Genomic DNA, 72089 nt, shown 5'->3' on the forward strand with positions numbered 1-72089 from the left:
GCTGGGGGGGACGTTCGTTCTAAGGGTCCCACCTCGGCTTAGAACGTCTTCGGAATGGATTGCAATGGTTCTTGTATTGCAGACGTCCATAGACTACAGTATCTTCTCATCATCAAGCGGATCTCACGCCTTGCTACCTTTATTTACTAGCTGCCCCGGCGTACCTCGTACCGCCATAAATTACACACAGTATGTCAATTTTTTAAAATTTATTTTCTTATATGCCTTACCTTACTTATTACTTAATAGGGTCCTAAGAAAGCGCAGACGGCACGGCCTTTACTTTCAAACGCTCTAACACGTCTCCAAAAACATGGGTGTAACTTCTAAAGTGATCACCGAATCGACTTGAAATTTTCTGTGTGAATAGATTTTTGAAAAAAATTGTAACTGTATGTAATGCCTTATGACACTGACATGATTTATGGCCTTATTATGACAATAACGAGCACCCCAAAAAAAATATCAAATTTACTTCAATAGTTTCGAAGTTATTTAAGTTTCAGACATTAATTTTAGGGAAAAAAATGACATATAACCTTCCTCGGTAAACGGGCTAAACAACCCAAAAAAGGATTCCTCAATTAGCACCAGTTTCCTGAGATCATCATTACAGCCTATACAGTCCACTGCTGGACATAGGCCTCCACAAGTTTACGCCAAAAATAACGTGAACTCATGTGTTTTGCCCATAGTCACCATGTGGGCAGGCGGGTTGGTGACCGCAGTACTGGCTTTGTCGCACCGAAGACGCTGCTGCCCGTCTTCGGCCTGTGTATTTCAAAGCCAGCAGTTGGATGGTTATCCCGCCATCGGTCGGCTTCTTAAGTTCCAAGGTGGTCGTGGAACCTTGTTATCCCTTAGTCGCCTCTTACGACACCCACGGGAAGAGAGGGGGTGGCTAAATTCTTTAGTGCCGTAGCCACACAGCACAGTTTTCTGAGATAAGCGAGTTCAAACAAACAAACACAAACTTTTCAGCTTTATAATATTATTATAGACTAGCTGTGCCTGCGACTTCGCCCGCGTGGAATTAAACAAAAAAGTTATTTTTCAGTTTGCAGAGTTATAAAATAAATAACCTTCTAAAATAAAGTAGCCCAAGTTACTCATTACATCAGCCATCTGCCAGCAAAAGTCCCGTGAAAATCGGGCCGACGTTTCAGAGATTAGTCGGCACAAACAGACAGACAGACAAAAATTATAAAAGAAATGTTATTTTGGTATATTTACCGTGTATACATTCATATGCATTTAGTTAGCAAACAGACGCTCCAATTTTATTTATCTGTATAGATATACAGATTAGTATAAAGCACGTATTGCTGACGGTAAAACGAAAACTTTTAACAGGAAATTTTATCTAATCCAATCATCGTGTTTATCTGTAATTAACATGAATTATTGTTGTATAAGATAACATCTCGGTATGTTTGTATAAGATTAACAATGTCTGTATTTACGTTTCTAAAACCTCAATTTAATTGCTCTGTGTTATCTGCGTTATATGAATTATTTATATACGTTAAATAGGACAGATGTTATTCTTTGTTTGAAGTACATACAGGTAATCCAAGCTTATTAAGATAGTGCACAGCGGGCTGCTCAAAATCGAGACCAGCCCGTCTAGGGAAGTACTCCATTCTTACAAAATATTACAGTTAAACAAACAAATAAATAAATATCTTATTAAATACACACACGATCGTCTGTTCCTACAGTAAGCAACTTAATGCTTGTGTTATAGGTAACAGCCGGCTGATATAGCTAAATACTTTCTTTTTCGATAAATATACATAGAAATAATACATATATAAATACTCGCTGACCCCACAAACTTTGTTTTGCCATATATCTTATTAATCCCCCCCCCCCCTATTACTTAGGGGTATGAAAAATAGATGTTGGTCGATTCTCAGACCTACCCGATATGCACACAAAATTTCCTAAAAATTGGTCCAGTCATTTCTGAAGAGTATGGTAACTAACATTGTGACACGAGAATTTTATATATAAGATATAAATACAAATAATAAACAGAGGCTCAGATGGGAATCGAATCCACAACTCGCGGATCAGAAAACATGGCCACTACAAACAGTGCAAACGAGCTAATAATTTTATCTATTTAAATGAAATCTCCTGTAACACAAATCACGTCCATCCAGTCTGTGTCAAAATTACTGATCCGATATATAATGAATATGAATTCATTATAATATATGATATAATAAAATTAATGAAATATAATGAATTCATTTCATATCTCAAGTTATTTGGCAAACTTTTCAACGGTTATATTTCTGTTTTAAATTATAAAATTAAGAACCAATGTTTAATAAAATAATTCCATTCTAGCCGAAAAAAAAATATTTAATTTGATAACATATTAGTGAATAACAACTTAGTACACTTTGAGTTTCATCGCTTCTCAAGGGACTAAATTTTGGTGTAAAAAATACCCAACTAAAGTTGGGTGGTAGAAAATGCATTAGCGTTAAGCCCGCCTTTTGTACACACTTGTATTAAAAATAATGTACAATAAAGAATTTAAATAAGTATGTTAAATCATAGTAGAGAGTAGTAGTGAATAATGCGCAATTAAGTTACAGACAGACGTGCAAAAATGGAAAAACAAGGTTGCCTATCATCATTACAGCCTATACAGTCCACTGCTGGATATAGGCCTCCACAAGTTAACGCCAAAAATAACGTGAACTCATGTGTTTTGCCCATAGTCACCACGCTGGCCAGGCGGGTTGGTGACCGCAGTACTGGCTTTGTCGCACCGAAGACGCTGTTGCCCGTCTTTGGCCTGTGTATTTCAAAGCCAGCAGTTGGATGGTTATCCCGCCATCGGTCGGCTTCTTAAGTTCCAAGATGGTAGTGGAACCTTGTTATCCCTTAGTCGCCTCTTACGACACCCACGGGAAGAGAGGGGGTGGCTAAATTCTTTAGTGCCGTAGCCACACAGCACCCTATAATATGTAGCTAATAGAGAGGCCTCTAAAACTTTTCGAACTGTCTCTAATTGTAAAAACTGACTAATACGACGCATGTCTAGCGAATTATTTATAACTTAATTTTTCTGCACTATTCTTAATTTTTCTTTTCATAATAATCTATAAAGTAGAATATTAGAAAACTTTCTGATTAACCTAGTTGTTCTGGAGTTTGGCACTATGGTGTTACTTTCAACGTTTGATATGACTTTTTTTATAAGTACCGTGTGTAAGCTACCCTGATCGTAATCGATTACCGCTTATAGACGCCTGCAACACCAGAGCATTGCAAGCGCATTGCTGACCCTATCCCCAATTCCCCGCAGGAGCTCTGGTCACCCCACTCACCAACAGGAACACAACACTCCTTGAAAACAGTATTATTTAGCTATGATCTTCTGTAAGGTCGAGGGACTACCCCAGTCGGGCTGCCTCACCTCAGGTAAACTACGTCTGACTAGTATATTCATGTGAGATATTTGCTTAGTAGAAAGCCAAAATCGTAATAAATAACAAAACAAACTCCAAAGTTAACATAGAACAATTGAACAACAAACAAAACAACACAAAACTCGTACATGTTCACCATAGATCGACCGCAACAGATAGATCTTGACAAGGAATGAGGACGTCAAACAACGCGCGCTATTTGTAACCTAAGTTGTTAAGTTCGTTCAATATAAGCTTTGTTCGTGATCTATAGAAGTTGAATACGTTGTATTTGGTATCAAAGTTTCCAAATAGTATTGAATTTCTCATATAACTAGATCTTCAATCGTGAGAGCTATTATTAATACAATCGCATAGTTATTTTGTTACAATCTTGGTGTTGTTATAAATGCGAAAAAAATCGTAAATGCAAATCGTTCGCGTGAACTCTGCACGCAATACGTGTAAATAATGCATTCTAGTATAAAGTTGGTTATTCAAAAATACACAAGAAACTAGCATATTATTCCAGATCCTATAGAGGCCTATACAAAAGTTTGTCATGAGTGGGTATGGAAACAGAAAACCTCATGGAAAAATATCGTAAAACATGTACAAATTCAGACTTAATTCTCATATCGAGTTGTGATAGGCTATAAGATATAATATCTTATAAAATTCTCGTGTCGCGGTGTTTGTAGTTAAACTCCTCCGAAACGGCTTGACCGATTCTCGTGAAATTTTGTGTGCATATCGGGTAGGTCTGAGAATCGAACATCTATTTTTCATACCCCTAAGTTATAAGGGAGGGGGGGTTAAGAGGTTTAATAAAATATTATGAAATTTTGTGTGCATATCGGGTAGGTCTGAGAATCGAACAACATCTATTTTTCATACCCCTAAGTTATAAGGGGAGAGGGGGATTGAGGAGGTTAATAAAATATATGGAAAAACAACGTTTGCGGGGTCAGCTAGTAATAATATAATACATGTAGATCTTATAGTCTCTCAAACGTGGGAACTTGGTCTCCATTTGTCTATTTTTTTATGAGTTTTATGAATTTTTTTTCATAATGTGTCACAAAAAATAAGCTTATTATTTAATCTCACCCTAAATCTAGTCGCTTAACAGTTTTTAATAACTAAGTGCCAACAAAAGTCGTGATAATGACGGTGCTTTATTTCAAAGCTTGAAAATTACCGTATTATACTTCAAGCGGTGGAAATGGCGCAATTGGCTCCCTAGTTATGGAAATGACACGAAACATAATTTATGCGGTCACGACTTATAATTCAACCTTATACAAACTTATCTTTTAACGTCATAATAGAATTTAATAACGTACGATATGAACTGAACAATATTGATCTGATAAAACTCTCACTACTAGGCAAAATTCTTTCTTCTGCATGTACGAGAAAATTTGAACCTTAATTATAAATAATAATAAATAAATATCTAATAACGTCCACACACACGGTTGTCTGTTCCTATGGTAACCAACTTAATGCTTGTGTTACAGGTAACAGCCGACTGTTAAAACCTTTTTTAACCGACTTCCAAAAAAGGAGGAGGTACTCAATTCGACTGTATTTTTTTTATGTATGTTACATCAGAACTTTTGACCGTGTGGACTGATTTCGACAATTTTTTTTAATTGAAAGGTGGTGTGTGTCAATTGGTCCCATTTAAATTTATTTGAGATCTAACAACTACTTTTCGAGTTATATCTAATAATGCGTTTTTACTTGACGCTTTTTTCGTCGACCTACGTTGTATTATACCGCATAACTTTCTACTGGATATACCGATTTTGATAATTCTTTTTTTGTTGGAATGGAGATATCCTTAGTTTAGTATCATGATAAGGAAACTAGGATCTGATGATGGGATCATACAGAAATCGAGGGAAACTCTTGAAAATCCGCAATAACTTTTTACTGGGTGTACCGATTTTGATAATTCTTTTTTTGTTGGAATGAAGATATCCCTAGTTTAGTACCATGATAAGGAAACCAGGATCTGATGATGGGATCCCAGAGAAATCGAGGGAAACTCTAGAAAATCCGCAATAACTTTTTCTGGATGTACCGATATTAATAATTTTTAATTTAATCGAAAGCTGATGTTTGTCATGTGGTCACATATAAATTTTATTGAGATCTAATAACTTCTTTCTGAGTAATCTTTGATAACGCGCAGTTACTTGACTATTTTTTCGTCGATCTACGTTGTATTACTCGTCGATGTAATTGAAGTCGGTTTTTTTTCGTTTGCGAGCAAACACAATTATTTATGATTAATATACATAGAAATAAGACATATATAAATATGTATAAATAAATACAAATACTGCCTCGCTGCTCCACTGCGGGTTGACTGATAATTTTACTTACATTAATAAGCTGATAATAAACACAACAGCTGTTTACGCAATTAAAAATGGTTTCAACCTAATATCTAATCCATTTTATTAAAATGTTTCACTAAGTTACTATAAGGAACCTATAGTGCATTCAAAACTACATATGTATAAAATTTATGTAATTTTTTATACACACACACACACACGTCATCTGTCCCTAAGGTAAGCAAAATGCTTGTATTATAGATTACAGCCGACGAGCTACATATGTATACATGTGTAAGTATATAGAAAATTTAAATTGGGCCACCAAAAACGAATTCAATATTAAATATTAAAAACTGACGAAAAAATGGACAGCAGAGAAAAACGGAAAAAAAGATTGAATAAAAAAAAAACTACAAATTTAATTAAAAAATAAATAAAACTTTAATTTGTAAACGAATTCTATAAAGGATATTAATATGGTTAATGATAAAAAGTACTAAAAATCAAGTCACATTTTCAGCTCCATATATCTCGCGACGTATTTTTTGTTGAAATAAAGTTTATGTAAATATTTATATTGTCTTATTTTTTATCTTCGTAATCATTATCTTCAACATCTCAAGTAAAGTTTCGTCGTTTCTTTACAATATTCCAATTTCATATTACGTTCAATATTTATATTTTCAAGCACGATTGGTATATTGTAAGGATTCCTTTTAAAAAGATGTCCTTTGTTATACCTATCGGAATATGTACACGTGCCTACGCTGGTACATTATTGATTAAATATTATATTGTATACGTCTTTCAATGAGCAGGCGAATGATGAAAATTTTAGCGCCGTATTACTTTGGATGTTCACGAGATTGGATTTTTTCTTCATATCAAAGTAGATATTTTATGTGTGTCTCTGTGTGTGTGTGTGTGTGTACGTGTGTGTGCACGACGTACGTGTGTGTGTACGTGTGTGTGCACGACGTACGTGTGTGTGTACGTGTGTGTTTTGGTCTGTGTTAACCCTACGAACTTTTCAGCTCAATTGTTAGATAGTCAAAGTTATGACTTGTATTGATAATTAAAAAAAAGTTAAGGATTTCTTAAAATTAAAATAATATTTTTCAATGAGCTAAAACTGCAAATGAAATGTTATTTACAATTTAAGCCATAGTGTATCATTAGTAGTTAGTCAGTTAGTAGTATTTTTTCTACCAATTATTGTTAATGTTGCTTGTTTATTTTATTTTTTGTTTGGTGTGCAATAAAGCCGTGTGGTGTTGGTCAAGTAGAATAACACCACCCCATTTTTTCCCGTGGAGGTCGTAAAAGGCGATCGATGGATAAACCTGGCTCAAAATCATCAGAGTTCTGGAGAAGGAAAACTTTATTACAACCCGGAATGGGGTCTCCGTGAAGCATTCGTGGCATAGCTCTAAAATGCGAAAGACTCCTGCAGCCGAACTGGCTCAACACGTATCGACTCGTCATTCCTGTGGGCCTAGCCAGTAAGGTCGAGAGGGTGGCGCAGAGTTTAGGCAACTCTGCGTTTTCCTGAAGAGCGACAAAGTCTGCAATAGACGGACTAAGGCTGATGATGATGATAAATGATGGCACAGTAAAGTGTAATTAAATAAATAAATAAATAGTCATACATCAGTTAAAATAAGTAAGAACTTCCTACTGTACCCTACCTCAGTTGAAATAAATAAGTTGTTTTTATAGCGTGCAACATATTATATTTATTATGATAAACCGTATCAAACTTAAAATAATCATAGCACAGTTGAACGACCTACCCTACCTCCCTTTCTGAATATATTATACAGTAAATGTATGGTAATCGTCTACGGATGAAACGGATCATTAGATACCTAAATTTAATGACTCGAAAAGAAACGACATATCGGTTTTCTATTACGATTATAAATGTTTTCGTATTCAACACCTTCGATTATTTAATTATTACATATCTTGTGATTTTGCTTGCATTTAAATTTTGATTATTTAATACATAACTTGTATGTACACCCTTCTTTTTTGTTTCATCGTGTCTTTGTATTGGTTAAATCAATTTTCGAATAGTTAAATATTTAACAAATTCTTTCACCAGTACTTCACCATCACCTTAGTAAAATAATGTAACGTGTCGTTCATATCTCAGAAAGATACTTTGTAACTTGACATTTCGAAATATACCCAAAGAATTGTATCGAGATTTTAATTTCGTTGAGTAAGATTTGTTTCAAAGGCAAAAGTAATGTCGATAAAAGGGTATATGCGAGCGTAAAGAAATGATGGTAATACACTAGGTATCTTTTTTTACATAAAAACTGTGTCAAGGGCTTGTATGTACACAAACATATTACTGCCCTATTGTTATTATATTCTACAGTTTTATCTTGCAGATACGTCTTCAGATAGCAGATAGTTCGTATGTGTGTGTATTTGTCTTACAAATACAAAATTTTTTGCTTGCTGATCTGCTTCAAGCGTAGACCTACCTAAATTTGATAATCCATCCAGCGTTTCCAAACATAGTTATAGCAATTAAGCATAATTAATTCCAAAAATCATTATATTTATAATTACTTAATCGGCCAAATCAAACATAATGTCTCAATTACGAGGAAAATGGCGGTAAATACGATTTTTAATAAGAACAAAGCTATTATCCACGTTAAATGAACTGAATCCAAACACATAGAGACAAACACAATGGACTAATGAAATCAACAATTACGGTCCCTTATCGAGTCTACACATTATTCTGAGTCAATTACCTACAATCGGCCGTTCCGAGGTAAAAATACCCCTTCTAACGGGGCTACGGCACAGTGCGGCACGCTGAGGTCTGGAGTACCGTTGGAAGAAATGTATTACCGTTGACAATATATTTTTTAATTATATTTAATTGATTAAATTAAAGGAAAATAAGTATAGGAAAAGCAGTGTTATAAATAGTTCTACCATAAACAATTTTCAATTCGAGTCGCCATTTTGTAGTTATTCCGTTTTTTGCTTCGAGTTTATCAACTCGACTTCCGGTACGAGTCAAGGATAAAATATATTTTTATTAATACGTGTGTTTTTATTTATAAATTTATTTAAATCCTATATTCAATGGTCGATTTTGTGTCTCAGTCATCGAACACATATGACACATAATCACTAACGCCTAGATCACGACAGCTAAAAATCAACCAGTAAGCGAATACTCCAGTAACTTCTCTATAAAAAAGAAACGGTAATATTATAAAAAATTCAATCCTTAAAAAATTATGAATTTTGAAAACTATTAAAAAACAAATCATGTAAAAAACCCGTTAAAATTTATTATGCTGACGGTACAATGTGGTTAAACTTCCCGATCTGCTTGCTTAAGCCATTGTTAATTTCTTGATTCAATTGCAGGAAGACAATGTTTAAAGAGCGTTTCATTTCATTTAATATTAATGGAATTCCCAAAGAGTATTGTTATATTTAAACCCATGGAGATAGTTCTTTTTATAACCCCATAAAAACCCTTTTACTTTACCATAAAATGTAATTTATAAGGTGTAAATCATTTTGTGAGGGTAGATAATCTTAGATGAGGGTAGTACATAAATTATTTAGATTTGCGTAAACTTTAATCAAATGTAAAAAGATTTTTTTTGTTATATACAATGGAATAGAAAAATGATATACTGAGATAAGTGTTCTATATATACTAATAAATGCAAAACCGGTTTTTTTATTCGGTTATACTGCGAAAACTACTGAACCGATCGGAATAATACTTATACCATATGATGCATGGTGTTTCGGGGAAGGTTTTAGTATAGGACATGTTGGTGATTACTCGTCGTGTAGAAAAATAGGTACAGATGTTGCTAGTATATATATATATATATATATATATATATATATATATATATATATATATATATATTGTTCGAGCGACATCTAGTGGGTAGTGGCGTTTCTAATGCTATGAAGTAGCCGTTCATCGGCGAATGAGAGGGCGACGGGCGGGGGACCTCACCTAACTTCATACGATTCGTTTTTCTTTGTTTAAAAATTTAAATTGTAACGTTCATCTTTTACCGCTCATTATTCATTATTATTTGGTCAGACAATACACGAAATCCTTATCATACGAGAATTAACTATGCCCCGCGATTTCACTCTTGTTAATGCAAGGAAAAATGGACTAAAATATTATTACAGCCTTCCCCGATTAATGGGCTATTCATAACAAAACTAATTTTTAAATTAGAATCAGTACCTCCTGATTTAAGCGCGCCCATAACATACTCTTCAGCTTTATAATATTGGTACAATACAAAAGCACAAACGCCCAGACCACGACAAACAGCTATATGACCAATGCAAATGTTTGTAGTGAGCGGGGATCGAAGCCGCTACTGGCAGCGCAACAGCCAGTGCTGTGACTGCTGCGCCAACGTATCGTAGATATAAAGACACGAAGGAAACATAAAAATACAGTCGAATTGTGGATCTCCTCCTTTTTGTATGTATGTAACATACATATGTTCATTTGTTTCCGTATATCTCCCAAAATAATTGTCATATTTAGACAAATGATGTGTCATTAGAAGAGTCTTAATTGTCATCTGGTTATAGGCTATTTGGTGTTACATTATATTGAATGTGGCGACCTCTATATGACATAAAATGACTTACAATTTTTTTTTGGCAGTAGTAATTGGATTTTAGTTTTTAACTTTTGTTCTTGTTTTGAAGTGTTTTAAATAGTCGAGCAATTCAATTATATTAGTATTTTAGTTTAGTAAAAGCAATTATAGATTAATTTGTTTTGATTTCATTTTAAAAATAAAATGTACGATGGAGTTTATTTAGAAGATACGTGATACGTTAATGATTACGTGATGATTTACGTGTTTATGCCAAAAAAATATTAAGGGTTCAAGCGACATCATTTAGTTACGGGTTTTTTAAAAATTAATTAGTTTTTGGAAAATTACTATAATATATATTTATATTTAAAAAAAATTAAAAATTAATTTGAACGAATTATTTTATGGACGTTGGAATCAAGATTTTTTTTGTGTATAGTGTTAAAAAAAAGGGTAAAATATTATCTAATTACATTTATTAGTAAATAAGCATAACAACCAGTACTGATAATTTTTATTTTTTTTATCTTTTCATACAACTAGGTCGGCAAACAAGAGTACGGATGACCTAATGGTAACCGATTGCTTTAGCCTAAAGACGCCTGCAATATCGGAAGCATCAAAAGCTGGGATTACTCCAGAGTTTCCCAGCTAAGATGCTCCAGATTTTGAGCAGGATTTTTCCTGTTATACTCTACGCCAGTTTGTTGGTGCCCTACCACATTGATTTTATTTTTAAATGACTAAATGAAAACATTCCAAAGAGCTTCAGAAGACAACTCTTCAAAAGTTATTGATTTTCAAAAAAAGTGTATGCCGTGCAAATTAAGATGTCTACCAAACCAAACACTTGGGAATCAACGGTACACTTTCATCAACTATTTGTAATAGTTTTATTTATGTATAGCATCCATTCATAATTCTACTTCTATATTGAGAAAGAAGCCTAAGCCCAGTAGTGGGAAGTTAAAGAATGAATCAGTGGCAATAAAAAATTCTTATGGGATGTATTTAGTGTGTTTGTCTTAGCGCAATCAAGATCGGTGTCCTAATCATCGCGTGCTTCATCATTCAAAGTGAGTTTTTTAGGACTCTGTAACAAAGTAAATATGTTAATAAAGTTCCACTCTTTTAATCCGCTGGGATCCAATTCCGCCCTGTCACAAGACTAATACCCATTCGATTGGCGCAAGTTAATGGCTTTAGCGTGAAATCAATTGTTTTGGAGTACTAAATAGTATTTTTATATTCTTTTTGAATAAGGATGGGGTTTTGGTGTGTCAAATATATGTATTATGTGTATATAATAAATATTTATAGGGTATAATAATCGCTCTGGTGTAGTGTGCGCACCTTAAAAAACGAAGGTTTTGCGGTTTCGATTCCTGCTCTTGATGGATATTTGTATTTGTTAAAATATTTCTTTCCTATCTTGTACTCTGTCCTTATGGGTTTCCCCATAATGTCTCGGTGCTACCGCTTCGGATATCAATATTTACCAACCCGCAGTGGAGCAGCGTGGTAGATTAAGCTCTGACCCTTCTCCCCGGAGAAGAGGTCTATGCTTAGCATTGAGATGTTACAGGCCGAAAAAATATTTGATCACTTAAGCCTAATACACTAACTATCTATAAAATTATACCTAATACAGTCTACTGCTGAACATGAGCCTCCACAAGTTCGCGCCAAAAATGTCGTAAACTCATGTGTGTTGCCCATAGTCACCACGCTGGGCAGGCGGGTTGATGACCACAAGGCTGGCATTGTCGCACCGAAGATACTGCCCATCTTCGATCTGTGCTTCAACTATATCAAGCGCAAGTTCGGTCTTGTATGGAGTATTGCTGCCATCTTAACTAACGCATTGGGTTACTGTAATGTAAGTTTTAAGTTTTTGTTAATGCATAAATAAATAAATAAATAAATAAATATATTTGGGATGGATCCACCAAATACCAACTGGCAGCTTTGGACTCGGTGGAAAAACGAGCTAAGAGACTCATAGGTGACCCTACTCTGACAGACACCAAGTTGCAGAGTCTCGATCATCGGCGTAGGGTAGCTCGTCTGTCGGTGTTCTACAAAATATATTTCGGTGAGTGTGCGAAGGAATTGCACGATCTAATTCCTCCAACAACCTTCCACCATCGGGACACTAGGCGCGGTCGACCGTTCCATCCTTATGTCATTGATATGCCACCTACGCGCACAAAACGCTTTGGCACTACTTTCCTGATGCGCACAGCTAAGGAATGGAACTCGTTGCCCGCATCTGTGTTTCCTGAACGATACAATCTGGGTACCTTCAAGGCCAGAGTGAATAGGTTGTTATTAGGCAGGCATGCTCCACCTTCGACCGCATCGTCACTTAACATCAGATGAGATTGTGGTCAAATGCCTACCTATTTGACATAAAAAAAGTGTATTTAAAAGTCAGCAGTTGGATGGTTATCCCGCCATCGGTCGGCTTTTTAAGTTCCAAGATGATAGTGGAACTGTGTTATCCTTTAGTCGCGTCTTACGACACCCACGGGAAGAGAGAGGGTGGCTTATATTCTTAATGCCGTAACCACACAGCAAAAAAAAAATTGCCGCTTAAATATTTAATATTAAAAGATAATTTTAATTAGGTAACTTTTAATTGACTATTTGTTGCGTGCAGTATTATTCCAAATTACGGAACAAAATAGATCTAATGAAGATGAGATCTAAAACTAAAATCAAAACAAATCAAAAATTACTTCATTCAAATAGGCTTCAAAGGCATTTTTTAAAACGTAATTTTACAAATTAAAATTTAATTCGTTTTAATCACTTCATTATAGTTAAAAGTTAAAAATGTAGCTCCTGCCGCTTTGGAATGTAAATTTTGCAAAGAACGATCAAAATTAACTCAGTTACTCTTTAAAAAAATTGTGTTTTATTATAAAATTAGTAAAGCCCTGAATGAAATACAGAGCTGCTAAATCTACATATATCACTGATAAATAATACTCCGTAGATTTGAGTTGCTGTAGTGATTCAAAAAGCTAGGGGAAGGCGTTGTGTTGACACCTGGTTTACGGTCAGAAAAGCGCTTGACATGCCCCTAATATTACAAGCAAGCTATGGTAACAGCATGCCATCGAAGATCCGAATTCTCACTGGCTACCTACGACCTGATATGTATAAGAATTATAATAAACTATCTTGTGCCCGCGACTTCGTCCACTTAGACTCCACTCCTGTTGCTCTTAGCGTGATGATATAGAGCCTATAGCCTTCCTCTATAAATGGGCTATCTAAAACTGAAAAAAAATATATTTAAAACCGACCAGTAGTTCTTGAGATTAGATAAGATTTATTAGAGATTAGATTTATTATAATATAATGTTAGTATAGTTACATACTTACATCTATAATAAATAAAACCGAAATGTTATTGTTGTTTTATACCGATAAAGATTTTCTAAAATCTTTTAATATTTTAACTAACCAAATTAAGGTAAATTTTAAATAAATAATAACATACTTTTGAATAAGAATAAATGTACGATTTGGTACAAACAATCCGGACACTACACGTACACATATTTATATTTTTTTACTTACGTTTGGGTGTCAGAGCCTACGTGCTCAACGACTAGGTTTCCTTCTTTCATCCCTTTGAAGCCTTTAAAGGTTATAACGCAACTTGCACTTAATACGGCATGCCTGCTCCTAAGAACTTACAAATATTATGGAAAGGACTAAAGCGTGTCAATTACATATTATCACACAGTTATTTTTGACAACCCATATATAGCTTTTTATAATTTTTTAAATTATACGTATAAGTATATTTATTGGGTTTTTAATATAACAGATATGACGCTGCGCCTTTTAATACTAGCAACACTCGCTACCTTACTGCGAGTTGACTGATAAATATATATATTACAGTTTTTTGCATTGAGATATACATTAATTAAAATATAACTTAGTTTTAAGCACAATTAGCTTACTAAGTAATCAATCTTTTAAAAATTATACTATTATAATAAGACATGATGAAATCTACACCAACAGGAAAATATTCTGACCAATATAGTCTGTTATCACAGTGAGTACCGAAGCGGATCAAACTCCAAAGCCTCTCTCTAACAGATAAATAGCCCTTTTCGTATCAATAAAATTCTCCTAAAACGTACAAGATATTTTCTTTCCTTACTGTCACTTTTATTTTACATATTTATTTATTTATTAACTTTATTGCATACAAAAAATTGGTTTTCCGTGAAGTTGGTTTATGGGCGATTGTTTAACGTGACAACGTCATAACAAAACATCTCCACGGACGCATAGACACCAATTCGTCACATTTTGACCAAATATCGTCTATATTAACCAAATTATTCAAGAACATTATGAGCTTAAAATGTACAAGTAATTTTTATTACATCGAAATATACGTTTGTGAATTTATAATACACTAGCTATGCCCCGCAATTTCACCCGCGTTAATTCGAAGGAAAAACCTATAGCCTTCCTCGATAAATGGGCTATCTAACATAAAAAGAATTTTTCAATTCGAACCAGTATTTCCAGAGATTGACGCGTTGAAACAAACAAACTTTTCAGCTTATAATTTTAGTATAGATAAACCATTTCTACAAGAAATACTGTTCTGCGGTTCATCAGGCTACTGAACTGTGGTTGCGAATATGCCTTATTATAGTTTCATATATATGCATGCGTGTTATGTGTTAGCATGTCATTAAAACGTGTAGAGAAAAGTGTCTTAAGCACGTCTGTGACTGTTTGTTTACCGGTTACATCTGACGTGGTTTGCAATGACCCAGCTTACTGCTCCAAGAGTCCAACCAACTCTTGATTACCGACCTAGCGGTTTTTTTTCTTAGTATTATATAATGGGAAACTCTTGACCCCAGTCTAGCTTTAGAGCAGAGACGAGGTCGAAGATGGAGCGAGGTCGCCCAGAAGAAGCCTGTTCACTCGCGCTTTAAACATGTTCGGGTTGTATGAACTCGGAAATACAGACGCCGGCAGGGAATTCCACTCTTTGGCTGTGCGCATTAAAAAAGATGATTCGAAGCGCTTATATAAAAAAACGATATTACATTATTATCCACATTACTCTATATCGAGAAAAAAATCACTATTGCTATAAACGTTAACTGTCCACTAAGTCGTTTAAAGCTTTTATAACTTAAACCGTGTGAGCTTTAAGCATCGACAAAGTGGCTATTAACTTCATTAAAGCTTTCCTTCACATGAACTCTTTATTTATTTTCTAACGGTCCGATAATTGAAGCAGGCGATTAACTGAGATCCTTAATATAAAATTTTGTTTAAAATGTTACGCAGGTTGTGTATTTATTGAAAAAATTGACAATAAAATACAGTAGAGAATCAGAGAAGAAATGTTTTAATAGTATTTTAAGAGAGAATTTTAAGAAGAATTATTCATTACATTAAATTACTTTTTAGCTGACTTCAAAAGGAGAAAAGAGGAAGGTTTTCGAAAGTTTGTGAAAGGAGAATTTTTTTTTGTACTTACGGTACACCCCGTGTCATCTGGTCCATTTTTTATTTAATTGAGATTTGACAATTACTTTTTGAGTTATCGTTAAGGATGCGTATTTACTTGACTATTTTTTCGTCAATCTACATTGAATTACTAATGTGTGTAATTGAAGTAGATTATTTAGTTTGCGAGCGTGTACAATTATTGTTAATTATTTTTAAACTTTACGCCTTTAGTATTGAATGCTGCGGTTCAAATATTTAAAAGCTTTAAATAGTTTGAAATATCAAGAGAAAAAATAAGATAAATTGTTAAGATAATTCGTTTTTTTTTTTGATAATGTATTTAAGGACCTTTTAATTGAATTAAAAAAAGAGATTATTTATCGATTACGTAACAGGCTATTAAACATCACACATAGCACTGATGAAAAACAAGAAAAGAAAAATTAAGAAGCTATTTTGCGTTCAAAAACCTACTTATCGATTAAGATCTCTGCAGAATCTACATTCCGAATCGGTGGTAGCTTTATTTTTACAAAGTGATCTTGGGGTCTATTTGAATGAAGCTGGTTTTGATTTTGATTTTTGATTTTGAGATGGCTATGAAATATCACGCCATAACTCCTATAAGGCAGACATTGTAACAAAAACTAAATATTGAAATTAGGAAATCACATATTTAGCTATAACAAACTAAATAAGTTTACCAAGTACCAACTATCCAGTTCGTTCAGGGCTAGAGTGCACTCCAGAGGCGGAACGTGATTATATTTTGAGTTAATTCACGCAGGCCTTGATAAATTGCGCCCCTGGTAATAAGATATGGAAGTCATTGTTTCGTATTAATTGGATTCTGAATGAATTTCAGAGAGTGTAGTTTCATTTATTTTGTTAATATGAAGTTTGACGTTGCTATAGGGTTTTTGAAATTTTAATGATGTGGTTGTGATTGTGGCACTAAGTTCAATAACACTGAGATTGAACCAGATATTTTTTTATGAGATCTCAATCTTATGTTTATCAAATTAATATTTAGTATAATGTTGAATCATACTTATTCTGATGAAATACGTGTTTTTATGAAAATCGTTATTGTCATCATAACAAAGAAATTTCATGGAATATTTTTAAAAATAATATCTAGTAAAAACTATGTTAAAATATGAAATCCTAATAACAGCTTAGACTATACGCAAAAAAAAAGGTGTACGTGTCAGCTCCGACGCACGATTGGAGTTTACTTACTACTTAAACTTGTCTAAAAAAAATATTAATACCATATCAAATGGTAAATAAACGAATGATATAACGCCATCTAACTATATTATCGCCATGTATATAGATGACGTTATTAGAAAACGTCGTCAGGTTCCGATAGATGGCGTTACGAGAAACGTAACGAGGTCATTCGTTCAGTATATTTTACATTTTAAAAATGTACAGTAGAAAACAAATAAGATACTGTAACAGAAAAATTCCGTCAGCGTCGGACCATGTCCTAGTATTACTAGGCAGTCTGAGGACTGTCAATCTGTAGTAAATTGCCTGTAGGACTAGTCTAATAATAATGAATGATGTTTAATAAATGATATGGGCATTTTAGAGCATATGGATGTTAATTTTAAATTAAAAAAAAACCTAATAACAATAATAAATTAGTGTTTTTTAAAAATTAAGTTATACTTTAACTACGTTTTTTGTATAAATATGTAATTTGTTATAAGTTTTTTATATTTTAGATTAAATAATTAAAAAAAAATATACTACAAGTTCTAAACATTCTGGCGAATGTTACTACCAGAAAACAAATAACTGCAAGTATAGCGTACGTTTGTTTTAAAATTATATTAATATAGCCTATCATATAGGACTAGAGCAAAGCTTATCAATCATTACAAAAAGAATACCACACACAAAATCCACTTCCATCAAATGCACAAACCGGTACTGTTTTAAAATAGCCCGAAACGTGAAAAAAATACGTCAAAAAAATATTACGTTCATTTTCATTCGGGCATCGTTGTGTTGTTCACGTCCATTGTACTGACTGAGCTGTGGCGACGGACACGTAGGTACCAACAAAAAAATAACATGAAAATTGTATCCATTATTGCCTCTTTTAAAATAGCAAGCACGTGGTGATATTTATGGAAAATATGGTTAAGAATTCATCTGTATTATTTATCGTTGTATTGTAATTGAGTTGTGATATGTAGATTTTTCTATTAATGATGCTTACTGTAGTAGGGTTACAGCTGTATATATCCTGCTCGAATTTTTAGCAGTCCGACTGGGGAAGCACTTCGACCTTACAGAAGATAACAGCTAAATAATATTGCTTTCAAGCATTGTTGTGTTATTATGGTGATTAAGGTGACCAGAGCTTCTGGGGTTAGAGGGAAGGTCAGAAACACGCTTGCGATGCTTCTGGTTTTGCAAGCTACGGTAAGTAGTCTATAAGCTACGGTAATTGCTTACCATCAGGTGAGCCGTACAATTGTTTGCCGATCTAGTTATATATTGAAAAAAAAAAAAAAAACAAGGAGAGAGATGCCTGTGCCCAGCAGTGGGGTATTACAGGATCAATTGTGATTATTTAAAGTTTCTTAATGACCAGAATAAAAGTTCTTTTACGTGGTATCATATGATCTATCATATAACGTATCAATTGGGCTGTTCCATATTTTGAGCAGGAAAGTTCCTGCTGCGCCCTACCTCGGTTAAAGATTCAACATGTAGGAGAAGAATTTGAGCTTAATCCGACACGCTGCTCCTCTGGGGGTTGGCGGATATGTTACCTATAGTAGGCTATCAGGTATTTTTGGTAATGAGCGGGACCGACGGCTGGACAGACATCCATATCGAAAAGAAATATTTGTATAAATACAAATATCCATGGGGAATTGTATCCGCAAAACATCAGTGTTTTAGATGACCACTAGACCAGACGGCTGTTCTTAAACAATGAAATTATGATTTAAAAGTAACCTATTATTCGCTTAGAATGTAACCACTTTGTTTTTGATAAAGCGCTTAATATAATTAGTGCAAATGGATGCACACAAGATGAGACAATGAAAATGTCTGCAATAGTACGGACATTAACACAAGTCCTATTTGACAGCGTTATACCTACAATAGAACACAACACGGAATTCAGTGCAGTTTTATGAACGGGTATATGTCGCCAGTGTGCTTTGACGTCTGTTAAGTAAGCTACCTGTTTGACTAAAGCAACTAATTACATGAGTTTTGTTCTGCAATATTTAAGCTAATTAAGAACGAGCTGTGTCCACGAATTCGTCCGCGAGACAAAGTTACTTTGGACATCATTTTTTGGATATCTTTTGGTTTATTTTGGATTGTAAACACCATCGTTTGGTTATTTACATGTTCAAGGTGATTCTTTAAATTGACATAACTTTTTCATATTTATGAACCGACTGACATGAAACAAACACTAAATGTTCAGTAAAGCTTAGCACAATATTTTGTGACAACCACACCTAAATCGGATAAGCTGTTTCTGAGATTAGCGTGCACAAACGCATAGACAAACAGACAAACAGATGAAAATTCGGACAATCATTGTTTTGGATGCTATTTGCGTTGATAATGGTCCCAATTTTTCTCATGTATCTTCATGTACAGACAGCGACCCGTTACATTTTTTATTATATGTATTGATTTAGCAAATAATACTTAACGCAATTAATTTGTAATTCAAACAGCATAAAAAATCTCATATTGCGGTGTGCTCTCCTCCGAGGCTCCGCCAATTTTTATAATTTTTTGTGTAAATTGGGTGATAAGGTTGTTACTAGAATTTTTTAGTAAATAATTAATTAAATTAAAATAAAACAAATATCCCATACAACAGACATGATTTTATTGACGTTTTTATAGATAATAATGGTACGAACCCTTCGTGCACGACTCCGGCTAGCACTTGGCCGGTTTTTTTTATAGCACTATTTGAGCACAAAAATAATATTTGACTTAAATTTAAACAGTCTGATAACATGCTGACCAAAACCTGTTCCTAATAGAGAAAAAGGATTGGAGCTCCGTGTGTTCGTTTTGCCAATACAAGTTGGTGGTAGAGTAAGATGGTGATTTGAAAGATGGGTACTTAGCGGACTATTTACGGCTTGCCTTAGTTCATTTATTTTTTATGATATAAGCCTCTAACTGTACCGAAGTCGTGCTTGAATAACTAGTTTCACAATAATATTACATGACATACCTTTTCATTTATATAAAAGGTTACTTAAATAACGTCCTCCGTCACCATGGTTACTGAAAAGTGTAAATTATTCGAAACATCCCGCATCTAAGAAACCTAATAAGCCGCGATAAAATCCAACAAAGTCGTTTCATTATTAGGTTACTTAAATTCGACCGCAAAATATTTTAACGTAACACGAGTAAAACTGCGTTAAATATTTAGTATAATAAACAAAAAATCAAGTTCGTTAAATGGAGTAGTCGACGTAATAGAAAATCTTGAATAAACTCAAGCCGAGCGACAAATATTTGCTCCTAAAATAAGTCTGCAAATTCTCAAATCTCATTTTACATGTTTTTTTGCACGGGTAATTTTAAGCACGACAATGTCGGGGGTCTCGGGAAGTGGATTGCCCTTATCACTATGAGAGTTCAATGGCCTGTGAATGGGATTACACGTTCGTGAAAATTGCTGGCGTGTTTGTTATGTTATTATGTTATCATTTTAACGTTATTACGTTACATATTTCGTGGTTTTAGCTTCGTCTATTCTCGGTTCCAGTGGACCTTTGACATTAATAATAATTGAGTGCTGGGTGTTCTTCAGGTAACGAATTTCATAATGCTAACATTTTATTTCAGTGTAACAAACATTAATATTAACGATTTTGGGTCTAAAGCAAGTCAATGATAAATACAATTTTTGAAATCAAGTTATTTGGACTGTCTTATGTAGAGAGTTTATGAAATATTATTTCAAATTAAATCGAACGCTTAAGATTTTTTCGAAATATTGACTAGTGACTAATGTGATATTTATTGATTTATTTATTTTATTTATTTTATTTTTAATGGAGACAAACAGTATATAATATTTTTTATAAAAAAGCACACATTTGGAAAATCATCACCAGAACAGTTTCCAATGACTAATAACACATAATAAGTACGTGGCGTAGATGCGCCTTAAAACTCAACAAACTTACATGAGACAATGAGATTAGAGTGTGAAACTATTTAATTTACAGATTACATTAAAAATATAATAAACGAAACAATTGTATCGATCAATAAGAATGTTAACTAAAATTTAAAATTTAAATTAAAAATGTTAAAATATTTAAACTTTCCCTAATCAAACGGAGTTCAAGTGGTTATCTACACTACAAAATTATGACTACTTCATTGCTTAATCTATACCTACTAACACTTTTTTGACTAGCCCCTTGACGCAGTTTGTAGTGGCCCTGCTTTCTGTGCCGCGGGTTGCGGGTTCGATTCTCGCCTGAGTCTGGGTGTAATATGTGTATTTATATACTTATCTATGTATTATCTCTATGTATATTTATCAAAAAAAAAATAGTTATAACAGTCGGCTGTTACCTGTAATGTATGTTATAAGATATTTATTTATTTATTTATAACACTAAGTGAGGCAGAGCAAAGTAGGAAATTTCTAGGCAGGAATTTTTTCGAATATATATAATAACTAGCTGTGCCCGCGGCTTCGCCCGCGTTGAAATCAGTGTGTCACAAAGTTTTCCCGGCAAACTTTCATCAAAATCGGCTTAGCCGTTCCGTAAACCTTCCTCTTGAAGCTATTATCATCTCTCCATTGGTGAAACCGCATGAAAATCCGTTCAGTAGATTTTAAGGGAATCGATCACATACACTTTTGGGGACTTTGTTTTTTAATACGCTAACTGTTGCCCGCGACTACGTCCGCGTGGCTATGAAGATATCGGGTTGTCTGGAAGAAATGGCTAACTAGCCATAAGACCGCCTCTTGTACTACACATTCTTAAGTTGTCTGTATTATTATTATTTTGTATTTGCATATTGTGGTGTACAATAAAGAGTAAATAAATAAATAAATAAGATATACATTCAAGATGTTTAACACAAATTATTATTTTTATTTCAGTCACTTGAAATGCTTATCACACTGAGTAACTTTTTAAAAGGCACAATTTAGTATAATTTAATAGTTATTTTTATAAAACCTCTCTATACATCACATTTTTAGTTTTATTTTCAGGCTGCAGTATAAATAACCTATTAGGCGAACTTATAGCTGCTGTATATGTTTTATACAAACTATCAACCCCAATTAAACCGTCTTAGCGGTGGAATATCGCAAAATCCGTTCTTAGCGGACGTCTACTAACTATAATCTACCTCCCTGCTAAATTTCATCTTTGTCCATTCTGGATGGATGGACCATCCAACGGTTTTTGAGTTTTCGTGATGAGTGAGTCATTGACCTTTCTCTTTTATATATATATTTCGACGCATTATTTGGACATCTTCTTACCATCTATAGAGGATACACACATTTTAAATTTCAAGTCTCTTACTTCAAAAACATAGGACTTTCATACAAATTTCCAACCCACGTTTTATCCCCTTAGGGGTCGAGTTTCGTAAAATTTGTTCTTAGCGGATGTTTACGCTCTATAAGGAACCTACCTATCAAATATCAAATTTGTAGCTGTTATAGTTTCGGGGATTTCGTGATGAATGAGTCAATGTACCATCACCCGTTTTAACCCCGAAAGGGAGTTGATTTCTAAAGATACATTGTTTAGAGACCTCTTCACCATCTATGGAGCATACATTTTAATCCGTTCTTAGCGGATGTTTATACTCTATAAGGAGCCTTCCTGCCAAATTTCAAGTTGGTAGGTGTTATAGTTTCGGAGATTTCGTGATGAGTGAGTCAACCTACCATCCCCCGATTCAACCCCAAAAGGGAGTTGATTTCTAAAGATATATTATTTGAACACCTTCTCATCATCTATAGAGCACACGTTTTAAATTTCAAGTCTCTTACTTCAAAATCATAGGACGTTCATACAAACTTGCAACCCCCATTTCACCCCCTTAGGGGTCGAGTTTCATAAAATCCGTTCTTAGCGGATGCCTACGTCTTATAAGGAGCCTACGTGCCAAATTTCAAGTTTGTAGGTGTTATAGTTTCGGAGATTTCGTGATGAATGACCTTTCGCGTTTATATATATTATAGATATATATGTAAGGTCGAGGTATTGCCCCAGTCGGGTCAGAAATAGTGATAAAATTCAGTTGTAAAGGTACTTTCTATTTGACAATTATTATTTTTTTGTTACAACCTGTACATTGTATGCATTAGATATTTTTAATGTTGCTTACTATATATATGCCCTGTATATACTACTCGTAATCAATAGATATCTCCTTTGTACAGTTTTTTCAAGTAACCCGTCTACGAAGGAACTGAATTCCAGTATAAGATCCAATAGTAGTTTCAATTAAGAAACCATCTCCAGCTGAATAGAGGAACTGACTTTATCGAGACTTTGAAATATCGTATTTTCTTAAGCTGTGATGTTCAAATAGATGACCGACCTTAATCGACGATCTTAGGTATAAGTTGAGAAACGTTAAGCTGAGACGTAAACTTTAAGGTATGAATTCTTTAGTTACATTATTTTATATGTTCTAGTTAACATATTTTTAACCTTTATATATCCACGTTAAAACGTATAGCACATATATTCTCGCACGGTCTGTGGGACCGAAAGTACTAAAACTTACCGCCACCTATAGTGAGTTATTTACAGAAACCCTAACCCAACCCAACCAAACCAACCCCAACCCAACCATTTCTAATATTTCGTACATACCTCTATGAAACTATAAACCTGTAACATGTGTGTTGAAACTAAAAACATGTGTTGGCAAACAAGTCATGGGTAGTTACATGTTTACATGGTTGCACAGAGTACATGCATACCTATATATGGTTGCAACGTCATTTGCATTGCATGAGCATTGCTGACTCTACTCCCGCTGTCAACACAGCGATTTCTCAAAAGCTTTTACTATTGTGCTTACCACAGAAACATGTTGTTACTTGTGAGAAGTATTGTTTGGCTGTGATGTACTGTAACTTTAAAGTACTCCCCTAAACGGATTACTCCATATTTTGATCAAAATATTCCACTGCTTATTTTGCTTGCGTTCAACAACATTGTATTAAAATTAATCTACATTCTGAGCCGATGATAACATTATAGAGAATAACATAACTCATCAACAATTCAAAAGTGTTCTCAAAGCCAATTTGAATAAAGTTTATTTTAGTTTGAATTTTAATTAGTAAGACTCGACTTTAGGTTTAGCCAATCTTGTAAAATTTGTATATTAAAATTCAACTAAATTAAATATTATTTAGATATAGTCTTTGAAATAATATACATATTATTATATCATTTGTATATTAATTTTTGAACATTTACCAAACCAATGAATGAACCGATGAATAACTAACAATAAAAGCATTTGATTTAGAAAGTCATTTGAGCCATTATTATCAGAGTCATTTGAATATTGAATGAAGCTCAAAACTTATTATAATTTAAAATCAAAATATACTTAAAATACAACAACAACAACACACATACGTGTTTGTCTGTTCATGGTAAGGTCTGTTAAGGTAAGCAAATTAAAGTGATATTCTTCTAGTAGTAGTTTAATAAAAACGCCCACACCATAATAATATATGTATGGTTTAGCATTTTTGATTTAAAAGCCTCAACTAAATACGAATATATCATACGAATTTATCAAACATACATACAAACATAGTACCAGCTAGATGAGCAAAACAACAAATGTGTAAAAAAGTCTGAAATGCAGAAATGTACATTTCCAGGCGATTTGGCATTGTATTGATTCGTGCAAGCGCTTTTTGCCTCTATGTAGAGCAGTGAACTGAAACAGAGAACTGTTACACTTACTGTACAAGATATCAGTAATATGTCAGATGTACGTCAAAAATAGGTGGTAAGCTAATACTAAAATTGTCTTTGCTTACCCTCATTTATCTTTATCTAAATCTGTCTATACATCATCACTCATCATCACTGCAGCCTATTGCAGTTCACTGCTGGACAAGCCCCCATAAGTTCGCGCCAAAAATGGCGTGAACTCATGTGTGTTGTCCATAGTCACCACGCTGGGCAGGCGGCTTGGTGTTGCTGTCTATACAACGTGTTATTAATCTGGCGTCCTTAAATTTAACTGCGTTATAAGAGTCGATATTATAACCTAAATATGCAACTTACTTTCCCTAACGCTCTAATAAAATAAAGTGAATTATTTATCTTTTAATCACATTATTTGGAAGATTACCATCGGTTATACCTGTCGTGTAAATGACCGAGTCACCTGAGTTTGAGAGTTAAGTAGGTTATTTTTAGCCAATTTTCCTATGTGTTTTTCACATGTCTTTTCAACATTTTTTTCCAAGTTTGCCGATTTCAAAGTTATGTGGTAATGAGCAGTACTTATTACTTCAATTTTTTTGCCTCGATGTATCTCTGTGTGGCCCTAAACGGAAGGACGCCAGTTTAGTAACACGTTGTATAAATAAAAATGAATTGCCAAAGTATTTCATCATTACAGCCTATACAGTCCACTGCTGGACATAGGTCTCCACAAGTTTACGCCAAAAATAACGTGAACTCATGTGTTTTTCCAAAGTATCTGTACGTGCATAACTTCTGAATGACTGTAAAAAATTGGATATTTTTTTGCGTTCGTTCATGTCAGCATTGTGTCTGTAGAAAAAAAAATATTAGGAAACAATGGAGATTCACAATTCGATTTTATTTTATTATAACTTTTACTAGATGTTCTGATTTTGATCTTTTTTTTTTTATCCGAAAGCGGCCTGCTTTTTTTGTGTAGTCGAACTTATCATGTGGTTGAAAATAAAATTGAGCGCGACATAACAAGCAGTTTTTTGAGCTATCTCTAATGATGTGTATTAGAAGTCGACTTGTTGATTGTTGTAGAACAAACGCTAATATTAAATATCTGGTTTGAATTTTTTTTAATACAATAGTTGTATCACAAAAAAAAAAACTGATGAAAAATAAGAGGTAATTATATAAATTATAACTACAAACATTAGCCTCTAGGCATTTATATTTTATTTGCTACAAATACTTTCATATAAAAAGAAACGAGCAAAATGTTGTTTTTTATTAATATTTATTTAATTTATACTTTTTTTTTCATTACCAACATTATGGGATTTGTAAACATTTTTTAATATCATATCAAAAATCGACCGTTCCAGCGGGGATCGAACCTGCATCTCCGACTGACCGTGTCGATGCTCTAGCCAATTAAGCTATGGAACGATGTACCCGCTAGATCTAAAATTTTGATATGATGATTTTATATTCGGTCTAAGCGACCGTGGCGCCATCTATAGTATCTATAATTTTTATTTGGTAAATTTGATATTCTTGTTTATTTATTTACAAGTTAAATTGTTTTTTTTTTTGTTGCTATTTCTATAATTCTACAAATGTATATTTACGATAGTTCAGTATTGCACAGTAATAATTCTAAAGTCCTTTTAAAATTATCTAGGATTAAGTGATTTGTTTATGATTGATTATGGAATTTATTATGATAAATCTTTTGTGGGCGTACACGTGTTTTATTCATTTTCCTCTGTTATCAGTTTCTACGTGACATTTTATATTTTCCTCATTAAACAGGATGTTTGCGTAAAATATATATAAGAAATTGAAATGGAATTTTCTGAAATTATTATCATAATACACACACACACACACACGCGCACACACACACACACACACACACACACACATCAGCTTATTGCAGTCCACTGCTGGCTTCCACAAGTTCGCGCCAAAAATGGCGTGAACTCATGTATTTTGCCCATAGTCACCACGCTGGGCAAGCGGGTTGGTGACCGCAGCTTTGTCGCACCGAAGACGATGCTGGTCGCCTTCGGTCTGTGTATTTCAAAGCCAGCCGCAGATTATCCCGCCGTCGGTCGGCTTTTTAGGTTCCAAGGTGATAGTGGAACTGTGTTATCCCTTAGTCGCCTCTTATGACACCCACCGGAAGAGTGGGGGTGGCTATATTTTATAATGCCGTAACAATACAGCCATCATCATATTATTATAATAAACTTAGCACATTTGTATGTGATTTAGGTTTTTGGTACTTGTCATGTATGTTTGCGTATGCGTACTAGATAATATAGTATTAAATTATTGCTATTAATAATTTAAATGGTTTTTAAGAAAGTTAACAGCCATCGTGGCTCACAGAAGGAAAGTGAAAAAAGAAAAAGTGAATATTTATAAAAAAAAAAAATAAAAATAAAATGAAATAGTTCAAAGCCGCTGTACATCAAAAGTTCATTGGATTAAATATACAATACTCGACTGTCACAACATTCTCTGATTTACGAGTGACAGCGGGAGATTATACTTGGAAGTGGGATTATTGTTCTGACGTTCGTTTTTATTTCATTATGAAATAAAAAAAAAAATAAAACAAACGGGGTGAGCTAAATAAAACCGTTTAAAAATATATTTTTTTATATCCATTATTTTGATTTTATGTTGTTAAATAATAGATATGGAGAGGCTTGTCGTATTTCGTGACTCTAAGTGTCACTTTTGTTTTGATGGAAATATTAGAAAGAAAAAAAAGGTTTATGAGAATGTGATTTTCTCCCAGTTATGAGTATAATATATGGAATAGGAATGTTTAGCGTGTGGTAGCGTGATTTGTGAATACATATGATATTTTAAAACATTTTATTAAATTTTTACTATCGGTTCATATCGAAGTAGGATTATATCAAGGTAGTACATTATAAGAATACGCTTACGCTACGCTTCAGCCTGTAATATCCCAAAGTGCTGGGCAAAGGCCTCTTTCCCTACGTAGCAAAAGAATCAGAGCTTAATCCACCACGTTACTCCATTGTGGGTTGGCGGATATATTCCTTACTATGAGTAACGATCGCTATTAGGTGTATATGATAAGAACCGAAACCGATGGCTTAACGTGCTCTTCGAGGCACGGTGGGGAGATCCACAAAGACAGTACAAGCACTCTGACAACGGCAAACATCTGTATGGCCAATACAAACCTTTGTCATGTGTAGGGATCGAACCCGCAACTGCCAGCGCAGTAGCCACTAACCAACGTGTCGTCAATTATAATGATAATTAAATCCAATTCTAATGTTAAAGTATCAAATAACACTGTTTAAACTACATTGAATCCGGAATTTGATAAATCAAGTTTGAATATACATTGTAAATCGAATTGGTAATGTTAATAATAGTCGAAATGTTAAATGAAACGAAATGCTTCAAATTTCATCCCGATATTGAATCAACTAAGAAAGATAATGTTTTGTAAACAACCTAAACGATCTAACTGATAATACGATTCGCATTATTACTGACTAGCTTCTGCTTGCGACTTCGTCTGCGTGGAATAGTTACTTAAAAAAACCCAGATTTTGAAACATTCCTCATTAGTGCTCCGCTCCTATTGATCTTAGCTTGACGATATATAGCCTATAGCCTTCCTCAATAAATAGGTTATCTAGTACTGAAATAATTTTTCAAATCAGACCACTAGTTCCTGAGATTAGCGCGTTCAAACAAACAAACTCTTCAGCTTTATAATATTAGTATAAATATCATAATTGTGTTTGGATATTAAACATTGTTGTAATTGAATTTATTATTATTTTGTGATAGTAAACATTTTTTTAAATTGAATTTATCAATAATTTGTTCTTCAAAGATCAATATTTTTTTGCTTGCAAATATTAACAAGAATATCATGTGAGTTTAAAGTGTAAATCTACTTTTTTTCGCCTACGAATGTGCCGAAAGTTTTATTGTTAAAGTCTCCATGAATTTTATTGTTTCACTAATTATATACTATCTTACAAACTTAAGGCTAATATATATCTTAAATTAATGTATAAGATATATATTTCTTGGCACATATTATTGTATGATAAGCTAGCGACCCACCCCGACTTCGTAGGGTTGCAATGCTGATACTAAATATAAAATATAAAATAAAGATTTGCACTGTATGCGCAAAAAAATGTGTTTATTTACGACGTCACATTAGAAACCTCTAAAACTATCAGTGTTCCTTATGCATGTATTATATTATACATATAAACCTTGCTCTGGAATCACTCTATTTAATAAAGAAAACCGCATCAAAATCCGTTGCGTAGTTTCAAGATCTGAGCATATAGACAGCTGGAAGCGACTTTGTTTTATGCTATGTAATGATAAAATTATTCGAAAGGAATGGTGCTGATAGCCGAAATACAAGTCTATGCCTAGTTCGGTTACAGATGCTAATCTCATTACTTTTGATATTGTTGCCATATCATTGTAATATAGTACCAAGTTTGTGAAATAAAGACATTATTATTATATATATTAAAAAATATATTAATTTAATATCACGTTTAAAATATGTATTTCTAGTAATATTATAAATAAATCAACCAGAGTATGTACAAGCATCTATATACATATTTTTTCCTCACACTCGTACTACTGCTTCAGAACGTTCGTCAGTATAGTATTTATACAAATGCTTGGCTCCAATCGCCGTAATTTATGTGCTTACGAGCATACCGAAAAACTGTACGGAGACGGATAATTTTTCATAATTAAACAAATTTTTTTCGGATTTTATTGCAGTTTTGGTTTTTTACATGCCCGACGTTTCAGATACTTTACAGCAACCATGGTCACGGAGAACTGATAATTCTTTTTTTAATTTTTTTTTTTTTTTATTAAACTTTATTGCATACACAAAAAAGAAGATACATTTCAGAACGATTAGATACAAAAACAAATAATGTATGCAAAGGCGGCCTTATCGCTTCTAGAGATATTATTTTTTGTTCTTGGTTGTGTAAAAAAAAAATTAGTGTGGTAGGTTCTAAATTCGCTGGATCACTGGTTCACTTTTAGTTATTTATTACTAACACTAGTTATTAAGTTTTTGTCTTTTTATTTTGACTAACAATTATGGATCTTGTGTCATCCGACTAATAAACACTTTTTTTTTAATTTTTTTTTAAAACGCCGACGGTCGCGGTGTAACAAACGCTCTCGTGTTTTATGCGTGTGCCGTGTAGGCGCCTAACAACCGGTGGTTAACGGGTTCTGAGATGGATATTTGTATTTGTATAAATATTTCTTTCAGATTTAGATGTCTGTCATTGTTGGTCTCCCCACCGTGCTTCGGAGAGCACGTTAAGCATTCGGTCCCGGTTGATATCATAAATCCCTGATAGCAATCGTTACTCATAGTAGGTAATATATTCGTCAACCCGCAGGAGCAACGTGGTGGAATAAGCTCCGGTCCTGCTCCTACATGGAGAAAGATTCGTATGCTCAGTAGTAGGACGTTATAGGCTAACTCGTAAAAAAAAACCTGGTATACATTTAAAACTATTTGCAATCAAATAATATTACTAACATTTGCAGTTACATTTAAAGCCCCTCGCTTGTATATGAGGTTTTTCATTTAATACTTGTTTAGTTCAAACAAATGTACAGTTTTTATACATAAAATAACAGAATGGCACACGGAACGATTAATTGACGCCAATAGCCGGCCAATTTGTTTCGTAACGCCCCGACATTTATTCGTACCTGCGGCGCGTTGTTAATAAACACGGAGTGAATTTGTCAGACAAACGATATTTTGTTTAATACATTAGACATTTGTTTCGACCGTAACCGTTGTTGTAAGCGATAATTGACGTATAACTCGACAAGCGGAAAGTATATTTTTATTTATAACTAGCTCTGTTTCGCGATTTCGCACGCGTTAACTTGAGAAAAGATATAGCCTACTGCTTTTCTCGGTGAATTTGTCAATTCGAAACAGTATTTTTTTAGATTTGCACGTTTTAAAAAATAAAGTAACCTTTCAACTTCCTATATTAGAATAGATTAGCTAACCCGACAAACGATTTCCTGCATTGTGAATTCTTAAACGCGTATAGTTGATATATTGTCACGTTTTCTTAAATTGTCGTATTTTATTAATTTTTCTTTCCATAATAACCATTTTTCAAAAGATAAGGAAAAACTAAAAAATTGGGTTCAATTATTCTTATTGACCGACGCGTTGGCGCAACGGTTATAGCACTGGTTTGTTGGCTGTTGCGCTGGCGGTTGTGGGTTCGATCCCCGCACATGACAAACATTTGTCTTGGCCGTGCAGATGTTTGCCGTTGTCTGGGTGTTTGTGCAGTCCTTGGGGGTCTCGCCATCGTGCTTCGGACGGCATGTTAACACGTTCGCGGACGCACCGGCTATAACAGGCATCAGTGACTTACTCAGAATGACACGCCGGCTATAGCCTTTATGTTCTTTCCGCAATTTGGGGCACAACGGCTTTAGCAGACGATTTTCTATATTACTACCGTATATTTTATCATCGAGTGCCCCTAAATTGGAACTTTCAAATCGCTAGGTGTCATATAACATATCTTTTTACACCTTCGAAAGGTCACTACACTTGTGTCGTTGTGTGCGCACACACACTGACGCACCTGTCATAGCAGCGACAATTGTATGGAAATTTGTTAGTCGACCGGCGAGTGCCCCCAGGAGCGGAGGTGTCGTGAGTGTATTTATCACGCGGTTTTCGTACTGCTATAGTGGTAAGTTTACTTAATTTTTAAAGTAAACATGGATAAACTGTTACTAATATTATATAACAATACTCATTTAATACAATATTTGCTATAAATTACCTATTTACGTTTACCTTATTTGAGTAAAACTAATAGTAAAACATGGCTACTTTTCAGATGTCTAGACAAGAACCGAATGGGAGTAAACGAAAAATTTATGATCCATACGAAAGAGAAAACGAACGATTATTGAAATTATTCAGTGATGCTTCCTCTGGCGAGCTGTCTTCTGGTTCAGAGGAACCTGAAATGCCGAGTGATAGCGAATCATTGTCAAGTGAGTCGGAACAGGATCCTTACAATGATTGTGATGGTGACTACGGTTCAGACACTAACTATATACCTAATGAAGATAGCGGGTCATCCACAACTCATGTGTCTGACTCTGAAGAGGACAGTGGTAAGGTAAAGCATTTCAAAACACCTAAGCAGCCAACTCAACGCAAACAAGTACTGTCTGTAGAATCTCCAGTAGATTCTCCAATTACCTTAAAAGGCCTAGGATCACATGTTCGTGTTTCTGCTTTGGATGAGTCAGCGGCTTCAATCGCTATTTCGTCCCCAGCTAATATGAAAAATTCACTTGATGCAATTCAGTCACATATAGATACTATTAAAAGATCTAAGGAGCCAACTCAACGCAAACAAGTGCTTTCTGTGGAATCTCCAGTTACTTTAGAAGGTGGGAGCGTTCATGTTTCTGAGTCGGCTGAATGTTCAGATAACTTTATTGCCATGTCGTCTGCCGCTATTACGCGTAATAGGCAAGATGAACAAGTGCCTTATGTTGATTCTCCAATTACATTAAAAGACCTAGGAATACATGTTCGTGTCCCTGCTTCGGTTGAGTCTGCCGATTTTACTGCTGCTTCGTCCCCAGCTAATATGGAAAATGCACCTGATTCAAACCAATCACATACGCATATTATTAATTTACCTTCGTTTGATTCCGATACATCTCCACCAAGATCAATAGACTCAAATACGCTTTTACAGGATATTGACTGGACGGACAATAAAAATTCAGTATCTACTCAAAATATTGAGACGACAGTACAAATACCAATTTCGCACACAGTATACAATCAGGAACCTATAATAACCAGTGCCAATCATCAACGTCCTAGGTCACCACATATCATAGACGAAGAATGGCAAACATCAACTGCTCCTATACCAGAATTTGAATTCAATGACAGCGCTGTTGGACCTCAGTTTTTCGTTGATGCAAATACGTCTCCAATAGAAGTATTCAATCGTTTCTTTTCTGACTCAATAATTGAACAACTTGTAGATCGCACCAACAAGTACGGTGCTGCATTATGCAATATTAATAGACCACACACTAGAGGCAGTCGAAAAAAAACCTTTAATCCAACTTCCATAGAAGAAATAAAGCGATTCCTAGGCCTATGCATTTTGCAATCTCATGTCGAAACACCGAATATTCGAAAACTCTTTACATTCACTGATCCACTATATTACCATCCCATATTCACTCACTGTATGTCTGGGAGAAGATTCGAACAATTATTGAGATGCTTGTGTGTTTATGAAGGGAATGCCAAAGGTATAAATAAAGTATTAGGTTTTGCAAACCAAATGATTGCTACTTTTCAGAATTTATACAATCCACATAAACAGCTTTCTCTGGATGAATCACTGCTTTTATTTCGCGGACGATTGTCTTTCAGACAATACATCAAAACGAAAAAAGCGAAATATGGAGTCCAATTTTATATTCTGACTACCAGTGACGGCTACATTTTAAATTTTAGAATTTACCAGGGCAAGAACGAAACAAGCGATGACATAGACACTAACACAAAATCAAAAACTGAAATACTGGTTATGAATCTGATGCAGCCATATTTATTCAAGGGTCATGAGCTTTACATGGATAATTATTACAATAGCGTGGCCTTATCTGATAGACTTTTAAACTGCATGACACATACAACAGGTACTTTAAGGAAAGATAGAAAAGACAATCCGAAAGATGTTGTGAGCAAAGTACTTAAAAAAGATGAACATGTATGGATGAGAAAAGGAAAGGTGTATGTTTCAGCCTGGAAAGATAAACGAATTGTGACTATGATCACAACACAACACCACCCTCGACTGGTCGTAACTCGGAATAGATTTGGCAAACAATTGACAAAGCCTAAAGAGATCGAAGTATATAATAAATATATGTCTGGTATAGACATTTCAGACCAGATGCTGTCTTATTATTCGACTCCAAAAAAGACAGTACGGTGGTATAAGAAAGTCTTTTTCCATATTTTTGATATGGCCTTATGGAATGCCTATTATACGTTTCGAAAACATTGTAACGATAAAGAAACGATGCTCGGTTTTAGAGAACATGTCATTAGATATTTACTAGGTGTTGACAACTTAAATTGCACTGATCTCATTACTTCTAAAAAACCGACAAACCCAAGAACATCAGGGAACCCGAGAATGTCCCTACCTACAAGTAATCAGGACAGGGGCCAAGAAGGGACGACTTTGCAAGCGTTAAACCACTGGCCTGAACCAATACCAAAAACAGAAAACTGTAAACGTAATAAGGCTTTTTTAAAGTGCCGCTTATGCTCTAAAAACAAAATTAAAAAGGAAACTAGCTACCGGTGCAAGGGATGCTCCAGTAAACCACCATTATGTCCTGGATGTTTTGAGCAGTGGCATTGCCAAATAGAAAATATCGACTGATAATAATTATGATTACCTCCTAATAATTATAAGAGTTTAATTGATATAATATCGTGCTGTGATTAAAATTGTACTGTTTAATTAATATAAGCAAGTTCTAACGATGCCTTCCAATTGTTGAAAATTCTGTGATTTTCCAAAGTTTAATATTAAGTTTTTAATATAGGTAATTAATATAGGAATAAAAATATTATTATGTTGAGGTTTGAAGTACCATTTTTGTTAAATTTTTCCTTAATAATAATTTTTAGAACTACCTAAATGTGATAAAAGTGCCATTATAAATTAGTTTAAGTTATTAGATAATTATAAACAATTTGAAGTTTTACGAATCTGCCAAAAAATATAATATAAAACTGGCTGTCATTTTCCAAAATTTTACCATTAAAAACTTGAGTGTCAAATTAAAATAAGGAGAAAATATTATGTTCTTTAAAAGCCAGCATCTTGTTCTTTGCTGCGTTGTCTAGTATTTATCGTAGTTTCCTTGAAATTAAAATAAAAAACATATATTTGTTTTTTCATTGCGTTGAATCCCATAGTACCTCTTATTATATAGTTGTTATATATATTCACTAGTGAAACACTGGTTATATCAAGCGAAGGCTACAGCCGTTGCGTCTCATTGGTATAGTAATAACTATTCATTGGGGACACACCGGCTAGAGCAGGCGAAGGCTACAGCCGTTGCGTCTTATCGGTATTGTAGTAGACATTCACTAGTGACGCACCTGCTATAGCAGGCGAAGGCTATAGCCGGTGCGTCCTATTTGATTGTAATACACTATTTGACAGTGACGGAAAGGCTATAGCAGGCGAAGGCTATAGCCGGTGTGCCCTATTTGATTGTAATAAACTATTTGACAGTGACAGAACGGCTATAGCAGGTGAAGGCTATAGCCGGTGCGTCCTATCTCTATAATTATATACTTTTTTCAAATGACGGAACAACTATAGCAGACGAAGGCTATAGCCGTTGCGTCCTATATGCATAGTTATTATATCGTTACTAGTGACGGAACGGCTAAAGCAGGTAAAGGCTATAGCCGTTATGATTTTATTTAAATACTTAGTACTTTTCACTAGTGACGGTGCGGCTACAGCATTTCATACAATAATGAAGTGTAAAAGTGGCGTTGCAAAATCGGCCCTAGTGTCCGCGAACGTGTTAAGCGGTCGGTCTCGGTTGTTATCATGTACACCTGATAGCGATCGTTACTCAAAGTAGGGAATATATCCGCCAACCTGCATAGGAGCAGCGTGGTGGAATAAGCTCTGATCCTTCTCCTACATAGGGAAAGAGGCCTGCGACCAGCAGTGGGATATTACAGACTGGGGTGTTAAAAAAATTGCCGAATTGGTACAGCCGATCTTGAGTTTAACGCTATGCAATATATTTAACCATTTTTATTTATATTTTTAATAAGAGCAATTTCACTAATAGTTGATGAAGTATATCTGCTAAATATTTTATTGGTAGGTTATCATTGACTTCATCAATAGAATATCCTTAGGGTCTACTTCGTCTTAATTAATACATGCCATGAGAACCCGTTTCGCCATTCCGATGGTTAAATAGAAAAAAAAGTCGGCAAACAAGCGTACGGCTTACCTGATGGTAAGCGATTACCGTACCTAATAGATGTCACCAGAAGCATCGCAAGCGAGTTGCCGATCGTCCCCCAATTCCACTCAGTAGCTCTGATCACCTTACACACCAACAGGAACACGACACTGCTTGAAAACAGTATTATTTAGCTGTGACCTTTTGTAAGGTCGAGGTACTTTCCCATTTGGGCTACCAGCAAATTTCCTGCTGTCCTTACTTCAGTTAAAATATGTCAGCTATCCTTATCAGTAAACGCGACATTATTTTAACGCTTCTCACAAAAAATGTTTTGATATAAATTGACTCTAAATATTATGTTTGAAAATGTCGCTATTAAATTTAAATATTACGAGTATTAAAGGACGTCCAAGCGTCTCCTTACGATTTTGTGATGAAAACAAAACACTAATATATATCATTAACAAGAGTTAATATTAACAATATAATTTTTTGTTTCAGGAACTATGAAGTTAAACTCCAATGCTATGTAATAAGGTGAGCTATACACACTAAGTGATAGTCATTAAGGCAGGCTATTTTACGTCGTTTGCATAGTAATCCTTTAACTGAAACTTTGTAGTTTTAAAGATTTTATCTGAAAATTATTCTAAGTTGTTATTCCTGTTACAATAGTTTAACTTCAAACTCTTTTACCATTCGCCGTTCTAAAAGCTATTAGGAAAACGGTTTAAACTTTGTAAAATTGCATATTATTTTTCTTCATTCTTGTTATTCTTATGTTATGAAGGTACACAGAGATTAAAAATTTCATCCTTTCTATTGAAAAACAAGATGAAATCTGAACTAAACAAACTGCAGCGAAATTCAATTTCGTGACAGCGCGGACTAGGAATTCTTTATGAAATTTTGCGATAAATCTAAAAAAATGCTTCAAAAGCCAAAAATGCGAAAAAATTCCGTGAAATAGCGAAAAATTTGACGTCACACCCGTAGTGAGTCGTTTTTGAAACTGTGAAAAGAAAAACGAAGACTATGTGCATGTGTTATTTATCTAACGAGTAGGCGTGATTTAATAAATATGTATAATTAGATTTGTGTTTATGGAATTCTTGTTGTGTGGCTACGGCAGTACAGATTATAGCCACCCCCTCTCTTCCCGTGGGTGTCGTAAGAGACGACTAAGGGATAACGCAGTTCCACTACCACCTTGGAACTTATAAAGCCACCGATGGCGGGATGGCTTTGAAATACTCAGGCTGAAGACGGACAGCAGCGTCTTCGGTACGAAAAAGCCAGCCCTGTGATCACCAACCCGCCTGCCCAGCGTGGTGACTATGGGCAACACATATGAGTTCACGCTATTTTTGTCGCGAACTTGTGGAGGCCTATGTCAAGCACTGGACGGCGATAGGCTGAACTGATGATGATGATGATGATGACGACGACGATGATGATGATGATGATGATGATGATGATGATGATGATGATGATGATGATGATGATGGTGGTGGTGGTGGTGGTGGTGGTGGTGGTGGTGGTGGTGGTGGTGGTGATGATGATGATGGTGGTGGTGGTGATGATGATGATGATGATGATGATGATGATGGTGGTGATGATTACACAGTATTTTGTGTTTTTGTAAACATAAACATAACTTCTACATATGCTATGGAATTCATCTGTGCTTTATCATCATTACACTCAATAATAAATAATTAAATAAAAGCTTCACAGTCAACGACCGCGGGATTCACTCCTGTGTCGGGGGTTCGGAAACACACACACACAATACACACAAAATTCATGATTCCGATTTATATACCGCGTATAACAAAGTGCTTAAGTCGGTTCTTTTGAGTAAAAATAGCAGAAAATAGATAGATATAGATTTCCAGGCCTTAGGTAATTTTTAAACATTTAAAATGCCTCACGGTTACCTAATTCAAATTCCAATAAAACTAAACACTAAAGATTCTGGGATTGTTGTAATTGTTTACTAAATAATTGTGTTTGCAGGCAAACGAAAAAAAACCGATTTCAATTATATCGACAAGTAATACAACGTAGGTAGACGAAAAAATAGTCAAGTAAATACGCATTATCAATGATTACGCCAAAAGTTGTAATCAGATCTCGACGAAATTTAAATGTGACCACATTATAAACATCGGCTTTCGATTAAATTAAAAATCATTAAAATCGGTACACCCAGTAAAAAGTTATGCGAATTTTCGGGAGTTTCCCTCGATTTCTCTGGTATCCCATCATCAGATCCTGGTTTCCTTATCATGGTACCAAACAAGGGATATCTCCTTTCCAACGAAAACAGGATTATCAAAATCGGTTCATAAACGACGGAGTTATCCCCGAACATACATAATATATATATACGGTCGAATTGAGTAACTTCCTCCTTTTTTTGAAGTCGGCTAAAAACAAGAATAAGGCAGAAAACAATTCGAACTAGCTTAAATTATATAATGAAATAAAAACAATTCTGCCTTTTTTAATAATAAATAAATAAATATCCGCCAACGCGCAGTGATTAAGCTCCAATCCTTGTCCTATTTACATAGAAAATAGGCCTATGCCCAACAGTGGGATGCTACAGGCTGAAAGTTGTTGTTGTAAATAAACAAATTAAATTTGGTTAAGTAATTTCAAAACTAAACGTATAAGAATATTTCTTAAGAGATAAAAGCACATTTAGGGAATGAAACATTCCGAATAGAATCAAACAGAACGACTAAATAAAATAATGGCGACATTTCGTGAAAACGAAATTGGCATTCGTATTTGTAATATAGCGGTCTATTGTCAAAAATCACAGCCATATTCCGTCCGGAGGGCTTTTGTGCGGTTCGGACTATCCAAAGTCCCTTACTGAACAATCACAATACTAATTTTATTCTGTACAGATCGACGTGGAATCAACGCGGAATAATCCGATGATAGAGTCGATATACCGCGGGAATATTTTAGTTTTATGTATTTTATAGTGTTTTTGTTGTGTGTTGTGTTATTTTGTGAGCGATGGATGAGTAGAATACATTATTTTTAGGCTTTTAGATGGATTATACAATGTGTAATCTGTTTTGTATTTTAACTTTACTACTGGAAAAGATGGTGTTTTTTTGTCAGTTTTAATTTGACAGTCAGTTTACTGGTTATTGTAATTACTAATTTATTTATTTTAGCGGTCGCCTAGAGATAGAAATTCAACCATAATTAATTAAAATTTTTTATTTTCAACATTACTTATGTTAGCTGTCACAGACTATACTTCTATAATAATAAACAATGGAGTATATATGCGTGCGTGTGTCAAATAAATGGTAATGTGTGTAATGTTTTGATTTATTTATTTAATGTATATATTAGCAATTTGCACTCCTTTTCCATATAAACTATAAGTGTGCGAAATTTCATACTCCTCCGTCCGCGCCATTTTCGTAAAAACGGGTACAAAGTTTTTGCTTCACGTATTAATATAATAATTTACTGACTTTTCAATTTTTTTTTTAACACAGAACCGTGTGTACTTACGTACAAACTCCAGAAAATCGCGTTTCTCTAATCATACAGTTTCTAAATGTATACAGTAATTGACAAGAGAAATGAAGAGCAGATAAGTAATGAGATTTACAGATCTGAATTAAAAAAAAATACTTTTACATATGATTACCTTTTAACGAAAATTATAGTTCATATATAACTACGTTGTAACTCTTAAACATTTTGACATAAAATAACGTTACATACAAACTTACAATATCATGACTTTACAAGAACTTTATGTAAATGTAAAGGTACAATAATTAATAACATTTAGAATGTTAACAAGGAACTTTGTTGCTTCCCGTTCGTTGTTAGTAAAGTTACCTAAGTTGTTTAATGAAAACGTCTTCAATAAAACGGAAGGATGCAACTTCTGGACGGTTAATAATTTGATTAGTTATATAAGTATATTATGCCGCGTTGGCGCAACGGTTACAGCCATGGATTGTACCCGTTGCGCTGGCGGTTGCGGGTTCGATCCCCGCACATGACAAACATTTGTATTGGCCATACAGGTGTTTGCCGTGGTCTGGGTGTGTTGCAGTCCTTGTTGGTCTCCCCACCGTGCCTCGGAGAGCACGTTAAACCGGTCCCGGTTGTTATCATGTACACCTGATAGCGATCGTTACTCATAGTAGGGAATATATCCGCCAACCCGCATTGGAGCAGCGTGGTGGATTATGCTCTGATCCTTCTCCTATATGGGGAAAGAGGCCTATGCCCAGTAGTGGGATATTACAGGCTGAAGCGATAAATATATTGACGTACAATTGAATGTTATTTTAACATAATATAACATATATTTTGTATATTCATTACAAATATAAACACGAGCTGGGTGTAATATTACGCCCACACACGTGGAGTACTATTTGAAACTTCTTTAGAACAGTTGTGATTTAAAACTCGATGAAACGAAAATGCGTCACGACAAACAAACACATAAATTCTTAGGATTAAGTTGGCGAGAGAACGAGATAGAATACATTACACAGTGTTATGTGTTCTCGGTCTTCTTTTTGTGCGATGCTTCATCGCGTCACTCTCGTCTACTAAGCATTTTTTAAATAGTTGTTATATATATACTTTATCCAGAAATTTAACTTTTGCCGTGTGTGAATTTTACACACACACTTTTTTAACCATAAAAAATGCACTTATACACACATATTGAAGGAAATATGTACTGATATCGATTTTTCAAAGTATATTTTTATCGGATATACAATCACTGTATTAACTCATGTAGCGTGTTCATCGACCTGGCAGGCCCGAGGGCCTGTCTGGGTGAGGTCATCCTCTTTACCCGGGCTTTCAACACCGGGACACTGATTCCAGGGTCACGTTATTTTGGCCCTAATGGCCCAGGAGTTAAACATATTCTCAGTAAAATAATATCTAAATGGAAACTATCAATGACAGCTAATTGATAGCGCGGGAAACCTAGAACCTTCATACTCATAGGGGCCTCCCGGCTAGCACCGGGTACGCACGTCAGTCTGACAAGCTAGAACACATTAATCAACAACTTAGGATCATATATTAATTATTTATGTGTAATCCATTTATCGAGAATGGCTATATAACATTATGCAAAACGAGGAGTAGGCATTAGGGAATAATGTCGGGAAAGCGAGATTGATCATCTCAGATGTACAAAATGTATTTCTCATGGTTTCCTGCAAGCGAAGCCGTGAGTGGATTTTAGTAACTAACACATACATTACAAAATAAAATCAAAAAGTAAGGTAGTAGACTTTAAAAGCACTATTGAATCGTCATTTAAGGACGCGTTGGCGCAACGGCTACAGTACTGCCTGTTTGGCGGTCGCGGGTTCGATCCCCGCTCACGACAGATATTTGTATTGGCCGTATAGATGTTTGTCGTGGTCTGGGCGTTTGTGCTTGTGCATTGTGTGTGTTTCCGGACTCCCAACACAGGAAAAAATCTTACTTAGGGGCCGTTGAGTGTCAAGCGCTTATTTATTATTATTATTTATTTATTTTGTTAAAAGTGAAGCTACCATCGATTTGCAATATGGATTCTGCAGAGACGAATCGGTAAAAAAACTCCGTAGTTATTCTTTGGAAGAATGAACTGTGAACGTGTACATACATTGATGTGCTGTGCACAATACAAGTCCGCATTTATTTATATATATATGTGGGATTGAGGATACCAGCAATGAAACTAAGTATCACCTCAACACGCTTATTTAATTCTGTGTATAATTTAATATTCACCATACACTCGCTCGGTCGTTCCTTCTTTCTCACTAAAAATCAATCATGGCCGAACACACTATATCCCTTTCACTCATTCTTCCTTTCATTCACATTTCACAGATTAACTATTTATATTTAAAACATTCACCTCACATATATGTGCAAAAATACATGCAAATTGCATAGCCGTTGTGCGGTAATGTTAGGAATTATTCCATAAAGTAACTTTGAATTAATTTCTCTTGTTCTTGGTCTTGCTGCGTTATCTTGATTCATGGTTCAATGCAAGCTACACTAATACAGTTGCATGTTAATTTACAGATAGTGCATATACTGATCTCTTATGTTATATTTTGGAATTGATGATTCTGTATTTAAATTGGCTATAAAACGTGTTATACCTCCTAAAATCAATGGACTAAGAATACCTAATAGTGTCGTGTCTTTTCGAACCCCCGACATAGGATTTCACGTATACTGGAAAATGATAGAAACATTATTAATGAAATGAAAGCTCAATTAATGCCTAATATTTTTTTTATTTATACGGCAAGCCGCGTTGGCGCAACGGTTACAGCCACATATTGTACCTGTTTCGCTGGCGGTTGCGGGTTCGATCCCCGCACATGAGAAACATTTGTATTGGCCATACAGGTGTTTGCCGTGGTCTGGGTGTTTGTTCAGTCCTTGTGGGTCACACCACCGTGCCTCGGAGAGCACGTTAAGCCGTCGATCCCGGTTTTTATCATGTACACCTGATAGCGATCGTTACTTATAGTAGGGAATATATCCGCCAACCCGCATTGGAGCAGCACGCGTGCTGGATTAAGCTCTGATCCTTCTCCTACATGGGGAAATGTCAAAAAAAGAAAATGTACTCACATAAATTTCGAACGATTGTCCCAAAGTGGAAAATCGTTATTTCGTCGTGTTTATTATTGTCAGGACTTGTTTTGTATAAAGAACGATTAAAAAAACCCGCTTTCGCTTCACTGGGTTCAGTAATACAGTTTTTGTCTATAAAATTTTACAAAATAAGTACATCATGTAACTTAAATAACAACGTAACAACCGTCTTGATAACTATTCATTTTCAAATATTACTGTCCTATTTTAATTCGGACACATTTAAAGTAACTCATAAATTATTTAATCGCAAGATGGCGGACGATAGCCTAGCAGAATATATTTTATTATAATTATATATTAAATATATTTCTATTGACGGTAAAAATTTAACCAACTACCAATTCGTCCTACTCTTATAATAAGTAATAAAAGGCTTTGATTAAAATAAAAGTTTGTGTTCGAGTTTATGTGTGTGCGTTTGCGCGCGCGCGTGTGTGTGTGTGTGTGTGTGTGTGTGTGTGTGTGTGTGTGTGTGTGGGTGTATGTGTGTGTGTGTGTATGTGTGTGTGTGTGTGTGTTGTTAAATTAAAACAAAAGTCACGAAATTGACGAAAACAAAAAAGTAGTGTAGTGTGATGCCCCAGTCGGAACGAAGTTATAGTATATAGAATAATTATAGTACATTATATTGCAAAATTTCAAGTTGACAGAGTTAAATTGAAATAATTTAATAAAATATATTTATAATTATTTAATGCAAAGAGTAAAGGGAATATGTAAAAATGAAAAAACTGAACGGACGGAAAAAACGAAAACGAAAAATGTAGACACTTTTTACAAGTTTAATTTAGTTACTATTGAAATGAAATGTTTTACTTAACTAAATTTAAATTTAAATATTGTGTGTTTTCAATTAAGTAACAAATTTGAATAATTTAGGCTTCAGCCTGTAATATCTCACTGTTGGGCATAGGCCTCTTTACCCATGTAGGAGAAGGATCAGAGCTTAATCCACCACGCTGCTCCAATGCGGGTTGGCGAATATATTCCCTGCTAACGAGTAACGATCGCTATCAGGTGTACATAATAACGACCGGGACCGACGGCTTACGTGCTCTCTGAGGCACAGTGGGGAGACCCACAAGGACTGGACAAACACCCAGACCATGACAAACACCTGTATGGCCAATACAAACGTTTGTCATGTGCGGGGATCAAACCCGCAACCGCCAGCGCAACAGCCACAAACCAGTACTGTGACCGTTGCGCCAACGCGATAATTGACTTAAAATTAAATTTCTTTTCTTAATACTATTAGTCTGTCAAAATTAATTCTGTTAAATCTACACGATATACAGTTTGGTTCAAATACCCCAATTTTTGACACCTATTTCTATATTTTTTTTCCTCCCAAATACCTTACAATTTACTAGCCCGTTGGCGCAGTTTGTACTGGCCCAGCTTTCTGTTCCTCAGGTTGCGGGTATGATTCCCGCCCTAGTCTAAGTGTAATATTTGTATTTGTATTATATATATGTATTATTTCTATGTATATTTATCAAAAAAATATATAGTTATAACAGTCGGCTGTTACCTGTAACACAAGCATTAAGTTGCTTACCATAGGAACAGACGACCGTGTGTGTATGTTATAATATATTTGTTATTTGGTTTGTTTACAATGATTACTTAAATAAAAGAATGAATACCTATTTATAAGTTCTTAAATTCTCGTCATCATTAATATCGTGATTTATACCCAATACAACTAATGTGACCATAGCGCTTGCAATAAAATCAAAATATCTTCATTTAAATAAGCTTAAAAGCACTTTCGAATCGTCATTTTACAAATTAGAAATTTAATTATCGTTAAAAGTCAAGCTACCACCGATTCAGAATGTAAATTCTGTACGGAATAATCGGCAAGAATCTTCGCAGTTACGGTTTAAAAGAAAAAAATTGGTTCGAACATAATCCTGTACCGAGTAATTATCCTTTGTCATTAATTCTTTTTTAGTGAATTATAGCGCTGAACGAACGAACATATCAAATAAATTGTTTCATTTCACAATATTTTCTGTTTTATTAGAGGTTGTTTGTATATCACTGTTAGTGATAAGGCCGTCTTTGCGCTTTTTTAAGTAATTATCTTATTACGAAAATTATCCGAAAACGGGATATTTACCATATTTATTATTTTCGTTTTGCGGAGCTCGATATTTCGACATTGTCTCCGAATGTCTTGATCATGAGAGTCTCGATAATTTTCGTAATAGAAGTAACCATGTTAATCAAAATCTTATATAATTATCTTATTATTTTCCCAATGTAATATCAAATTTGCAATTAAGTGTAAAATTAATCATTACATAGTATAAAACAAAGTCGCTTCCCGCTGTCTATATGCTTAGATCTTTAAAACTACGCAACGGTTTTTGATGCGGTTTTCTTTAGTAAATAGAGGTGATTCCAGAGGAAGGTTTATATGTATAATACACGTATAACATAGTAGAGGGATACTGATAGTTTTTGAGGTTTCTAATTTGATGTCGTAAATAGACACAGTTTTTGCGCTTACATTGCAAACATTTTTTTTTATATCTAATATATATTTATTATCAGCATTGCAACTGTGTGAAGCCGGGGCGGGTCGCTAGTAAATAAATAAACAAGGTTAATATCGATTTGTCTACATTGATCTAGTTTTTGTCTTCTTAGAAATGATATATTCCTATAATGCTTTCGGCTCTCTTCGGGTATTTTCGGCAATTATAGTGCTACTTGCCTTCCTCGTAACACGCCGCTCCTATCGTCTCAAACTTTGCGTGTTTACTGATAATTTACCATATCCCTTGACTTTTATAGTTACTGCTTTTACTTCTATGACTATTGACTTGATCGATGCAATGCAATATTAATAATAATAAAAAAATTGGTTGTCTGTAGAGTCGGTTTACGGACGATATTTTTACGTGATAACGTCATAAAGAAAGATTGATGAAAAATTGCATACTTTTATGAATTACATTGAATTGTCATCATTGAATTATTTCCAACTGCTAGCTTTTGCCGATCATGCCTCTCTATCGCTTGTTCCGTGCTCCCGCTTGCACGCTCAGGCTCATGTGGAACGTGACACTTTTTCGTGCGTGCAGCCGGTGTTCATCGATTTATGAGACGTTATCGCGTCAAGAACGTTAAACGTGTCTTTTCTATAGACATATTTACTTAAGGATTAATAATAATTAGTCCTATATTAAATAAATAAATTTAATTATTGTTTTTGTCGTAGTGGATTTATTATTTTCATTAGAAAAATCATTTTGTGTATGTTCTATGTCATATTATAGGACTTGTTGTGGATTTAAGTAAAGATATGTTAAAGAAAGCATTGTTTGTTTGTTTGAAATTAATTTCTCATCGTAACATTCGCATCCTATAGACTAAAATATGATGTAAATAATTTGTTTAATGTTATTTATTATTGATTTTTCCTCCTTAATTTGCGCACACTTCTAACCGCTGCTACTGTATCGTGTCCAGTACGCAAAGGTTATCTGGAAGAAATCGCTCCTTAGCGATAAGGTCGCCTGTGTACATCTTGTATTGTATCTTTCTTTATAGGTGTCTGTGTTTCGATGTACATTAAGAATAAATTAATAAATAAAATATCCTTGTCTATAGACTTGATTTTTCGGTCAATAATATATGTGAATCACTACATAGTATGTTATTAAACAAAGTCGTTTCTCCGTACCCATGTATGCTTAAATCTTTAAAACTACTCAACGGATTTTGATGCGGTTTTTTTTTAAATAGATAGAGTGATTGAACAGGAAAGGTTTATATGTATAATACATGCATAATATAGTAGAGGAATACGAGTAGTTTTTGCAACCGTGCGAAGCCGGGGCGGATCGCTGGTAAAACAATATATGCACTTACCTTAAACGTGAGATGCCAAAGAGGATAGTTGGTTGTCAGTATTAGGTTACTGTAGAGTGCGCTCGTTTACACGTCTCCTCCACTCTTATGTGATGTCACTAATGTCATGCTATGTTAAGGAAATGGTTCGTTTGGCTTAATAATCGTTTTAAGAGATGCTATGAATGTAACGGTCTACAAGTAAAACGAAAGGTTTTCTTATAGAAAGCCGGCTTAAAATGACACAATTGTCAGGACAAGAAAAGGTCAAGTTTTAATTTATCGCAGCAGCCTTTCGCAGTCCACTACTGGACATAGGCTTCCACAAGTTCACGCCAAAATAGCGTGAACTCGTGTGTTTTGCCCATAGTCACCACGCTGCGCAGGCAGGTTGGTGACCGCAGGGCTGGTTTTGTCGCACCGAAGACGCTGCTGCCCGTCTTCGGCCTGTGTATTTATTGGTTATCCCGCCATCGGACGGCTTTTTAAGTTCCAATGTAGTAGTGGAACTGTGTTATCCCTTAGACGCCTTTTACAACACCCACGGGTTTTAATAGTAAGTTTTAATTATGAAGCTTTAATTTATTTATCATTTAAGAAATAATATTTACTTTACATCATGAGTAATATAAAGGAAATTACCAGTTTTTAACTTAAAAAAAAGGAGGGTTGTCGATTCGACTGTGTTTTTTATGTGTAACATAAAATGTACCGGGTGCAACGTTTATAACGTAACTTCTTACCGGGTGTACCGATTTTGATCACTCTTTATCGATCAAAAGCTGATGCTTGTCGAGTAGTCCCAATGAAATTTGATTTAGATTTGATTTATCCTAAGAATTGCGTATTTAATTGAATTTAATTATATCGTAAGTATATCGTATTTTTATTTAATTTAATTGAACTAAAGGTCGCCTAGTAGTTGAAATTCGGCCATAATTAATTTAATTTAGAAGTTTGAACAATATTAAGGTTTTAATGAATTTATTATGGTTACGTTTGACATTCAGTATAGACAAACAATATTTATCTATAATCTATTCTCAATTTGACGTCAGACTTTAACAATAAACAAAAGAGTATATATGCGTGTATTTGTCAAATACACGGTAGTGTGTGTAATGTTTTTTTTAATATATGTATTTAATTTATTTTTATGCATAATTAAAAAAAATATTAGAATTCTGTACTCGTTCTCTATATAAACTATAAGTGTACGAAATGTCATTAATCCTCCGTCCGCGCAATTTTCGTAAAAAGAGGTACAAAGTTTTTGCTTCACGTATTGATATAGGTAATTAAGTTATCCATAATTAAAAAAAATAATGGTTAGTGTAAATTAAAATCGATTTTTGTTCGTTTGCAAGCAAGCGCAATTATTATCTACGTAATATTACAGAGTGATAGCCCTATTTTTCTTGAAACTTGCCCTCCCTAGCACCACCACAGGCTCGTACTTAATTTATGAGCATCTGAATGGTCGCTATTATCTTTGCTTTGTTAACGGGCTGAAACTTTCCACTCTCTGATCTTTCATGATACATCTTGAACGATGAATAGCCCGGAATACAATTTATATTATACTGGGAAAATTCATATGGTCGGTGTAGATTTAATGCATTCTTTATTGCACTTAGATAATTACAGGTTTTGATTACTGTTGGCAAGGGCGAACTTATCTCTAAAAGAATTCTCTTCTAATCTACTCATGATGGTGAGGAATGATGCTACTGTCGGGTAAAGTAAAGGATAATTGAAACAAAATACAGCAATTATATCGTATAATATATCGTACACATATTGTTATATATACAAATCATCATCATTTCAACCAATCACGATCCACTGCTGTACATAGGCCTCCATAAGTTCGCACCAAAAATGGAATGAACTCATGTGTTTTGCCACAGTAACCACGCTGGGCAGGCGGGTTGATAACCAGGCAACAGCAGGGCTGGCTTTGTCGAACCGAAGACGCTGCTGCCCATCTTCGACCTGTATATTTCGATATATATATCGAAATATGTATATGTGTGTGTGTATTTCAATATATAAATATATACACATTAAATCTAATTTTCTTATAGATAAAAAGAGACATAGTTTGGGAGATATACAAATGGAGAGTGTGGTATAGTAAAAAAAAGGAGAGAAAATGAATTGAAATAATATAAAGGTACATATTTCTATTTTTATCGTTAGCCGAAGTGTCGGTTTAAGGGTTTGTCTGATTTATATTTTTTATTATTACAAGCCAACCCAGAATGGAGCGTGGTGGATTAAGCTCCGATCGTTCTCCTAGAGGAAAGAGGCCTATGCCCAGCAGTGGGACGTTACAGACTCGATCATATTACTACAAACACGCCTACAAGAAAACTTAAAATAGTATGCTCATACAATTTAATATGTAGTTGCGTGCTTTTATATTAAAAGAATACACATAAATAACCTTACTATCCCTCATCATATTTAAAAACATAGCTCTAAGATCAATGTGAAAAACTTTCCCGAAACAACGATTTCCATTAATTCACAAAATTAAAATAATCTGAAACAATTTACATAACTTAGACAATGTAAACAGAATTTAAAGTACGTAAATTAGTTAATATTTCAGCAACTGCCGGGTTCCAAAGTTATATAAAGTGTTAATTATGCAAATTATCTTTAACACACTCCTGGTATGAAATCTTTCATATTTAACGGCGTTCTACATGTACCGTGCCTTCATGCGTGCGATATATATATTGTATAATTGGTCTCCTATTTACATAAATATAATCAAATTGTATGTGATAAAAATTGAAAAATGGCATGCATTTAATGAATTTTTCATTATCCATCTTATAACAAAATATATAAATAAATAATAATATTAAAAACTTAGCAACATCTATTTTACGATTGTTACGTTTTGAGCCCTACTATGTGTAACGATTGCTATCAGGTATTTATGATAATAACCAGGACCGACGGCTCAACGTGCTCTCCGAGGCACGGTGGGGTACCCACAAGGACATACATCCAAAGGGGTAAGATATATTTGTACAAATACAAATATCTATCCCGCGCGAGAATCGAATCGTAATCGCAGACTGTTGGTGTTTTAGGCTAATACTCGCACCGCTACACCAGAGCGGTTGTTTTAGTGTACAATGAAAAATAGATGAGTTAAATAATATGTTTCATGTATTTTACAAGCTTATGAATATATCGAAGCTCCGTTTACTATTGCTGATAGTATTCTCGAACTACCTTAAGTAGGCGAGAGGTTTTGAAAAACAACTTATTTAGACTATGTGTAAAAATTGCAAATATACATACCTCTCTCATTAGCCTATCGCAGTCCACCACAGGACATAGAACTTCTTAAGTTCGCGCCAAACATCGCATAATAGGTCTGCCGGGAACTAAGAGCGGAAATTATTGCCGCAAATTTATGGGTTTTGCCTATAATATCCAGCGTGGTGGCAGGTGGGTTTGTGACAGATTCATACATAGAAAAACATAACAGCTATCTATGTAAAAAGAAAAATTTATACATAGAATATTTCTAAATCTACAACTTTGTGGATACGCGAATAAAGGGTGAAAATAGTTGGAAAAGTATGACGGATAACTTTTTTCATTTTCCTGTATAAAAGGTACACGCTGTATTAAAAGGTAGGAACTATTCGCGCATGCCATAAATGTCTGCATATCATGTTATTTAAATGCTATGGTCTGGATTTTTAGTTCAAAATTTAATATATATATATATATATATATATATATATATATATATATATATATATATATATATATATATATATATATGTCAAAAATATTTGCTGTGTGGCTACAGCATCAAAGAATACAGCCACCCCCTCTCTTTCCGTGGGTGTCGTAAGAGGCGACTAAGGGATAACAAGGATCCACTACCACCTTGGAACTTAAGAATCCAACCGATGGCGGGATAACCATCTAACCGCTGGCTTTGAAACACACAGACCGAAGACGGGCAGCAGCGTCTCGGTGCGACAAAGCCAGCCCTGCGGTCACCAACCCGCCTGCTCAGCGTGGTGACTATGGGCAACACGCATGAGTTCACGCATTTATGGAGCGAGCTTGTGGAGGCCTATGTCCAGCAGTGGACTGCAATAGGCTGGAATGATGATGATGATGTCAAACAGGTTCATTGATAAATTTTATAAGCTATGATATGACCCACTATGACTTATAATTTCTAAATAGATAGTGTGAAATAATAATGTGATAAACACGAATATGGTACCTCAAAACTTTTGACGGGGTGAGTTTTTATCGAAAGGTGGTGCGTGTCGTGTCGTCTCATTCAAATTTAATTGAGATCTAGCAAGAACTTTTTGAATTATTGCTAATAATACGTATTTACTTGACTGTTTTTTCTTCTACCTACGTTGTATTATTAGCGAGCAAACATAATTATATGTCAGATATTTCATACATTAAGAAAAATAAATTAAAATGCTAGGATAATAATAATAATAGAAGTAATAAAATTAGAGGAAGATGCACAAAGACTGTCTTTGGGTATACGATGTTAAAAAAAAGGAAAGGTCAGTGATAGATTTATGCACATTTTTTTTCCTGAAACAAATTTCAAAGTATAATGAAGATACGGTAGAAATATTTTAATATTAAAAAGTAAACAAAATTGAGATCGATACTTGTTTGTTTTCTAAAGATTTTTCGAATGACACAATTCCTAAAATTTTCAGGCATAATGTACACATAGCCCAATCAATTGTATTCATTACATTGCAAAACTTTAATAGCATTTCTAATGTATAATCAGTTCTTCTAAAACCTCTTAGTGGAAAGCCCACAATAGCAACTGAAATCTGAATAATAAGACATGAAAAAACTTGGGCAGAATGCTGAATTACGTTGTTACAGTGTAAATAGACGTAGACAACTATTTACTGGAAGAGCTCTTCTCAAATAATCAAAGTTTTTTTAAATATTTGATAATTAATTAAACATTCGTAGGAGGCGTGTGGAATGAAAATGCGATGTTGCAACCTTAGACTATCAGAAATTCAGAAAAGTTAATAAGTAGCTTCACAGCGGAGGACGATCAAAATTAGACTCGTACGTGTCTGTCTTAAGGCAACGGGGCGATCGGCTGGGGTTGCGGTGTGGGGAGGGCTGTCGACGCGAGCGTTGCTGGCGAATAGGGCGCGTTTGATAAGCTGACGGATATTTTGTTATACATCATCATCATCTCAGCTCACGGAAGCCCACTGACGGGCTTAAGTCTCCCTTAAAGCATTCCACGACGATCGGTTCTGGGCAGCACGCATCCAGCGGTTTTACGCGACCCTGATCAGATCGTCGGTAAGCCTTGTGTTATACATTTTATTTAACTTAACAAATATTCGTCTGAAAAGAAAATATTGCCACGATTATATGACACATATAATTTCAAATTTTTAGTGCTTAATTATTGGTTAGTGATCAGATTGAAAGGCGACCCTTATGCAGAAATGTAGTTTTAGTCAACAGACAGTATACCATAAATATTAAAGAACAAAAACATAGTTGATTTTTAGGTATTTAATCATTTAAAAAAAATTTGAAGTTAATTGTAAAAACTTATAGAAAAACCGAGTGTGCCCATCAATAATTACGTATTGGTAACGTATTTTCAACAAAAAAAAAATAATAATAATTGCAGTCATTTCCAGACTTTTCGATCAATGTCAAATCCTCTCATATTTTCAATCCGAAGTTATAATGTAGTCGTACTGATTAGTGTGTCGGTTTTAATAACGTTTTTAATTACAGCCGGTGACCCCGTTCGATTGTTTTCTCTTTAACTTTTATTGTTCCTTATTACTCTTTATTAAGACTTGAAGGCGTTTTGTTTATTGATATAATATTACAGTGAGGTGTTTCGTATTGATTCTTATTTGACAATATTTTTATGTCTTTGATTATTGACCTTCATGTATATACCGACATATATATATATATATATATATATATATATATATATATATATATATATATATATATATATATATATATATATATATATGTCAGTACTTGCGCTGTCGCACGCAATTAGACAAGGAATTTTTAAACAACAGATGCACCGATAACGCTACTTAGCACATCGTTCGATACTCACCTACCCTCACTAACAACCGTGGCTAAGGAAGTCTAGGCTCTGGCTTGGCACGGTGCACTTATTGTATCCTGCTAGTAGCTAAACTTACACGTTTTGGATAATTAATTTGTGCAAAAGAATTAGGTAATCGTTACATATTATATTACTTTACATTGTAATTAACCAGTGTGATTTCCTTGCTACATATACATTATGATAATTTATATTTACATTGCACGAGTACAATTTATATTGAATTCAGACTATTTTGTACAGAATATTTCTTTTAATAAGTAAAAGGTTTTAATAAGTAAAGTGAGCAGAATGTTTCATGTATTAACATACAATGAAATTGTAGTGGGTATTTTATATTCACGAACAACGTGATCTATAATATCTACAAAACTTTCATATCTGAACTAATTACAATTTGGATTTTTGTCCTTGTGGACCTTCTCAGCGTACTTTGGAGAGTACGTTAGCCGTTGATCCCGGTTATCACATCATTATTACATCATTACAGCCTAACAGTCCACTGCTGGACATAAGCCTCCACAAGTTTACGCCAAAAATAACGTGAACTCATGGTTGTTGCCCATAGTCACCACGCTGGGCAGGCGGGTTGGTGACCGCAGTACTGGCTTTGTCGCACCAAAGACGCTGCTGCCCGTCTTCGGCCTGTGTATTTCAAAGCCAGCAGTTGGATGGTTATCCCGCCATCGGTCGGCTTCTTAAGTTCCAAGATAGTTGTGGAACCTTGTTATCCCTTTAAATGGGAATAATCCTGTCATACATGATTTTTGCGTAAGTTTAACAGTTTACGCAGCAGATGCTCTCAAAAGGAAAAAAAAACGATTTTGAACCATTCTTTATTGGTGCTCCGCTCCTAATGGTCTTAGCGTAATGATATGCCTATAGCCTTCCTCGATAAATGGGCTATCTGACACTGAAAAGATTTTCAAGTCGGACCGGTAACTCCTGAAATTAGCGCGTTCAAACAAACAAACAAACAAAATCTTCAGCTTTATAATATTAGTACAGATAACAGTAGTGAACACACTTTAGCTGAACATCTGAACAAAAGCGTATCTCTAAAAATATTCACTGCACATGTCCATACTGGTGGAAATAAAGTAGGTAGACCAGCTATTACTCAGTGCTACCTGCACGCCGCGCCTGCCGCAACAAGTTTTGATTTGTTGCAGTACTTTTGTTTTACGTGTAGCTTAACACTGTGGATATGGAGCCCTTTTGTACACGAAATAGAAATAGTGGAGGCTTCATTTCCGTTTCTAGATTCAAATAGTAGCCTAGATTAGAGTTCAACAACGCAAATTTATGTATTTATTTTTATTTTATAATAATAATAATAATAATAATTTACTCTTTATTGTACACATAAAAAGAAGTTTACAATTTATTAAACTATTCACGAAAAGAAATGTACAATAGGCGGTCTTATCGCTAAATAGCGATTTATGATTTAATAACAAACATAGATGGAGTGGAAAAATTAGAAGACCCGTAAATAACCTCGAGGTATTCTATCTGCGGGACTGGTCAATTTCAAAATATGTCAATAGCTCATAATGATAAGTAAGTTTTTTTTCGTAACTTTTAGGTCTTAGTGCGAAAAACCTTGGTTAATATTTAGAGTAGGTGGACTGGAAAAGTCCTCAAATTTAGAAAAGATCATAGCCAAATAATATTAGTCTCAAGTAGTACGATGTTCCTGTGGCAAGAAAGATAGCCAAAGCTTTTGATGTTTCAAGCGTCTATAGGCTACGATGCCCACTTCCCGTCAGGTAGACTGTACGCCGTTATTTGATTGAAATAAACAGATGAACCTGCTTTATGTTCATACCTACGACTAGACACAAATTTAGCTGTAGATATTTTCTAAAATTAAAAATTAAGATCCCCATCCATAAAAGAAAATGGTTTTTTATTACTTATTTTGAATCGGCCTTAAAAATGTTTTGTTAAATATTGTATGGCGGTACCTTCCTTTGTAGGCGAGTGCTTTTTAAAACTTTTTTTTTACTTTCCACTGAAGGAAGTTCGCTCTTCATTTTTAATTGGGAGTGGTGTAAATATTTTCATTTTAAAATTTCGCTTAGATGTTACACTGTTCTGTTTTTGTTATCAGTTAATTAGGATTACGACAGCCGGTGGACTTAAAAAAAACCCAAGACTTTTGTATACTTACACTTACTGTAATATTTATTAAAATTACAATTAGACTTGTTTTAAATGAAACAATACCGATCGGTGGTAGTATCAAATATTGAATGAATGTTACAAAATTTAAAAATGCTGATACAATTAATATTGGAGTCACACGTTGTAACGATGGCTCGTGGCAGTGTGCGGCGGCATCACTTCCCTTGTCCCATGGTATATAAGAGTGTTTCCCAATGTGGGCGATGACGCCCCCTTGTGGGCTCTGCAGTACTAAAGGCGGTAAGAGACCTAGAAAAAAAGTGGTGGCGTTGTGTAGAGGCTTGGGCGGCGATTTGTCATTTAACTTATAAGGACTCTCGACTACAACTTGTGAATATCAACTAATATTCATTTAAAGCTTGCTCAAAGGGGGCACCATAAAATAATTTATTCTTTTAGTGGGCAGTAGACAAAATAAGTTTGGGAACCGCTGGTATATAACAAGCTGTAATTATAATCCACTTCGCTGTCTTATTTAAATTATACTTTTTTTATATACATACACGAAAATGAATCGTCAATAATGAAGTGAACTTTGTATCGCCATATTTTTTTTTTTGTTAATGTAGTTTTTTTTCTCTCTATCATACAGATGTTCTAGCAATAAAGAACCGGAAAAATTATCAAGTTTGATGTAGTCGCTATACGTGTGCAGTTCAGCGATTTTTTTTTTTTTTACGTAGAACGCAAACATTTTAAACATCGTTTTATTTATTTTTTGTGATATTCATCATACCTTTTACGTACATATACCACATTTAAGATTTTCAATTCTATGTAAGTAACCAAGCCTTTGAATAACCGTTTATACCCCTTTGTGCACTGAAGACGGATACGGGCGTGTTTGTATAAAACTGTTTTGCACTATCGTTCCAAGAGAACGCGATATGTAGATGCTTTATATACACACATATGGCTTGAATACAAAAGGCTTACAGTAAATAAAATGATGATGAATCTCAGGACGACCAAAACAAAATTTGAAAAATGTTTTTTGGCGTATTCATATTTTTTCTGACTAATATATAGGTATAATGAATATTTCACTAGAATATATACCAGCATTTATATACGAATATATGTTTTAACTATATAACAGTATATCGATAAAGCTAATCGTAGTTAAAACTTAAATAAATAATAATATATACGTAATCCATAATCTATCTACTCGTATAATATATATAAACGCGAAAGGTCACTCATCACAAAATCTCCAAAACTATAACACCTAAAAACTTGAAATTTGGCAGGTAGGCTTCTTATAAGACGTGGGCATCCGCTAAGAACGGATTTTATGAAAAACGACCCCTAAGGGGGTAAAACGGGGGTTGGAAGTTTGTATGAAAGTCCTATTTTTTGAAGTAAGAGACTTGAAATTTAAAATGTATGCTCTATATATGGTTAGGAGGTGTCCAAATAATGTATCTTTAGAAATCAACTCCCTTTTGGGGTTAAAACGGGGGATGGTAGGTTGACATACTCATCTCAAAATCTCTGAAACTATAACACCTACAAACTTGAAATTTGGCAGGAAGGCTCTTTATAGGGCGTAAACTATTGCTAAGAATGGATTTTACGAAACTCGACCCCTAAGGGGGTAAAACGGGGGTTGGAAGTTTGTATGAAAGTCCTATTTTTTGAAGTAAGAGACTTGAAATTTAAAATGTATGCTCTATATATGGTTAGGAGGTGTCCAAATAATGTATCTTTAGAAAACAACTCCCTTTTGGGGTTAAAACGGGGGATGGTAAGTTTACTCACTCATTATGAAAACTCAGAAGTTATAACACCTACAAACTTGAAATTTTGCAGATAGGCTCCTTATAGGGCGTAGACATTCGCTAAGAACGGATTTTACGAAATTCGACCCCTAAGGGGTTAAAACGGGGGTTGGAAGTTTGTTTGAAAGTGCTATGTTTTTGAAGTAAGAGACTTGAAATTTAAAATTTATGCTCTATAGATGGTGAAAAGGAGTCCAAATAATGCATCGTATTCTATATATATAAAAGAGAAAGGTCACTAACTCACTCATCACGAGAACTCAAAAACCGCTGGATGGTCTATCCATCCAGGTTGGACAAAGATAAAATTTGGCAGGGAGGTAGATTATAGTTAGCAGACGTTCGCTAAGAACGGACTTTACGATATTCCACGGCTAGGGGGGTTTAATTGGGGTTGATAGTTTGTATGAAACATATACAGCCTGAAAATAAAACTAAAAATGTGGTGTATAGAGAGGTTTTATAAAAATAACTATTAAATTATACTAAATTGTGCAATTTAAAAAGTTACTCAGTTTGATAAGCATTTCAAGTGACTGAAATAAAAAAATAATTTGCGTTAAACATCTTAGTAATGCATATCTTCATAACCACGCGGACGTAGCCGCGGGCAACAGTTAGTGTGTTATAAAATAAAACAACGTCCCCAAAAGTGTATGTGATCGATTCGCTCAAAATCTACTGAATGGATTTTCATGCGGTTTCACCATTGGAGAGAGGGCTCCACTATTGGCAAGAGGAAGGTTTACGGAACGGCTAAGCCGATTTAGATGAGAGTTTCACTGGAAGTTTGCCGGGAAAACTTTGTGTATCTCTAGAAACCAACTCCCTTTTGGGGTTAAAACGGGGGATGGTAGGCTGACTCACTCATCACGAAATCTCCGAAACTATAACACCTACATACTTGAAATTTGGCAAGTAGGTTTTGTATAGGACGTAAACATCCGCTAAGAACGAATTTTACGAAACTCGACACCTAAGAAGATAAAACGGGGGTCGGAAGTTTGTATGAAAGGCCTATGTTTTTAAAGTAAGAGACGAAATTTAAAATGTATGCTCTATAGATGGTGAAAAGGAGTCCAAATAATGCATCGTAATCTATATATATAAAAGAGAAAGGTCACTGACTCACTCTTCACGAGAACTCAAAAACCGCTGGATAGTCCATCCATCCAGGATCAACAAAGATGAAATTTAGCAGGGAGGTAGATTATAGTTAGTAAACGTCCGCTAAGAACGCATTTTTTGATATTCCACTGCTAAGGGCGTTTAATTGGGGTTGATAGTTTGTATGAAACATATACAGCAGCTATAAGTTCGCCTGCTAGGTTATTTATCCTGCAGCCTGAAAATAAAACTAAAAATGTGGTGTATAGAGAGGTTTTATAAAAATAACTAATAAATTATACTAAATTGTGACTGAAATAAAAAAATAATTTGCTTAAACATCTTGATAGTAATGCATATTTTCATAACCACGCGAACGTAGTCGCGGGCAACATTTAGTGTATTATAACAATAAGTCCCCAAAAGTGTATGTGATCGATTCCCTCAAAATTTACTGAATGGCTTTTCATGCTGTTTTACCAATGGAGAGAGGGCTTCAAGAGGAAGGTTTACGGAACGACTAAGACGATTTTGATGAGATTTTGAGTTTCACTGGAAGTTTGCCGGGAAAACTTTGTGACTCACTGATTTAAACGCGGGCGAAGCCGTGGGCACAGCTAGTATACCTAAATATTAAGAGATCCAATGTTATTTGTTATTAAAAAATACATATAAATAATATGACTTCAAGAATAATATGTAAATATGAAAAAAATAACAATATAATACTTATCAATATATTTACCCATTATTTTTGTTGTTTAATTGTTAATAAAATAATGTTTTGGTATTATATTCTTCTAGATGTGTTGTAGTACGAGTGTATCTAATTTTTGTCGTAAGTTTCTAGTTTATAGGTATTTATTTTGGTAGGTACTATTGTTCTACTAGTACATTTTTTTTATTTTAATAATCTTACTTATTTATGGAGGGTTTCGCCCGTCTGACGATGCCACCCTCATAGGTTTTACAAAAATATTCAATACTATCTACGCTTAACAGCTACTTTCACAATTTTATACAGCATTCTGGCTTCCTCAGATAGCGAGTAATCCTGAATACAGTTACACTTGTCATTCTCATACAAATCCACTGCAAAACTGATCTTTCAACTTAGTTCCGAACAAGTTAAATATTTAACGCGATATTTAATGGCGCAAACTCGGGGAGGCCTATGTCCAGCTGTGGACTGCAATAGGCTGAACTGAATTAAATATGTATTTGTTTAGTTATTATATTGTGCATAAAAGAATCGAAAAGAAACTACACAGTCACTCTTTTAAAAAAACTGTATATTTTCAACCTATCTATCTATATCTATCTATATCTATATCTATCTATATCTATATCTATATCTATCTATATCTATGTCTATCTATATCTATATCTATCTATCTATGTGATATCTACTCTTGTACGACACTCAATAATTATTGAAATAAAATTACTTTACTCACGCTTGACTTGGGTAGAAAGCTGGTGAATGGGTGACGAGAGCGTTACGAAAATTATGATCGGGCGAGGCGAACTGAAATTGAGAGGGAGATATAAGTTAGATTCAGCTAAAGAAGTTTTACTTCAGTCTTATGGTCTTAGCACAGATTTTTTTTCAAAAAAAAAAAGATTAGATATATAAATTTTTCACTTAAAAATGTCACGGTGTTATCTCAACGGCTAATTATTAGTCAGTTTATTACTAGATATAGTCTTAAATATAAAGAACAAGTTCTAGCTTGCAACATTGTCATCCCTAGTAATGTATTCGTACTCTCGAATAGTTCCGAGGAAATTCCTAACATCAGCTAAATTGCCTAGACAAGTTGCCCATTAAACTATAAGATATTGGTTTCCGTCGCAACTTAAATACTAAGTTAGCAATAACTTAGTAAGGGATTGTTGCCTATTGATTAATTGTATTCCTATCTGAGCGTGATGTAAATCATGTTCAAATGTAAAAAATATATCTTTCTATACACATACACACAAACTTGTAAAGGAACGTATGCACACACACGTTTTTATTTTTATTATCGTTTATTTACAATACATGTTCGTAAAATAATAAAAAATAATAACAAAATACCACTAAGGTTTCAACCTATGCTATCATTATACATGTTCATTATTTATTAATGGTCACAGACAATGTACGACTTCTCTTTCAATACTTAAAATATTAATACATTTAACAATTTAAGTAATTTTTAATTCAAAATATTTAAGTCATTTTGTTTTAATTTAGTTTTAATATTTCTACTTGAAAGATTTTTGTACATGCATGTACACAAGAACACGACACAGACACATACGCACGTGTACGCAACACACGCAAAATCAATTCCAAAAGCACCTAAACTTTAAGAAAAAACACACTTATAAAAAAATGACATTACTTCCTCAATAACGGAAGTTCAGAATAGACACGTAATAGTGTCATTGGAAGTCTTTTCATTTAAATTAAGTTTTACGTGTAATAAGGCACATTGTACTGGAACGACTGAGGAACGTAAATTAAAGCAGTCGTGAACTGTCAGAACATTTTGAAACTTAACTCTAAAAAGATAAAGTTGGAATTTGTATGTCATGAAAGATAACATTTTTGTTTGTATGTAATCCAATTTGCGGCCAAGAATTTTAAAACAGTGAAATGTGGAGAACTGGACGGTATGATTATAGTGTTTATAATTCATTTTATGTTACGCCCACACGTGTTTTGATATTCGGTTCAAGTTATTTGGGTTTATTGTCCTACAGAGTATAGACATACAGCGTACCGCCATAAACATTCTGTGGCACTTCAGCTTTAGTTTGTAAAAAGAATATAGCACTGTTAATCTGTAAAATGAAAATCCAAAATAAGTTTTTTAAAGTAGTCTTTAAAAGCACTTTGGATAGTCACTTCACACACTAAAGTTGTAATTTTTTTTAAATCTAATAATAGTTAATGTGGAACTACCATGGATTAGAAATGTAAATTCTGTAGGCAAGGATTAGCGAAAAAATCCGCGGTTACTATTATTAGTATACAACAGTCACAAAAAAAAGAAATTTTTTAAAATAAAGTAAGATAAAAATACTGTGTCAGGATTTACACAACACAATTATAAATGCCCAGATTATGACGAATGTTGTGATAAAGGCTTTATTACATAAATATTACACATAAGATACTCATGCATCATAAAATAGCACCAGTAGTCGTACAAGTTATTTTGCAGTACGGGTTTAGAGAGACAGGAAGTTTCCCACTGTTCCACTGTTGTTTCGTCATGTGTCCCTTAGTAATTATACTAACTCAAGGTAACTACAGGCTTAGACCACCATCAGAGATTATCCAATTCATCTTGAACCCAGTGGTGCTAGAAAACATTTTAGGTAATATGCAAGTCAGGAAGAATTTTGAAACATGTACTACCGCTCGTTTCGTAGCGTGACATTGGGTACCATGGAATCATTCAATAAATTTCGTTAACACGCTAAAATTTAATTATCCAGTAACCTGATTAGGTAAAATCGTGAGCGTGTCGTGTCGTTTCTATTTCAAAGACCCGCACGTCCTTGGCGTAGTTGCCGGTAAAACTGATTTCAACGGCGATCTTTAGTTTCAACAGAGTTTGGATGTAATAATTATATGTTATGTCATGTTCGTGGCTGTTGCACTGGTGGTCATGGGTTTCATCACTTCATCACTTCAGCCTATCGCAGTCCACTGCTGGACATAGGCCTCCACGAGTTCGAGCCAAAAATGGCGTGAACTCATGTGTGTTGCCCATAGTTACCAAGCTGGGCAGGCGGGTTAATAACCGCAGGGCTGGCTTTGTCGCACCGAAGACTCTGCTGCTCGTTTTCGGCCTATGTATATCAAAGCCAGCAGTTGGATGGATATCCCGTCGTCGGTCAGCTTTTTAGATTCTAAGGTGATAGTGGAACTGTGTTATCCCCTAGTCGCCTCTTACGACATCCACGGGAAGAGAAGGGGCTATATTTTTTACTACCGTAACTACAAAGCAACAGTTATCGTGGGTTTAATACTCGCATAGTGCAACATTTGTATTGGCTATACTATTGAAGTTATACTTCTGGCGCATTAGGAAAATATGACGAAGGTAAATTTTTACGATGCGCACGCACACCGTTACAAAAAACTGAAACCCTGAAGTTAGCTCGTCAACGAAGAAGAAGTCAGCAACAAGGAGTTAGCTAGGCAAAGAACTATAACTTCTTACGTGTTAAATGTATAATAGACTAGCTGACCTGGCGAACTTCGTATCACCTTATTTTTTTCTGAAATATAATAAATAATTTTAAGTTGGATCAAACTGCACACGGTGTGCAAATTTGACTAAAATCGGTTAAGTAGTTTAGGAGTCCATTGAGGACAAACATTGTGACACGAGATTTATATATATTAAGATTGATTGGCTGTTAACTAAAACTCGTGTATTAAGTTGCTTAATTCAAGAATTTGTTATTTGGAGTTACGATGTCTTATTTTTTATTAATAATTTTTATAATTTGCAGTTGATTTAAATGCTCATTCTATTTATTAAAAAATATGTCCTAGTCATCAATAAATGGTCGATTTTCATATCATTGTAGGTTTTGACAGTCTTGGTATTGTAATAATTAATTGGCGTCATGAAGGCAACATGATTGATGGCCTCGTCGGAAGAGATTAGTAACCCACCCTCCCATTTTAATTGAACATCACGCTCAGGCCAGTTACTTAAATAATTAATTTTCATTCATATTTCTGAAACTTAAGAAGAACTGAGTAGGTATTTAATATTTATTTATATTAAATATAATTTATAAAATTTATTGCGTCTTCGGTGCGACAAAGCCAGTACTGCGGTCACCAACCCGCCTGCCCAGCGTGGTGACTATGGGCAAAACACAATATGATTTCACGTTATTTTTGGCGTGAACTTGTGGAGGCCTATGTCCAGCAGTGTACTGTATAGGCTGTAATGATGATTGCATTTTAAATGTCCTTTTATTCTCAGAAGCTCTGGTTGTTTTACTCACTACAAAAACTCACTCTACTCATGAGTAGTAATTATTTTATTACTTGTAAATATAAATTAAAGTCAGTTAAACATTATATCAGTTTCGTTTGATCAATATTGCGTGACAAAAGAAATAAAACTATATAAACATTTTGTAAACTTACAACAGTTTGCGAGTTATCTGAAAAGATAGACATGTGCTGACGTTAACTTTACCGTTAAACTTTTCTAGAACTAAAATTTTATACAAAGTTTTCATGTAACAATCTGTTGTAGTTTTTCCCAGAGTTAGGAAAGGAAAACCCCAGACTATTTTTGTCCGATTATAAAGACACATACAGTACAAAAATAGTTTTGTAGAATTTTCAAGTGCTAAGTGAATAAGCTATAGGACCGTCTTTGCATTTTTGTAAGTTAGATTATTTTTATTTCCTTAGATTCTACGGGCATTACTGTGATTACTTAGATATGGCACAGTAGGAAATTTTCTGCTCAAAATATGGAGCAGCACGACTGGGGAAGTACCTCGACCAGACACACACACACACACACACACACACAACACAGAAGATCACAGGTAAATAATACTGATTTCAGTGTTGTATTTCCGTTTGTGTGTAAGGTGACCAGAGCTGGGGGTAATTGGGAATAGGGTCGGCAACGTGCTTGCGATGCTTCTGGTGTTGCTGACGTCTATAAGCTACAGTAATCACTTACCATCGTTCAAGCCGCACGTTTATTTACCAACCTAGTTATATAAACAAATGTTTAATTTGTAGTAAAGGCAAGTGAAACTCTTAAGTATGAATATGAATAAATAAAAGAAATTACCAATCTTTAGCAACAGATTAGTTCGTTCAAAGAAATGAAAAAATAGCTTATAATGTTTAAATCACTAAATTTTATCTCTAGTGCCAAACATACCTAACATACACAACATAACCTATACTATGTACTAGCGGTACCCCGTGGTTTCACACAAGTCAATTTGAGGAAAAAAATAGCCTATAGCCTACTTCGGTAAATAGGCTATCCAACATAAAAAGAAATCTTCAATTCAACCCGTTTCTGAAATTAGAGCGTTTAAATAAACAAACAAATTTTTCAGCTTTATAATACTAGTATAGATTGTGAATAGGGTTCGTGAAATGTCGTTCTGGTTTATTACCGTTTTTTCCATTTCACAATCGATAAGTTCGTCAAAAGGCTTAGCGAAATGTATAAACATTTTTATTCGAATTTTCGATAGTCTGTAATCCAAAAATCACCTCCCTAATACCATTGTCACATACAGCTTTATGTGCGATAGGCTTTGTATCTGTCACAAGTCCCAGCCTTATATAGCTTGTATTACAAGTCCTTGTCAGCTGAGATGACATACTCATGAGAAATTGCTCATTGCCGCATGAGAACAGAAATTGTGTATTGCTCAGTAGACAGAAAACAAGTATCAATAGAGACGCTTGTGTATGTAAATCCGTTCTTTTAATGCAAATTGATAAGATTCAAATATACTTGACAATATGCTTGATATTTAAAAAAAACTAAAATCAATTCGTGCCCGCCAGTTAAGACAAACAAACATCTCATTCAACATTCACGGAAGTTCTTCCGTGACCATGGCGCATGCAACTGCGCCGAAATATCGGAGCCTCAAAGATAAAAAGGTACATGGTATAAATCCCGATAAAACGAATTCAAATAATGTTAAGAACCATGGAAATTTAAAACAATATAAGGTTTATGATGTTGCAAGCGTCTATAGGCTACGGTAACCACTTATCATCAGGTGAGTCGAAAACTTGTTTGCAGACCCAGTCGTATAAGGTTTTGAGATATTTAAAGGTTCTCGCATTACATTTGTATTTATTAAATTGGTCTAACCCTGTAGTCTTATCATTTACTTAATTTACTTAAAATGCACTCCTGTTCCTTTTTCTAAACTGCTCAAACTGTACAAGTCCATCAATGATATACAATAAGATTAGCATGTTAAATCGAATAAACTTTTCAGAATTATAATAGTAACTGAAAGATTTTAAGTGACCGTACACGAGTTTGGAAAATCTAACAAAAGTCAGAAATGTGTTCGAGTCTTCTATTTTAATGTTATTATTTTTTATATACAATAAGAATTTGTGATGATGTTATTAAGTAAGGAATTCAGACTGTTTATTCTGTGACAAATATTGTTTGAACAGCTCCAATCTAAGTACACTTGGGTTATTTATTTTCAATTATGGGCACGTTACGTGTCTCAGACTTTGAACGTTTAATATAAATATTCGCATTCCAGTACAATAGTTGTAATTGTAAAAGCATTTACTAGTATAGAAGACTCACGTTTACCCATTTTTTTTTTTTATTATAAATATTGCACATTTTTACTAAAATACTTTCATCAAAGATTGCCTGGAAGAGATCGCTATATGCGATAAGGACGCCGTTGTATACTTATTTGTTTTGTATCTAATGGTTCTTAATTGTATCCTTCTTTTTGTGTGCAATAAAGCTTTAATAAATAAATAAATAAATAAATGAATAAATAAATATTGCTTCATCTGCATGGGTTTTATCTAGACAATGTTATAGTTATAATTGTGTTTGCTCACAAACGAAAAAAAGCCGACTTCAATTACATCGACAAGTAATACAACGTAGATCGACGAAAAAATAGTCAAGTAACTACGCGTTATCAAAGATTACTCAAAAAGAGGTAATCAGATCTCGATAAAATTAATATGTAACCACATGATAAACATCAGCTTTCGATTAAATTAAAAATTATCAAAATTGGTACACCCAGTTAAAAGTTTCTTGGATTTTCGAGAGTTTCCCTCGATTTCTCTGGGATCCCATCATTAGATCCTAGTTTCCTCATCATGGTACCAAACTAGAGATATCCCCTTTCCAACATAAAAAGAATTATCAAAATCGGTACATACAGTAGAAAGTTATGCGGTATAATACAACGTAGGTCGACGAAAAAGCGTCAAGTAAAAATGCATTATTAGATGTAACTCGAAAAATGGGACCAAATGACACACACCACCTTTTGATCAAATGAAAATTTGTCGAAATCGCTCCACCCGGTCAAAAGTTCTGAAGTAACATACATTTAAAAAAAAAAACAGTCGAATTGAGAACCTCCTCCTTTTTTGGAAGTCGGTTAAAAATTGTTTACGACGACGATGCGATTACTCTTTGTTTACTCACTGTTGTAAAATTATTTATTGAGTTGTTCTATAGTTTTTTTTTGTCGTTGTCTACTGTTATGTTCCCCAAATAAATGGCAATGAATGTATTATAATCGTATTGCCTATATCTATTATATAAATATATGTTAACTGTAATGCATATTGAGTCAGTAGATTAAAATATTGATTTGATATAAATAATAATGTATTCAGTTCCTTCATCTACTAATAGATGGCGTTGTTCGTCCGAGTCAAATACTAATGTATTTAGTTCCTTCATTTACCAACAGATGGCTTTGTCCCGTCTGTTAAATTGCCTCTGTCAAAATAAGATACTTCTGATTGTATTTGTTTTGAGTTTAAATAATAATTATACGAGTGTATATACCGGTTTGAATATACAAGTTAAGTAAACGTGTGATTGTTTCATCATTAACACACATTTTTTTAATATCTGTACGCTAATGAAATCTGTAAATGGTTGGATAAAACAAAGAATATATTATATTATTATTATTATAGTTACAAATCTTATTTTTTGCACTTATTTAATGACATAATATGTACAAACGCCTTTTCCCTAAAAGCCTGCAATGCACCAGTAACTTAAAGTTTGGATGTTCGTGCGTTAGTACCTATTAAACATGCTATCTGTTCGTTTTCCCCCTTACTTAGATATACAAAATATAGAACTGAGATTGTCTGGAGTGCTTTTTGACAACAATGTCTTCATGTATATGGAGAGCAGTAATCATCAAGCTGCTACTGGTTGACGGATAAAACAATTAAAGGTTCTAAAAAAAAAAAAAACTCAAATTTAACTGAGACGGGACAAGCAGCAGCTTTCAAATACCAAAATTCATCAAAATCAGATCACCCGGCAAATAGTTATGAGGCAATCTATAATTGTGTTTGCTCGCAAACGAAAAAAAACCGACTTCAAGCCAATTAGTTTTATATTCATTGTATTTGCGTATATATTTGGCATTGCCACTGACGATGTCTTAATACATATTGACATTGACGTGACAGTTCCATAGACGAGATTTTTGTTGTCAATGTTATGCGTTCGGAAATGTAATAGTTAAAACAAAGCTTCGTGCAAGTGTCAAGTTCTGTATTGATGTGATCATATTGTATTATTCCGTTTTAATTTTACCTTTAAATTAATATGTATATAAAAAAATTTATTAGTTGGATTATCTATTCTTAAAAATATTGTTAACTTAAATTTTAATATCATTATTATAATTTCTATATTCTGGTAGTGTATTTGTTTTTCACGTGTATATATGGTGTTTTGCTTCTATTGTTTTTCTTTTTCTTGTTCTTCTATTTTAATGATTTTTGTATATTCCTGTGCAGCTGGCGGGTGTATGGACGCCATTTTTTAGGGCTAATATAAATATACATATTATTATTATATTATTACATAATTACATATTAATATATAATTATTTATATTTTATAATAATTTCTATTATATTACTATTTTTTATACATACGCGAGTTTATGACTAGTGACAATGACGAAACATTTCATTCTTTTTCCTCCTCTGAATTGTGCAGCGATGACCTAAGCTTCCTTAGTATTCCTTCTCTTAGCGAAACTCTTGACTCTCAATTTCTTGATGTTCCAAAAAACTTAAATATCATCCATATTAATGCACAGAGTATTCCTGCTCACTATCCTGATATGTTGTCCTCTTTCCAAAATAATAATATTCATGCGATCTTAGTAAGTGAATCTTGGCTTAAGCCCTGCTTATCATCAGTTTCCTATTCCCTCCCAGGTTACGATTTAATCCGCAACGACCGTGTTGGGCGACCTGGAGGTGGCGTTGCCATCTACCTTCGCTCTCACATCTCCTTCAAAATCGTTAGCCAATCTATTTCTCACGATGGGTATGGCCCAGATCACCTATTCTTAGAAATCCACCTGTCTAGTACAAAGCTCCTTCTGGGTGTTTATTATAGCCCACCACCCGCTGTTGACTATTTTGAGTCCCTTGAAAATCTCTTAGAAGTACTTACACCACAGTATAGTCACACGGTAGTGATGGGTGATTTTAACACCTGCCTCCTTAAGCAAGACTACAGAGCTTCACGCCTACGCTCTCTTGTAAGCTCTGTAAGCATGCATATCCTTCCCTTGAACGCCACCCATACCCTACCCACATGCTCTCCATCACTCCTTGATTTGATATTTGTCTCCTCTCCAGACTTTGTTGTTAAGCATGGACAGTGCCCGGCCGATGCATTCTCTTACCACGATCTCATTTTCCTCTCATATAAAATCAGACCACCAAAGGCAAAGTCGAGAATTCTTCTGCAGCGCAGTTTTGGGGGTATGGAGTTGAACCGCCTGCGTGAGGATGCTGCTATGATTGACTGGTCAGCGTTATTTAGCTCTTCTGCAGTGGATGAAAAGATTGATATCTTTAACTCCCGCCTAATCCAACTTTACGATGTGCATGCTCCTGTTCGACCCGTGCGTATTAGACATCTGCCTGCTCCCTGGCTTACAACGGAAATTAAGTCATTACAGCTTCTTAAGAATAAAGCAAAAGTCAGATATAAGGCTGACCCGAGCCCGTCGAACAAGGAGAAGTATAGAATTTCTCGGAATCGCTGCAACAAGGCATGTAGGGATGCACAACGACGCCATATCCATACTTCTGTTTTAGAGGAAGCGGACTCTGCGAAAATTTGGAAATTCCTCAGATCACTAGGAGTTGGCAAAATCAAACAAAATATAGCTTCAAACTCATTTAACTTTAACCAACTTAATAAATATTTCACATCCTCTGTCAATATAGACTCTAGGACTAAATCTAACACTCTCAACCAACTTTCTGCTATTAGAACTCCTTTACTGTCATCATCTTTTACTTTCTCTCAATTGTCTGCATGTGATGTTAAGAAGAGCATATTAGCCGTTAATTCAGATGCCGTAGGATCTGATTCTATTAGCCGTAGTATGATCATCCCTATCTTAGATTCCCTTCTACCTGTTATAACTCATATTTTAAACGAATCCTTGTGTACCAATACCTTTCCTACCTGCTGGAAAGACGCTCAAATTATTCCTTTACCCAAGAAACCTAATTCCATCGCCTTTTCTGATCTTCGTCCAATATCAATCCTTCCTTTTTTGTCCAAAGTCTTAGAGCGTCTTGTCCATCAGCAGCTTTCACTGTTCCTGCACTCAAACAATCTCCTAAACCCTTATCAGTCCGGTTTCCGTAAAGGTCATAGTACGGCTACGGCTCTGGTCAAAATCACTGACGACATTCGATTAGCTATGGATATGATAGCAATGCGTTTAATACTGTCGATTTTGATATCCTACTGGCTATCTTATGTTCTCTTGGCATATCTCCATCGGCAATTGACTGGTTTCATAGTTACTTGTGCGGACGGCGGCAGCGTCTGCGTGTCGAAAATTCATTTTCAGACTGGTTAAACGTAATTGCCGGCGTTCCACAAGGTGGCGTGTTGTCTCCTCTTCTTTTTTCGATCTTCATAAACTCTCTCGGTCCTCATATATCTTCTCCCTATCACCTGTATGCAGACGATCTCCAAATTTACTCTCATGCAAAATTAGTGGACTTACCGACCTCTATAAATGAGTTGAATAATGACTTGGACAACATTCATAGTTGGAGTAAATCATACGGTCTAAACGTCAATCCTTCCAAGTGTCAAGTCATTATCATCGGTAGTTCAAAACTAGTGTCTCGAATTGACTGGTCACTTATACCACCCGTCATTTTTAATAACACCGTTATTAATTACAGCGATAAAGTAAAAAATCTCGGTATAATTTTTGACAGTCACCTCTCGGGGACACATCAACTGAGTGAGTTAAGTCGCAAATTATTCGCAGCTATCGGATCCCTCCGCCGGCTTCAACATTTTCTTCCTATCCCTACCAAAATTGCGTTAGCACAGTCACTCCTACTACCGATTCTTGACTATGCTGATATTTGTTATCTAGATCTTAAAGAGGAGCAGTTAAATAAGCTTGAGCGCCTCCAGAATCTCTGCATACGGTTCATATTTGGTCTTCGCAAATATGACCATGTCTCCGATTTTCGCAATCAACTCAAGTGGCTCCCTATCCGCTTTCGCAGGAATACTCACATCCTTTCTTTACTATATTGTGTACTTTTCCATCCAGATACACCGCTTTATCTAAAAAATCGCTTTGAGTTTCTCTGTGACACTCATGAACGTTCCCTCAGGTCATCTTCAACCTTAACACTCAAAAATCCTTCTCATACTACTTCCTTTTATTCAAACTCCTTTTCTGTTAAAGCTGTACAACTTTGGAACTCTCTTCCTCTCTCTATAAGAAAAGCTCAATCTCTTGCTTGTTTTAAAAAATATCTAAAGGCGCATTTTTTGTCACTAAATACCTCATAAATATCATTATCAGCTTCATAAATATATATATATTATGTAGTATTTGTTTATGTAGTATATATGTATATATTTATTTGTATATATGTATGTGTATGTATATTGTGTGTATATGTATGTGTATATGTATATTTACTTCTGTTAATATCATACTGCTTGTTAACTATACGCCAATTCTTTATCAACTGTTTGTACACTTCCCTCCCGCTTCTCTTTTTCTTCGCTATGTCCTATGCCCAAAGGTTGTCTGGAAGAAATCGCTCTTAGCGATAAGACCGCCTTTGTACATCTTTCTTTTCATGTATCACTTATTTGTAATGTTTCTTTGTAGTGTACAATAAAGAGTATTAATTATTATTATTATTACTTCAATTACATCGACGAGTAATCAAGTCAACGTAGATCGAAGAAAAAATACTCAAGTAACTGCGCGTTATCAAAGATTACTCAAAAAGTAGTTATTAGATCTCAATAAAATTTATATTTGACCACATGACAAACATCAGCTTTCGATTAAATTAAAAATTATTAAAATCGGTACACCCAGTAAAAAGTTATTGCGGATTTTCAAAAAGTTCCCTCGATTTCTCTGGGATCCCATTATCAGATCCTGGTTTCCTTATAATGGTACTAAATTAAAGATATCTCCTTCCCAACAAAAAAGAATTATCAAAATCGGTACATCCAGTAGAAAGTTATGCGTTATAATACAACGTAGGTCGACGAAAAAAGCGTCACGTAAAAACGCATTATTAGATATAGCTCGAAAAGTAGTTGTTAGATCTCAAATAAATTTAAATGGGACCAATTGGCACACACCACCTTTCGATTAAAAGAAAATTTGTCGAAATCGCTCCACCCAGTCAAAAGTTCTGATGTAACATACATTAAAAAAAAAATACAGTCGAATTGAGAACCTCCTCCTTTTTTGGAACTCGGTTAATAAAAAGTAGTCAAATCGAGAACCTTGCCTACTCTTTGAAGGCGGTTAGTATTTTTTTTTTCAATTCAATCTGACCACGATCTATTACGGGCGAATCATTTCCACTTATCTAATCTTGATAAGGTTTACGGAAGCGAGATGTATTTAAGAAGAAATTACACGGATGGTCTCTTTAATCTTGTAATGAAGGAAAATCTTCGGCTATTTGGTTAAGAATTATTTTGAAAACGTTTTATCTGTTCTGGTTATCTTCAGCCTTGCTTGCGTACGATATTTGTTTCTCGTTTCATCTTTTAGGTTGGAAAGATTAAAATTGCTTACATAATCATTTAATTACAATTAAAATTTCAGGATAACATTTTGTTTATTTATTCGTTCTCTTTGATGATTTGATCAAAGGAGGATGGACGATGGATGAATCGACAGAGGATGACATCAAATCTTCATTGAATTGCGATGAAAGAAGATATATCTGTAACTTAGTAAATAGCTCTTGACCTAAAACGACTCAAAAAATAAAAATTAATTAAAAGATTAAAATTATTTAAAAGTTTAATTAATTTCAATTAAAAATAATTTAAAGTTTAAAAATTCAAAGAAATTCAAAGCAAACTTATATTTCACAGCAGTACTAACTTTATATGTAACTGCAGTTATAAAAATATAAGCATATAATTTC

The sequence above is a fragment of the Melitaea cinxia genome, chromosome 19 (assembly GCF_905220565.1).
Source record: "Melitaea cinxia chromosome 19, ilMelCinx1.1, whole genome shotgun sequence".
Lineage (NCBI taxonomy): Eukaryota > Metazoa > Arthropoda > Insecta > Lepidoptera > Nymphalidae > Melitaea > Melitaea cinxia.